The sequence below is a fragment of the Lacerta agilis genome, chromosome 9, assembly GCF_009819535.1.
Source record: "Lacerta agilis isolate rLacAgi1 chromosome 9, rLacAgi1.pri, whole genome shotgun sequence".
In the NCBI taxonomy this organism is placed as follows: domain Eukaryota; kingdom Metazoa; phylum Chordata; class Lepidosauria; order Squamata; family Lacertidae; genus Lacerta; species Lacerta agilis.
The window spans coordinates 27,923,406-27,983,764 of NC_046320.1; the positions used below are offsets into that span (position 1 = coordinate 27,923,406).

The 60,359-nt window shown below is 40.5% G+C and overlaps 3 protein-coding genes across 3 annotated transcripts; 2 read left to right on the top strand and 1 right to left on the bottom strand.

Moving 5' to 3' along the window:
- Positions 1-1,558: 1,558 nt before the first annotated feature.
- SPCS3 (signal peptidase complex subunit 3) lies at positions 1,559-10,069 on the bottom strand. Its single transcript, XM_033160250.1, has 5 exons — positions 9,857-10,069; positions 7,247-7,320; positions 5,492-5,568; positions 2,874-2,989; positions 1,559-1,987 (listed from the first exon to the last, which is right to left on the bottom strand). Exons 1-5 carry the CDS (start codon positions 9,997-9,999, stop codon positions 1,855-1,857), a joined length of 543 nt encoding a protein of 180 aa, XP_033016141.1. The 5' UTR covers positions 10,000-10,069; the 3' UTR covers positions 1,559-1,854.
- Positions 10,070-23,833: 13,764 nt separating this feature from the next.
- ASB5 (ankyrin repeat and SOCS box containing 5) lies at positions 23,834-48,408 on the top strand. The gene is given in 9 exon segments (XM_033159774.1): positions 23,834-24,193; positions 41,279-41,358; positions 42,460-42,567; positions 42,878-42,959; positions 42,962-43,027; positions 43,121-43,234; positions 43,237-43,254; positions 45,765-45,956; positions 47,499-48,408. Coding segments are annotated over 9 exon segments (984 nt in total). The 5' UTR covers positions 23,834-23,997; the 3' UTR covers positions 47,627-48,408.
- A 2,019-nt stretch (positions 48,409-50,427) lies between these two features.
- SPATA4 (spermatogenesis associated 4) lies at positions 50,428-58,558 on the top strand. The gene is given in 7 exon segments (XM_033159775.1): positions 50,428-50,594; positions 53,404-53,533; positions 54,265-54,383; positions 55,563-55,702; positions 55,705-55,782; positions 56,388-56,501; positions 57,339-58,558. Coding segments are annotated over 7 exon segments (852 nt in total). The 5' UTR covers positions 50,428-50,451; the 3' UTR covers positions 57,467-58,558.
- The last annotated feature ends 1,801 nt before the right edge of the window (positions 58,559-60,359 follow it).

Genomic DNA, 60,359 nt, shown 5'->3' on the forward strand with positions numbered 1-60,359 from the left:
ATATAGTGAAAGATATAGTGATGCTATTGTCAGGCCTTTTTACCTTTCTAGGTACTCTCATGTACAGTAATGCATGATTTATCTTAATTAAAGTTAAACCTTTAACATTCTAGTATGTGGTTTTTATCAATAAGGATGGTAAAAGCACCAGCAGCTTGTTTACTTCCACGAGAAGACTCCACAGGTAAAGGAGTGTTCATTTGAAACCAGTATGCTTTTTGCTGTAATTCTGGATAAACCAAATAACATGCTTCAACATTTTATTTCTAGACACCGTGAAGTGTTCTTTGAAACGTCACATTAAATTTTTATCAAACCAATATAAGCAGCAGCTGGTAACCTCGGATATTTTCCTTAAGTTCCTTTTGAGTTCTCATAATCATCTTTCTTTACTTGAAAACTAGTGCTGGAATACTGAAATTACTTCAGGTACATATTCAGCGGATGTCTATCTTTGCAGGCCTACAGTAATGATTGAGAGGTACTAGCTACTGAAGAGTTTGCAATTTCTGACTTTTGCGTGTTTAAATGCTTCTGTTTTGATGTCTGGTTTATTCTATTGTTTCATGGACTTTGTATTATATGCTTATATTTTGCAATGAACATTTGTCAGAACCTTTGGGTGAAAGATCCAAATATAAATATAATAAAATAAATATGTATTTATAAAATAAATATTTAACAGGCAATGGAAATTTGTTTCCCTAGAAAAATAATCATGGGATTGCAGTTTCGTCGTTTTCTGTAAAAAAAAAGGGGGGGGGAGGTAAGCTGCTAGTGTGAAGTCTTAGAGAAATGAACCGTTCGTTAATGTAAAAGCCCTTTTCAGGATCTTCCTCCTCCTTCCTCATCTAAGAATTCAGATAATTCCCTAAAGTTCAACTGCTAATTGATCTCATGATAAGTGATAAATGGTCGTCACTGTCAGAAGCTATGTATATTCTGCAGCATACAATCACCTCCACTCCCTCAAAAAGCTTCTGCTAAGTTTTTTTGGGGGGTGGGGGTGGGGTGGGAGAACACCTGGGGAAAGAGCAATGAAATGTGGGAGAAGTGAAAGTTCTAAAAATCACATAACCCCCATATGCCCACTGTTTAGAAACCCACTAAAAACTTCCGAAAGCTATTTCAGGAGGCACAGATGGCTATATATAGACAGAAGAAACTATGAAGCATCTTCACTGGTATCCAATGATCCAAACTCTTGTATTCATGATTGCTGATTTAATGCTTCATTCTTTAACTCTACCTATGAATTCTAACTTTTGTTGTATTACACTTTAAAACTCTAAAAAAATTAAGGATGCAGCATGGTTTTAATAAGGTGTAGATCATACTCCATAAAGCTTTTTAGAAAATCTTTTCATAAGAAAAGCTGGACTAAATTTATATAGAAAGTTATTTAAATCCTTCCCAACTCTGTATCATTTATTAAGGTCTTTTAATTTCGTCATAGCTTTGAATCTGAAATCTCAAGACAAACATCTCCTACCTATAGGGAAATGTGAAAGACCAGAGGGAAACATGAACTCTCAATACATTCAAACCAAATGAACTGTTTCCGGTTTCAAAAAGTTTTATTTGTAAGAAAGGTATTACCTGTCCTGATAACCAGAACAATAACTTTTTGCCCAAAATTTAAAACAACTATTCACCTTTCCTTGAGATTTCAAGTTCATTTTTTTGAATTGAAAGTTGAAAACAAACCAGACAAATTATTTTCCTTCCATCTCAGCTAAACCTAAAGAAACTCAGTACAGTACCTTTGAATTGAGGTGGGCGGGAGACGAAAAAGCGATAAAATTTATAATGTACAAGTATAAAAATATGTTACTCAAGGTTCAGCATAATAATTTAATAGCTTTTTGCCGTTTTATAAGTATCTGGGAATGGAACAGATATGTGTCCTGCTCCTGTCACAAGAGGTAGGATGCCAGCATTTGGTACGACATTCCATGAAAGAGTCAATGTGATGTTTCTGTTGCCCCTGCAATTTGAACACAGTATTAGTAGAATCATTTGAATACTCTAAGCAGTGTACATTGCAATAAACACTGCAGCATGCAGGACCATGTATGCCAGCATTAAGAATTCATTAATCTTATTTATCATACAATCCATTGGCCACATGCAAGGGACCCATTTTTCTCACCAAGAAACTGTGACAATGACATTTGATACTTTGCATCTTATAAACATACCAAACTCTAGATGTGCTAATCTGCAGAAAGTGTCCCCAAAGAGATTACTGTTAAACGCTGCAAGTGCTGCAGATCTCAATAGGACTTGAGAACACTAATGTACTGAACCCTAAATCCAGAAGCAGAAGCACTATAAAAAGTAGAAACTCTGTGAGCCCTTGTAAACACTCTTTCTGGTTGCTGCTTTCCATCCATCATTTCCAACGTTTCTTATACAGTATAAGAACCCTCTCCTAGTATAACTGTTCCCCGTGCATCTTGCTCCCCATCCCCACCCTGCTCATTGTCTCATCCCTCGTGCTAATTGGTTTCATCCGCTTAGCTGCTGTAGGTTAGATTGTGCTTGCAGGTAATGAGGCGACTACTCCTAAGTTTCGACAGCTTCCAGCTGGCACAGCCACAACATTAAATGTGGCTGCAAAAGACACAAGGGGAACTTGGATTTTGCACATAGTAAGTTATGTGAACTATGGCTGTTTGCAAAATGTGTTATATTGACAGAAAGCCTGTGATAAGAAATGTTTATGTTATTTCACTAAAAGAACGTGATGACAACGTGAGCACATTCCTGAAAGTAAACATTCTCTCTGCTTATGAGTTCTCTCAGCTACATCACTGCATACATATCACAAATACATAATCAAAACGAATACAGGAAGGGAATTTACTCACTTGAGACCATTTCCATCATCAAAGAAGAAGTATTTTGATTTCATGTCTTTCAACAGCAGCTTTGGGTTATCCCCTCTCAAAATAATTTTGTCCCAGAGGACAACCTGGTTCAAAGCCTGCAATTAAAGTTGCCATTAATCACTAAAAGGAATAGAAAATGGCAAAAATTTCTCACCAAGGAAGCTGAACATGGAGATCGCCATTCACACAGGGCTTGAGGGGTGCTGTTTTCTTTCAGTGATATCATAAGAGTTATAGGCTCAAAAATAAACTACATAGCAAGGCATCGACCAAAAACAATTTTTTTCCTGAAAAAACATTGTAGCATTACAATAAAAAGAAGTAAACAGTTCATGAACTGCTTTTGGAAAAATTAACATGTAATAAAAAAGACTTTGTTACCGTTATCTAGATTTGTATTGTGTGCACAGCTGACTAGTAATTCAGAGCTATGACTATGCACCAGACACAGATTCAGAACTGCAGCCCAGTTCCCCAAAATGCCAACCTCACATAAGCTGTTATTAAAATAAATGGAAATTGGAATAAACTAGTATTTCCAGCCAATTTACATGTTTTCTGCAGAACTTGTGGTGAGGATCTTTTTGAAAATATACTAACATTGCAGAAAGCCCTTGTAAGAGTTCCATGTTCATGACCATATGAAACAAGAATTGGGGACTCGGTGGATCTATCTAGAAAGAATCACAAAATATGAGTGGCAATGTTTAGAAAGATATGCCTTCTTTCAGTTTACAGAGACCCTGTTATCACACCACATTAAACCACAGATGAAAACAAACTATGCTTTAATGTAAATATACATTTGCACTTGTGCACTGAAAAGTTTTGCTCTGTTCATCTTCTACCACTCATGCTGCGCTGCTGGGAAACAAGACAATCCACCTTGTTATAACATGAATCTGGGCTCATGGTTCACCCTTCCACAAGCAATAAGCCAAGGACCTTGAGTATTGCTCATGGTTTGTTTGGGGAGAAACCACAAACACAGATTTGCCTATCATGACAAGCCAAAATCTGACTTGTTTCCCAGAGGCATTGCAGCAGCAAGAACAGGAGAGAAGCAAAGTGAGAATTTTTCAGTAGAGTGCACTAGCAAGCTCCTCATTCACATTAGACCATAGCTGGTTTTCTATGGTTTTGCATGATGCGTGAACCAGGCCAGAGACTGATGAAACAATCAGAAGAATATAACAAGCAGCAGATAATTACAGATTGTGCAATGATCCAAGAAGCCATCACTATTCCACCCATATAATTCCAAGAAGCCATCACTATTCCATCCATATAATTTGTAACTAGCACATTCATGAATACACAGGTATGTTTTCGAAGTTTTTAGGCAAGGACTGAGGAATTAAAGAGTGGTAACATACCAATTTCTATGTAGTGCCCACTTAAATATTCTACAAACTATCAGTGGCAGTTGTTGTATCAGGGTAAGACAGGAATGAGTACATTCGTAGCAGACACTAGAAGGTGCTGGTGACTTTACAACACTAAATGTTTGAAAACCAAAGTGTTTCCCTTTCTACAAAGACAACCACGTGAAACAGATTGTATCTAAGCTGGAGATATCAGTTACCTGCAAACTTTCAGAATAGAGAAACAGTTTCCAACTTTTGCCAAACATTGATCTATAAACACCCCATCCCACAAGCTGCCTTTTCTCTCCAATATGCAACATAGGCATTGTTTGGGTGGTGATGGTAGTAGTAATGGGAGAACACAGGAAGGGGGAGAGATACAAATTACTGTACAGTTCTGACATTATGAAATAGTTTGCATTTCTTAGCAAAGAAAGTATTGATCTGATGTGTAGAGATCTTTCCTATTCTGCTTAATTCAAAAGGGCTCTAGAAGGTTCCTTCTCTTTGTGAAAGTTTTCTTTCTATGTGAAAGAAACAGGAATAAGGTTTTTGTTTGGGTTATTTCTGCTGGGAAGCTGAGTACAGCTGGTTTTGTTGTCGTTTCTGTCAAGGTCAAGCTATATAGTCAGGCCAGGAGGAGCCTGGCTCTCAGTCACTTTCTCTTTCTATCTCTAGTTGTTCTAGTGTTCCGTTTCTGTATGCTACACAGTGGTACCTTGGTTTTCAAACGTAATCCATTCCGGAAGACCATTCAACTTCCGAAACCCGAAATATTTACTTCCGGAAGCATTCGCTTACAGAAAACTAAAAACAGAAGCCGCGTTTCCTGTTCGACTTCCGAGGTGTGTTTGAAAACTGAAGCAGTTACTTCTGGGTTTTTGGCGTTCAAAAGCTGAAACATCCGACATCCAAGATGTTCGAAAACTAAGGTAACACTGTAGTGTTAAGGTTTCGTCTTATTATAAGTATTGTAAGTTTTATTGTAAGTGCTGTAACTGGATTTTTATGGACTGTGCCAATCCTGAATGTATTGAATTTGTGACCATTATGCTGATTTGCCTCAGTAGCAGTAAAAGCTCTGCTGGATGATATACAATTGCCTCTGGTCTATTTATTTATTTTTTAAACTCTGCTACACGTTTTTCCTGCTCCCCCTCCATGGGTAGACAGAAATAACTATACAATTAGTATGCATTTCCATTTAACCGCTTTAAAATTTATACTTACATTGTTCTTTGTTGAATATTCTGCTGATAAATAAAGAAATAATTGTTTCACATTCCAGTCAAATATACTGTGCAGATGTGTGAATGTTAAGGAACATATATTGTTTCAAATTTTGAATATTTTCAAAAACACTCATTCAGTGCAGATCAACTATCAAAGCATTTTAAAGCAGAAATGTTCTCTTCAGAAGGCATTTCTCAACTTAAGGCTTTTCTCTGTGATAAACAACATATTAACTGAGGATTCACGACATTTTAATTTTTGTAGATCAAGACCAGCAGCTTTACTTTTGTAAAAAAAGAAAACTGCTACATGTTCTTATTTTTAAGTTGGGGAAATAAGAGGCAGAAAGGAAGGGGTGATCACCCACGATTTCCAAATCTATTTAACTCCCCTGCATTCTTCCATGAGTCCCAATTCTTATTTCACTAAAAAAAAAAAATCAAAAGGAAATGCATTATTCATATTGTTTCAAATAAACAATTTTTGCTCTTTTTAAAACATTTTTATTCCACATTACCTCAGATGCTGCTTACAATCAATAAAAGCAATACCATCAGATACTGGTATTAAACAGGTAATAGAATATATGCATGCCAGTCCTGTTTATTCCAGCTATAGGACTGAGGAATTTGGGATTTTGAAGAAGCAAAGCCGAAGTCTCTTATGTATTAGAGTTCTAGGCTAGTATCCAATGACTAGTACAACTAGTTCAGTTTTCAGATTTGTGTAACCCAAACAGCAGTTCCTTATTCTACATAGCAAACTACAGATGAAGCTGAAGGGAGTTTCTGATATGACACCGAGTATGTTGTTTCAAGACAAGAATTCCCACTGGGATAATGAAAACACTTAGGGCAGGCCCGCATAACGTAGGGTCTGTGTGCAAATTGCAGTTCCCTGGGGAACTTCTAACCGAAACACTTGTCCACTATTATTTTCACTCTTTATGGAAACATCTGCAGATTGCAGGTGCCTGAAAATAGCAAGGGTGGGCGCTCAGTTGCTTCCTAGACTCAGGGGTGCATAGCTGAATTTATGCCAGTTTGCCTGTCCAGGCAGCCATACTAGGCAATGAGAGGGGGTAGTGCCAGCAGCAGAGCAAAAAGCAAGATTGGAGGGAAAGGATGTGGGTGAAAAGAGAGTAAGAGGGGGGACACACAATTTGGTGAGGAGAGAGAACAGGGAGAGTTGTGATAGAGAGAAAGCAAAGATAATGGGAAAGAAAATGAGGGTTAACAAAATGTGGCTTTGTTTTCCATGAATAACTTAGTGGCATGGTCCCCTTCTGTTTTTGTTTTTTTAATGTAAACATTTGTGTTCAGAGTATCCATGGTTAGCTTTAACCATCATTTAACATCAGATTTATAAATTGCTTTGCAAATACTTGGCAACCTTCAGTAATGCAACACCATAGCGCTAAAAGGGAGGGAAGGGGAATTCACCACTGAGATAAGAGAAGTGTGCAAGCTTGTAGCCCACTCAATCATGGTTAAGTGATCAGATGTGTTACATCAGCACCACGCTAAAGAATCAGGTATCATTATGACATTAATAACAATGCTATAGTTGAGAAAACACTCAAATATAAACCAAACATTCAAGCCTTTAATATCTGTATCATGTATTCTCCATTCCCAGCTTTTGTTAGAAGCAGCTTTGAAGATGTATAATTTTTCGTTTTCTCACCCTCTAGTAATCAGTACTTAAAAACAGGATTTATTCTGAAGCTCTACAAATTTTTATGAAGGATATCTGCAGTAATGTCAAAAGTAATGATTCCAAGGTCACTTCTTTCTCCAGGTCCGGTGAAGTCTTCTACATTTTTCCTAAAAACACACAAAAAACCACATTATTCAAACTACTTTGCAGCTGGCACAAGATAATATTAGTGTCTTCAGAGAAAGGATACTCTTATTCAGTGGGAAAAAATGGGAAACATAGGCAGTGTTGAGGCTGCTCCCTTGTAACAGAATATAGAATGAACAATAATAATTAGTTTAAATATACTTCTCTTCACAAGATCTTCAGGAAGAAAATAGATAGATGACATTAGGAACTAGGCTAACTTGATTTTTTAAAGAACAGCACTGCGATATTGTCAGGCATGTACAAATACAATATTATTACAGCCTTTGACAATTTAGTAGTAATTTCAGCACAGTAAAACTGATAAAATGAACTTAGAATTGGGCATACACCTCTAGATTTATGCACGGTTAGGTGGCCCGCCAGTAGGAAATTTCAGAGCTTCCTTAGGTGTCTTTTAATTTCCTATATAACCAAAGTTAACTTAAGGAAATTCACAGGAAGAAAACATATCCCCTCCCTTCCTGAGCAACATGGAATATAGGTTGCTGAATGGGGCATTACTGAGATGCAGGCAGACCAGAAATCCACCCAGTTTGGGAGATTCCCCCACACCCATCCCTTTTTATTCAAGGCCCCCAAGACAGGATTCTATTTGGGGGGCAAGGTAAAAAGGGACATGAATTTTTTAAAATTCTTAAACAAAACCAAAAACAAAACTTCCTCAAGTTGACTTATCTTAGAATCCAAGCCAATAACTTGGATATTTTAAACATGCATATCTAAACATTTTCCAAAATTTGGAAAAAATGTTTGGAGGATTCCACTGTTGAAGTAGCAAGGCCAGCTTATTTGTAATAAGGAAGCTACTTTGTGCCAGAGGGCAAATGGGAGGACCTGGCTGGTAGTGAGAAGACAAAAGCCATAGTGAGAGAGCAAGAGCTGTGCTAGAAGCAAGCATAAGTCAGAGAGAGAGTCATGCCTGGTTTCTGCTGGAATCCAAGGCTGTGAATATGGGAGAAGCAAGACCTTCTGGGATGTTAATGCTGTGAGTCCCTCCATCACAGGGGTAGGGGTGGGTGTGTGGGTGTGTGGGTGGGTGTAGATAAACCATACATCCTAAAGACATCAGTCAGTCTCTACTGTTCCTAGGAATGAGGAAACCAAACCCTGGGTAAGAGCCTGGGATCCCACACTGCTTGGAAATTGCTTGGACATTGGGGTGGCGTGCAACATTATGCAGGGCAGCAAAAGGGAACTTAGGAGCTGGGCAAGAAATTTAGGCAAAAGTGAGCCAAGTGAATGTCACCTGTGATTTCAATAACGTATAGGCTACATAATTTAATTTCCTTTACGAGTTATAGTTATCATAGCCATTGTGCGATGATGACATTTGGCAACTAATGTTAATGTTCTTGCCAAGAGGCACAATGCGAGGGAACACCAGAACAAATCTAATTCTCCATGCACTGCCATGCTTTTATTCATGAAGAGCAGTCAATTTAGCACATTTTAATAGCATAGAGTATGATGTTTGAAGCCCATAATTTAACACATTCAGCTGAGGTGTTCCTTCTTAGCTCCAAATGCACCAAGGAACGTAAAATCAGTATGCAAGCACCACAAACGATGCACGGCAATCTATGAAACCATTCAGAGCAACACCAGTCAGCAATGCTGAGAGCAGGACTTGTATTTGTCAAAACAGCACGGGAATTTGCTGTAAAACAACACTGCCCCCCCCAACTGCATGGAAACAGACATATGCTTGGCAATATGCTGCCAGGGCAACAGCCACTGACGTGTACTAAACCCAATAGCCGAGTTGCCTTTCTATGTACACCCTGGAGGGAGCTTGCCAGAGGGCGGACACTACAGCACCAAAGAGTTCGTGGTGCTCGCTCATTGGCTCGCACAAAGGGGAAATGAGAGAACAGGAAGGAAAGGTCTACTGTTCTGAGACCCATAATCGACAAAGAGAAAAGGGAATCCAAACTTAGGTGATAACACAGAGAACAACGGGCGAGCTTTGCGGGATCAATAATACACAATGCTTTTATCCGTCTTCAATGACAATCCTATTTAACATGAACAGTCCATTGTGCGACTTATTTGCAGCAGGGATGGGACTGATGGGGGGGGGGGAATAATAATAATTGCAGGGAGGTGGGAGTAACTAATACATATCAGCCACTGCCATGGGCGCACACAAAGACATCCTGATAAGTTATGCCTCCTTATCACTTCGAGGACCACAGGTTAATATTAATCGAGCGAAGGGAGATGGCTCGTTGCAAAACTAACGTTTTGCACATGAGGGATGCTCCACAAGGGGGGTGGATATTTTTGGGGTGGTGGTGGTGGAGGGGGAATACTTCGAAGCAAGTCAGGCTTGGGCTTTCTGCACCCCAATCTCCTCACCCCACATCCTTGCTGAGAAAAGGGTGAACCTTTTCCGCCCAATACTCAAAAGACTTGGGAGGGAGGAGCGGCCGGGGCTCACCACCCGGGAGGAGGAAGAAGAGGGGACCCCCAACCCCCTCGCCCCTCACTCACAGCATGACCCGCGAGACGGCGATGCTGACGGGCACCGTGCGCTCTTTGAAGGCGGTGGTGATGAAGCAGCCGAAGGTCAGCGCCGCCATCACGCTCAGCGAGAAGGCGAAGAGAGAGTTGGCGCGGGTCAGGACGGTGTTCATCTCCCCCGCCGGCCGCTCCGGCCTTCACCCACACACAAAAACACACACTCGCTCGCTCCGGCCCTCCTCGCCGGCCGGTCGCGCCACCCGCCTCCGCCGTCTCAAGCGCGCAGGCAAGCAGGCAGGACCAGCGAGTGAGCCTCGGGTGGTGGGGAACCTAACGCAGGAGGAGGGTGGGGGCTGCCGCTTCCGCCGCCACCACCGCCGCGCTGCGTGGTTGAAAGGGAAAGGAGGCCCGAAACGGCCGCCGAAAAGCCGAGCCCGCCCAGTCGCCCGCGCGAGGAGGAGCCCAGCCAGCGTCCCTGCGCCTGCCTGCCTGCCTGCCTCCTGCCCGCCCGCCCCTTCCCTCCGCCCTAGCTCGGCCTGCCCGGAAGTCCCATCGGCCTCGAAGAGTCGCTTCCGCCCGCCGCCGCCGCAAGGAAAAAAAAGAAAGGGAGAGAGAGATTTTAAAAAAATGGTTAGAGTAATAGTAGGGGAACCACCTTCTGGCATGGACTCGGGATCCCCATAGAACAGTCGGAGTGTCACGACGTGTCCGCGCGCGAGGGAACGGAGAGCAGCGGCGGCGGCATTCGGGGGCGGAAGGGCAGGAAAGCGGCTACCTTCGCCTCTGCTGCAGCCCGAGGGGGGGGGGGTATGTGCTGGGGCGCATATTTCGTGGCATTTGCCATGCAAGGTGACTGTCTGCTCAGAAGTAAAACCCCACTGAGCTCAATAGGGCCTGTGCGTTTAGAGATCGCAAGCCCTAGTTATATGGACATTAGCGACATTAGCTTATCTGCATATCCTGGTCATAGCTGTCAAGTTTAGGATTTGAAAATCAGGGGTCAGCACCCTCACCTGTCCCGGGGACAGTCTACGGTTCTCAGGGACAGTCCACGCCATGGTAATCCCCCCCCCCCCAGGCTACAAATTAATTTACACCAGGCTACACACCATCATCTTTACCCACATTCATATGTGGGATTTGACTGGAGTAACACATGACTGGAAAGGTTTGCAGTTCCACAAACATAGGTGTGCACTGCCTCGAAATAAAAAGAAGTGAACAAAAGAAGGCTCACTAGGGGGGCATTGCTAAAAAAAGTCAACTTTGTAACCAGAGGTTCAACTGAATAGAATCTGAATCACATGCACCACAAGGCCTATGCAGGCTCAACTTAAGGTGGCTCCCAACCTGGCTTTTTACAGGCCCCAGCTGACTGCACAACCTGGCCTTTGGAAAGGCCATATAGACAGATACCTTTAGCTTCTGCACCCCTCCTTTGAACACCTGTCAACACAACCACATAGGCGTTTCCCACAACAGCTCCGCAGCACAAATCCCTTCTGCAGGCAGGCACCCGTGCGCAAGAAATGTGCTCCGCTCCCCACGTGCAGCATTTGCACGACCCCCTCCTGACAGCACCACACACGGAGGGATAATTCCCACACACAGCTTGATGGGCACATGTGCAACCCCCCCACCCCCACCCCCCCATCCCCACCCCCCATATATATATATATATATATATATATATATATATATATATATATATATATATATATAATCTGCATCAGAGGGAATGGCATATGCCTCTGTCAATTTGAGCATAGTTGTGCTCTGTGGGCAACAACATACGGGAATAGAAAGAGATGGGCTTGGCCTGGGCAGGCCGGGTCGTCCTCTTATATACCTGTTGGGATTGAGAAGTCATGTGACAAGTCATGTGACCCTCTTATATACTGTGACGTCTTCTCATATACCTGTTGGGATTGACAAGTCATGTGACCCTTTTATATACCTGCTGGGGTTGACAAGTCATGTGACCCTCACCTGAATCGTCCTCTTATATACCTGCTGGGATTTACAAGTCATCTGACCCTCTTATATACCTGCTGGGATTGACAAGTCATCTGACCCTCACCTGAATCTCATAGCTCTGGGCAGGCTGCAGGCCTGGGCAGGCCAGGTCGTCCTCTTATATACCTGCTGGGATTGACAAGTCATGTGACAAGTCATCTGGCCCTCTTATATACCTGCTGGGATCGACAAGTTATGTGACTCTCTTATATACCTGCTGGGATTGACAAGTCATCTGACCCTCTTATATACCTGCTGGGATTGACAAGTCATCTGACCCTCACCTGAATCTCATAGCTCTCCGGTAGCTGCCTCTGATCAGTTATCATTTAACTCTTGGGGGAAATAATTAGCATCACACATCATGTGCCTGGAAGTTGCCAAACCAATTAACCAACCAGAAGGATTACTGTTAGTACCACCAGTTTCCCTATAACTTGATATTGCTGGATAGTTTTTATCAACTGCAAAAGCATTTTTAGTTTGCTTTCTGTTGCCACACTGGAACGTTTCTTTATTAGTGCCACTTTGTTTTGTATGATTCCTTGCAAATGAAGGAAAACAACTTTTCTGCTTGTAAACGTTGATAATATAATTTTGGTTACTGGGGACAAACAAGATTGTAAAAAACAACGTTGGGTGCAGGCCATGCTGTAGTGTAGTGCTTATGCGACTGTGAATAAAAGGTGGCTGGGCTCACTGTTCCCCCTTTTAGGCTTATTCTCAGATTGGGAAAACCCGATTTACAAGTGAGAATGTGTGAGAGAGATAGGGGCTGAGTGGGGAAGGGCATCATGAGGGCATTGCTAAATAACAGAGACATAAGCAACCTTAAATTCCCATTAAACTCCAGTGTGGACAACCCCTCAGAGAAGAACATTGAGTTGCAACCACACTGGGACAACAAAGTCCCTCACCACTCCTTTTAAGGCAGGCCTCTAGTCTTCTGCCTACTACGTAGACCAAACAATATGATGCTTAATGTCCCCCCAGTGCTATTTTTCTAGAGAAAGAGGTGCCAGAACTCACCAGGAACAAATCTAGGGGTGGAGGTGGGGGTTAGAGACCCACCGGAGGAAGCAGAGAAAGCTCTCTACATCACCCCCATCAAAAAAAAAGCCTCCCTCGCCATCTCCTCCTGTCTCTGCCTGCTTTGCCCCCCCTCTCCTTCCCCGGACAAGGCACGTGGCTCTTGCTGTCTCTGCAAAGATGATGGGGGGGCGATGGAGCGAGAAAGAGTTGCGGGTGGGGTGGGGTGGGAGTTTTTAGGGTCTCTGATGCGGCTCTCTCCTCGCTCCTCACACTTGGCGTGCGCTCGGCAGCTGGATGTTGAGGAACGTGGGGCAGGAAGTTTGGGGAGCGTGGCCTCTTTCCCTAGCATGGTCCTCCAGCTGCACAGGCGGGGAGGTGGGTGGGTGGTGGACTCTCCCTCTCCTCCGGCTCTTCCTCCTCCCTCAGCGGCACTCTAGGATTGCAGAGGGGGAGAAGCTCTGCTTGCCCCGGACTCCAACTCTCCTTCCCGGACACTCAGCTTGCCTCCTGGCCCTGGTTCCCCGTGCCACTGGCGCCACAGGGTAGAGATGTGCCTGGGGAGATGAATATTCCCTTTGAAATAAGGGAAATTTAAGGGATATAAAAAATCAGGGATAGCAGCGGGAAACGGCTTGGAATAAGGGAGTTTCCCGCACAAAAAAGGGAGACTTGACAGCTATGATCCTGGTTTGTACTGTAATTGTTCTGCCTGCATCTTGATGACATGCCTCATCTGTGTACTACCGCGATGGAAACCTTTGCTGGTGAGGTTTCGTTTCGCTAATAAAGACTGCTTAAAAAAGAAGAAGACTGAATCGGTTATTTAAACAAACCTTTGTATTTTAAGTCATTGTTCAGCCACTGCCTGCACTGTGGAGATCGTGAGGTTTGCTCCCGTGAGAATGCACTGAGCTGTGATGCAGGATTGTGATATAAATCACTTTCAGGTACAATCTACCCACTTGCAGCTACTCCGAAGTTGAATGAATTGTGGCAAGGTGATAAAGAAACAGAGTCCAAATCAGCATCGTGAGAGCGGACTATACAGTAGTAAACTCTCACTACAGCTCTCAGTCAAAACAAAATAAAAAATATAAAAAATCCTTCCAGTAGCACCTTAGAGACCAACTAAGTTTGTTCTTGGTATGAGCTTTCGTGTGCATGCACACTTCTTCAGATACACAGTGTATTTTAAAACCCTTCTTTAAAATAAAATAACCCACAGAAGACTTGACGTTGGAGAAACGTAAAATTAGTCCTTCCTCTAGAGGAGGACGCGCGTTGCTCCCAAATCACTGCACCGAAAAAAGTCGGAACATCTCCCTTGTTGCTGCTTTATGAGCAACTGCCTTGTTACCACTCTGAAGGTAAATAGGCAAGGCGTCAAAAATAGCCAGGAAATCCGGTCTGCAGGCAAAGGAACAGTTTAAACTCCCTTATGGTTGTCTTCTGTTCTATATACTGTACTGTAACCCGCTGCTAGTCGCCGCAGGCAGCGAGTGCCGCCTAATGGCTGTCTGCTAAAAAAGCAGCTTTTCGAATCCACCTATGAACTCTATGGAGGGAAGTCGAGCTTCTACGCACGAAATGCAATGCACTGCCTTGCCCCTTAACAAGCTGTTCAAGTGACAAGGCTTATGAGTCAGTTCCTTCATGGTGCCTGAAAGCTCTCACTTGGGGGGTGGGGAGTGTGTGTTTTAATTCAGTATATTTTGACACCCTGGCTAGGATCTAAGGAAAGCAGGAACTAGTTTAATAAGCCCGTGCAAAATCTGTTTGCTTTAAACACCAACTCCCCATGCTGCAAATCAAGCAGGTTTTGCTTTTGTTTTAATTAAGAGTTTCAAAGTAATTTGGTTTGAAGGAGGAACTTGTCAAAGAGATGAAGTTAAAAATTCCACTGAATTCAATTAAATCCTAGAATATTTTTACTAACTTATCTGCAATATGTGGCTCCTAAAGATACAGGGAAATCGCTCATCTATAGGCCTATGATATTAGCAGCCAGTAAGGATTCTTTATGCAAAAAGCAGAGGCAGGGGAAATAGCTCCCATTTAAGAGAACGTACATCAAGGATAGTAAAATCCCCTGGATTTTATGGGTCCGACATGGCAGGCAAAAGAGGCAGAGATCTGAATGGGCAGTATGCAGTAATTTTTGAAGTAGTAAATAATGGAAGATGAGATGTTCACCTTTCTGTTTAAGAGAATATGTGATCATAGAGCTTCCTCAAATTAAGATGATCCTGAGCTGTGCATAATTTCTTAAATAATATGTGTTTTTCTTTCTTCCTTAAGTAATTGTTTATGGATTTATTTGTTTTTTTTCTTGACAATTTTAATGGTTATTTTGTTGTTGTTGTTCAGTCGTTCAGTCGTGTCCGACTCTTCGTGACCCCATGGACCAGAGCACGCCAGGCACGCCTATCCTTCACTGCCTCCCGCAGTTTGGCCAAACTCATGCTAGTAGCTTCGAGAATACTGTCCAACCATCTCATCCTCTGTCGTCCCCTTCTCCTTGTACCCTCCATCTTTCCCAACATCAGGGTCTTTTCCAGGGAGTCTTCTCTTCTCATGAGGTGGCCAAAGTACTGGAGCCTCAACTTCAGGATCTGTCCTTCTAGTGAGCACTCAGGGCCGATTCCCTTGAGAATGGATAGGTTTGATCTTCTTGCAGTCCATGGGACTCTCAAGAGTCTCCTCCAGCACCATAATTCTTTTTTTTTATTATAAAGAATTTATTGGCATTTTCATAACAAAACATACACCCATACCCACACCTACAGATAAAAAACAAATACAAATATTGCCAGGATTCTTCTTCTTGTTTGTATACATAAAAAAAAATTCCTTTTTCCAAATCTTGACGGTTGACTCCCCCTGCCTTTTCACCTTCGGTTCTAAATCCATAATCTACTTTTTTTAACAACTTTTCTCTAAAAATTAACTTCAGTTAAAAATAAAACAATCATCTTAATCATCTTACTCTATCATAGATCTTAACAGAATATTCTCATAAAATCTAGACTAACTTCTTCTATCCTTTATCTTGCTGCTAATAACATAGAATCTCAAATATCTCCTTTACTTATTCAAAATAAACTTAAAACTAACAACCTTCGCCCTCCGATTTCAGAATACCATAACAGACCATTTAAATTCTGCATTTAATACTTCACCCCACTCCCCCTCTGTCCATTGTCCTTCTCTGTCTATCGCCGGAACCAATCTTCCAATTGTCCTCTTTTCCCCTATGTCCACAGATCCAGGCACAGTTCACAACAGACCTTGCATCGAGCTTCGCTCCAGCACCATAATTCAAAAGCATCAATTCTTCGGCGATCAGCCTTCTTGATGGTCCAGCTCTCACTTCCGTACATTACTACTGGGAAAACCATAGCTTTAACTATATGGACCTTTGTCGGCAAGGTGATGTCTTTGCTTTTTAAGATGCTGTCTAGGTTTGTCATTGCTTTTCTCCCAAGAAGCAGGCGTCTTCTAATTTCGTGACTGCTGTCACCATCTGCAGTGATCATGGAACCCAAGAAACTGAAATCTCTCACTGCCTCCATTTCTTCCCCTTCTATTTGCCAGGAGGCGATGGGACCAGTGGCCATGATCTTAGTTTTTTTGATGTTGAGCTTCAGACCATATTTTGCGCTTTCCTCTTTCACCCTCATTAAAAGGTTCTTCAATTCCTCCTCACTTTCTGTCATCAAGGTTGTATCATCAGCATATCTGAGGTTGTTGATATTTTTTCCGGCAATCTTAATTCCGGTTTGGGATTCATCCAGCCCAGCCTTTCGCATGATGAATTCTGCATATAAGTTAAATAAGCAGGAGACAATATACAGCCTGTCGTACTCCTTTCCCAATTTTGAACCAATCAGTTATTCCATATCCAGTTCTAACTGTAGCTTCTTGTCCCACATACAGATTTCTCAGGAGACGGATGAGGTGATCAGCACTCCCATTTCTTTAAGAACTTGCCATAGTTTGCTGTGGTCGACACAGTCAAATGCTTTTGCATAGTCAATGAAGCAGAAGTAGATGTTTTTCTGGAACTCTCTAGCTTTCTCAATAATCCAGCGCATGTTTGCAATTTGGTCTCTGGTTCCTCTGCCCCTTCGAAATCCAGCTTGCACTTCTGGGAGTTCTCGGTCCACATACTGCTTAAGCCTGCCTTGTAGAATTTTAAGCATAACCTTGCTAGCGTGTGAAATGAGTGCAATTGTGCGGTAGTTAGAGCATTCTTTGGCACTGCCCTTCTTTGGGATTGGGATGTAAACTGATCTTCTCCAATCCTCTGGCCACTGCTGAGTTTTCCAAACTTGTTGGCATATTGAGTGTAGCACCTTAACAGCATCATCTTTTAGGATTTTAAATAGTTCAGATGGAATATCATCACTTCCACTAGCCTTGTTGTTAGCAAGGCTTTCTAAGGCCCATTTGACTTCACTCTCCAGGATGTCTGGCTCAAGGGTCAGCAACCACACTACCTGGGGTGTATGAGACCTCTATATCTTTCTGGTATAGTTCCTCTGTGTATTCTTGCCACCTCTTCTTGATGTCTTCTGCTTCTGTTAGGTCCTTTCCACTTTTGTCCTTAATTGTGGTAATCTTTGTACGAAATGTTCCTTTCATATCTCCAATTTTCTTGAACAGATCTCTGGTTTTTCCCATTCTGTTATTTTCCTCTATTTCTTTGCATTGTTCGTTTAGAAAGGCCCTCTTGTCTCTCCTTGCTATTCTTTGGAAATCTGCATTCAATTTCCTGTATCTTTCACTATCTCCCTCGCATTTGCTTGCCTTCTCTCCCCCGCTATTTTTAAGGCCTCATTGGACAGCCACTTTGCTTTCTTGCATTTCTTTTTCATTGGGATGGTTTTCATTGCTGCCTCCTGTATAATGTTACGAGCCTCCATCCACAGTTCTTCAGGCACTCTATCTACCAAATCTAAGTCCTTAAACCTGTTTTTCACTTCAACTGTGTATTCATAAGGAATTTGATTTAGATTGTATCTTACTGGCCCAGTGGTTTTCCTACTTTCTTCAGTTTAAGCTGGAATTTTGCTATAAGAAGCTGATGATCAGAGCCACAGTCAGCTCCAGGTCTTGTTTTTGCTGAGTGTATAGAGCTTCTCCATCTTTGGCTGCAGAGAATATAATCAATCTGATTTCGATGTTGCCCATCTGGTGATGTCCATGTGTAGAGTCGTCTCTTGTGTTGTTGGAAAAGAGTGTTTGTGATGACCAGCTTGTTCTCCTGACAGAACTCTATTAGCCTTTGCCCTGCTTCATTTTGAACTCCAAGGCCAAACTTGCCAGTTGTTCCTTTTATCTCTTGACTCCCTACTTTAGCATTCCAATCCCCTATAATGAGAAGAACATCCTTCTTTGGTGTCATTTCTATAAGGTGTTGTAAGTCTTCATAGAATTGGTCAATTTCAGTTTCTTCAGCACTGGAAGTTGGTGCATAAACTTGGATTACTGTGATGTTAAAAGGACTGCCTTGGATTCGTATCGAGATCAATCTATCATTTTTGAAATTGCATCCCAGTACAGCTTTCGCCACTCTTTTGTTGACTATGAGGGCCACTCCATTTCTTTTACGGGATTCCTGCCCACAGTAGTAGATATGATAGTCATCCGAACTGAATTCGCCCATTCCCGTCCATTTTAGTACACTGATGCCTAGGATGTCAATGTTTATTCTTGCCATCTCATTATTGACCACATCCAGCTTACCAAGGTTCATGTTCTTACATTCCAGGTTCCTATGCAATACTTTTCTTTACAGCATTGGACTTTCCTTTCGCTTCCAGGCATATCCACAACTGAGCGTCCTTTCGGCTTTGGCCCAGCCGCTTCATCAGCTCTGGATCTACTTGTACTTGTCCTCCGCTCTTCCCAGTAGCATGTTGGACGCCTTCCGACCTGAGGGGCTCATCTTCCAGCGTCATAACTTTATATGCCTGTTGTCTTTGTCCATTGAGTTTTCTTGGCAGGGATACTGGAGTGGGTTGCCAGTTCCTCCTCCAGGTGGCCTCACGTTTGGTCCAAACTCTCCACTATGACCTGTCCATCTTGGGTGGCCCTGCACGGCATAGCTCATAGCTTCCCTGAGTAATTCAAGCCCCTTCGCCACGACAAGGCAGTGATCCATGAAGGGGAGGCAGTGATCCATGAAGGGGTTATTTACCACCTATTATTACTATTTTACTTATGGGGGCTTGGTTTTTTAAATTAGGACTATTTGTGTTCTTTTGTTAGTAATATTTATTTATTAACCTGCCACCATTTATTAAGTAGATGCTTCATCTGAACTGTTAGAATTGGTCGACATTTTTAACATTTCTTTGCTAAGCTGACGAAAAGGGAAAGTCAGGGGTAAAAGAGAGGAAGCACCCAAGACTCAAAGCCATGCTGAAACATCACAGATCAGTTTCTTTGCCATTTGGCTCCAGCAGCATCAGACAAGCATGGGGGGTGGGGGACAGGACAGGACACAGGGTCTGTAGGAGGAGCATGGCTTGTTGCAACAGGGCTTTTTATGTTTTACATGAGACATCCCTAGTTTGAATCCAGGATACCCTAGGAAAACATGTAGGGTTTTGAATGGCACTGAAGCCATTGACCTGGCTCCTGCATGGCCCAACCAGCTCTTTTGGTCCACTCTCTTGCATTCCCACATAACTCCTCCCTCTTGTCTGATAGGCCAGCTCTGCTAGGAAACATCTTAGTAAGCTTTATTGATGCTCCCCTTATCCTTAGCCAACTGCCTCATAAACCCTGATGGCAACACCCACCCACCTGTGCACCTTGAGATGCCTACCTGAGTGAGCAAAAGTAGAGAGCCCACTGCTCCTGAGGTCATCATGCTGCCTGTCTCTTCCCTAGGGCCACCAGAAGCCAACCCAAATTAGGCCGCCTCTCCTCCATTATTTAGTGGCCTTTCCGCATAAGCTCAAAAGTTGGATCTCTCTCTCCAAAAGTTGGATCTCCACCAGCCCCCTGGTCTTTTTACCTACCGTTTTGTCTGTAGCGACTCCTTTGCTGGAGGCTGGCTCTTCCCTGACCTTGTCTTGGAGAAAGTTTTCCCACTCATGCACTCCTTTTCCCGCTCATGCATTGCCAATCATGTTACCAAGCAGCAGCTGTGCTGGGCTTTGTGTTTGTTTTGTACTGACAGACATTTCTAACCTTGTGACTAGTTCATGCGGCAGTTTTTTCCTTCTGCCTAGAGCCTTTCCATGCACGATTGTTTCCCCATTTCGTTCTCACCCGACTTCTCACTATTAATCTCAAGTGTTGTAAACAGGCCAGGTGGGATGTTTTGAGAATGGGTAGCATAATTAGCTGGCATTTGTTCTCCCTGTGACCTTGCATATCTCAGAGTGCCTTTTGCTTCACCATATGTAGGTAAGCTCTGTTGGTTACTTCCCCTTTTGATCTGGCAGCAGTGGCATGCCTGTCACAGCTACTACTTTGGGATGGAATTCTGCAAACAGCTGTCAGATAAGAGATGGATTGGTGTACTGGCTGGCGATATCACAAAGGCACTGAAGCTGCCACCTACCTCTGCAGCTCAGAAGTGGCTCAACCTAGATGCAATTCCTAGAGAAAGAGATATGAAAGGCTCTCTCAGGGGTCAATGGTTGTAGATTACTCAAACACAGAATATTATTTATCTTTCCTAAAGCTTTTAAACAAGCAATACTACTTCTGCACACACTACTGATGCGGACAGGCTCACATTAGTGTTGCATACTCCACTTCTCCAAGCACTGAGATGCAGGAGCACAGCACTTACCCAGATTTAGAAGGCCACTGCAGGGTTATTGACATTTTATGTTTGAGGGGGTTTTTGTTTTTTGTTTTTACAAAATATACAGGTTGAAGGTAGGTTGAGGTATAGCTTAAACATTCCAACAGACAACCAAAGTTCACTGTTTCCACATCAGATCTTTAGGGATACAGCCAGCACCCAAAAATCCTGTTAATTCAGAGTCCAAGAAATCAGGTATAGTATCTCTGTTTTTCTCCAAACCATAGCTTGTCTTCACAAGCTCATTTCTTGCACAGAATCCAAATGATTATCCAGTTATTTCCTAAGCCATTTATCTGTAATTTCCCTAACATACTTGCCAGGGCCATCCTGTCTAAACCCCAAAGCTTCAAACCCTAGAAAGCTGGAATCAGGCCAACAAGACTCTGTATCTTTTAAGCAGGGGTGACCTGGTGGAGGAGAGAGTCTAGTCTTTTGCATCACGCCTCAGTTTCTCAATCCCCCCCCTTTTTAAAAAACACTATCATTTTCCCTGCAGGGCAGCTTTCTCTTTGAAAGTCTGTTTAAATTTGCGTGTATACTATACATATACATATACATATACATATGCATGTACATATAATATGCATGTACAAATTTGTATCATGGGTTTGTGTCCCAAGTGTTTTAAGAACTTGGTGACACCTCTGCTTTCAAGACCATATTAGTATTCGAGAATGAGTCCATTAGTAGAAATCTGAAACACAGCCTTAGTTGCACAAGCTCATATTAAATGTTATTTCAAGCAAAGCTATCAGTGTTTATTTTATTTTTTTTGAAAAAATTATTAATTTTCCAATAAAACAAATACAAACCACAATCACACATACAATAACAAGCAAACAAACAAGAAAAGAAAACAAATATCAAAACTACAAACTACAAAAACACAAACCTATACTAAAAAAAAAAAATCTCATTATCTTTTCCCAGTTTTAACATTCCATTGGTACCTCCTCCCGTCCTCTCCTCTGCGTTCATTTCCAAACCTCTTTTAGTAACTTTGTAACATTATAATATCTACTTTTCACCTCACATCTTAATCATACAATCCTACTCATTATATCTTAAATCTTAAATCTTAATCCTTATTCTTTTCAGCACATTTTAACTTCATAAAAAATTTTTTTCTATAAAACAAACCTCAAATCCCTCACTACTCTTATATCCTTTCTTAACTTAACTTTGTTATGCTATAGCCTATATTTCTTCTGATTCCAATTCTCAATCTATTAAAAACCCAAATTAATCTATACCTAAATATTTCCTCCAATCTCATATTCCATTTTCCCTCTGGTGTCGGATACCGTGATCAATCCTTCCTTTCTACTGATTCACCCATTACCCCCCCCTCTCCTGCCCATTTGTTTCCCATTCTTCAACTTTCCCACATACCCCCAGTCTCCCCCCCAACATGCCACCAGTCAGATTCTCCTTCTCCTATTATCTCATCCAGAGTTGATTTAACTTCTTTCCCTTTCACTTCTGCACTTCCCTTCAAAAGTAGCTTCTTCTCCAGAGTGTAGCATTCTTCTTGATAACTTGTTTCAATAAAGTCATAACAAAGCTTCCTTTGCCCACTCTCAAGTTTCTGTTGGATTCCCTGTTCTTGTTCTTGAACTTCTGGGCTGCCACCCCAAAAGCCAACTATAATGTTCCCGTTGGGGGCTCCCTGCCTCTCACACAAAGGAAGCCCCTCTTGTTTAAAAGCCTGTGCCAGATCATCCTCCAAACATTCCACAGGATCCACTCTCACTCACTCCTCTCCTTCAAGTGGGCATAAAGCAGAGTTTTCCAAAGTTGCTGCAATCTGGATAAACTTTTCTGCAAGATTTTGCTGAAGTGATTGAAGTAGTCTTAGTTCCAACAATATTCTCTCCTGGATTGGTGTCATTGTTGGGTTTACAGAGTCCGTGGGAATTAGTTGGGCGGAAGTGATAAGGTTTCAGTACTTTTCCAGCTGCGCCAGCCGGTCAGCAGCCGCCATTACCAAATCCTTAGCCAGAGGGTTAAAAATATCAGTGTAGTACTTTATAATCCACAGGAAGAAATCAATCAAAGTCTTGATCTTACCCCAAAAACAGGGGACTCTAAGTTACCCGAAATCAGAGTTAAACTTCAAAGCAAGTTTTAAACGGCTTCAGCTTCTTTGACGTTACTGTCCTCTTATCGCAATGGAGAGAGACGGACTTCCTCACTTTAATCTCCCTCCGCAAGCCAAATTTTTAAAAGAATTTAAGAATCCATATCAAGCTCTTTTACTTACAGAGTCCTCCTTTAAATCCAAATCGAGGAAAATGCAAGCGCTCAAAACTGGCAGATCCCGCTGCTTTGTGTCTTCGGTTGCATTGGTTCTTCAGCGCCGTGCCGTTGCCCGGTTCACTCAAGCCTCCCTTTTACAAGGGCTGCCTGAGAACCGGGGCGGCACGTCTGGTGCCCGCTAGAACCCCAGTCCACTGGACGCTCCACCAGTGGTTTTAAGGAGCCCGCAGCACGGTTGCGGTAGCTCCAAACCCGAAAAAACACCGGAGCCGTCTCAACGCGAAAACGGCTCCCGACTGCACAGAATGGCGCTGGCACCGGAAGTCTTCAAGCTATCGGTGTTTAAACATACATCCAAATCATTAAACAACATTCATTATAACAGGCATGGACACACGTCTCCAAAACTGCATCAGCTTCCTTCCCTTCCAGGGATCTGTCCTAGGCATAGCCTAGTTAACACACCAAGCCCCTTTCCTGGCTTGGCTTTCCATTTCATTCTAATGAAACAGAACTCATCCTTTTGAAATAAATATGTTGAGAAAATGTAAGAACATCACTATAATAAAAGATCCAACAAAAGTGTGTATGCGTTTATCACGTTTTGAGGGAGGGTGACAATCTTTCAGACTGACAGCAGGTGGTTAAAACTGGAGTAAACAAGAACAAGTTGTAAATCACCATTTGACAACTATTCTTCAGATGCAAAACTGATGTGATTATACACAATAGATATGTGAGATGTGGAATGAAGCTACTGTTTTAGTATGGAGTGTCATATTCAAAGTGTTTGAAACTGTTTATATGTGTTCTTCTCCAGCTGAAATACCATCACACTAGCAGGAGCTCAAGTGAACTCAGTGCTATGTACAGTATAAATAATCCCCATATTTTGAGCTGCAAGCATCATGACCAGCTGATATTTCTTTCCTCAGCACCAGCTGTTCCCTAGGAGTGTCTGGCTGGAGCCATACTATCTTATCAACATATTTTGGAGCTGTATCTAAACACTGACAAAGCCTCTTGTGCAGCAATGACTGTCGTAGAGGAAAATCGTCCTTTTGCCCAACAACTATCCAATGTCTACTTTACGATACTTTCACTTTTTTGCTTTAAGCTTTTTGTGAAAATCAGCCTCGCAATACTCAGCCATTTCTATATTGTAAAAGGGAACCGTAAAGAGGCAGCAAGAATAGCTGCTGAGTTTTATGGACTTCCTCAAGAACAAGGTATGCTTTTGTTTCCTTTATCACCTTTGTCATTCTTGTTATTGAACTGCTAACTTATAACAAGTATTTTCTTTAAGCAAACTAATCTGTAATTTTCCATAATCTTTAGGCAACCTGTTACTGGCCAGATTTTCCCACTTTATTTTCACATTGAACAGTATTTCATAGAATCAGAACTGTAAAGTTGGAAGGGACCATGAGAGTCATATTGTTCAGCCCCCCAAAATGCAGGAATCTTTCGCCCAACGTGGGGCTTGAACCCATTACCCTGAGATTAAAAGTTTCATGTTCTACCAACTGAGCTATAGACTGTTTATGATTACTTTTAAAGCAGATTCAATCTAACACAAGTAAAATTGTAAAATGGTGAAATTAATCTTCATTTGCTATGGTTCTGTTTTTATCAAATGGAGGAAGGAAAATGCTTACAAAATGTGTTTATAGAATTGGCTGACATTCATAATGCTTGCACAGGGTCACTACAGCTCCTTACATACCCTTGTTTACCAAGAGTATTTATGACATAACACTATCTAACTTTTAATGCAAAGCTATAATATAGAGTGGAACCTGATTCTTAATATTTTTGAAGATAGTAGTAAAATCCATTTTTATCTGGTTTATAAAATTTCAAACATTTATATTATGAAGATATGCTTTTTTTTGTAAATGTGATCAAAAATGTATATATACCGGTATGTCACAAGCTAAACATATAAAGAGCTCACTTTTCTTAGGCCTCAGCAATCAGCAATTCACTCCTAAGTAATATGCAATTGCGGTCTATATGAGTAAGCGGCGGCTGCTCTGCAGTATTTGTGTGTTGTTAGTCAGCTTTGAGTTCTTTATACTCAAAATCCCAGAAGTATGTGTGTCAAAGGAGGCCAATAATTCTAAACAAATGGGTACAGAATTTTATATTATGAGATTTAAAATCACTTGATTCTTTGGTGCAGCCAGGTTTAAAGATTTCGGGTTCTGCCCATGATATTGCAGGAGCCAGAGGTGTTGCTGGTGCCAAGGATTGTCCAAGTCCAGAAAGAATTCTTAAGTGGTGGCAAGGCCTGAAGTAGTCATTTGGCACCCCTTGACCCAGCATTATTAACACAATCCTGCAACCAATGGCAGAGCTTCATGCTCCGGCAGGGGGGTGGGGTGGGGGGGTGGAGAGCAGGCAGGGGCTGGGCTGGCGCACATCCCAGGGGCGTGCCTGCCACCCGTAGGGATGTGGCACGCGTCCTGGAGGCGTGGCATGCCTGCGGGGGCGTGGGGCACAACGTGGGTGGGGGGACAGCCATGATGGCACCCCACTGGGATCATGCTGCGAGGGCGATGCGCTCCCCCCTCTTCTTCCTCCGCCAGTGCCTGCAACTGCCTCCTCCCTACAAACTGCTTGTGATATTTACCTGTAAATATCAATTGGGAATGGTTTAATGCCAACTAACAGGTTGTTGTCCCAGCTATCATGATCCCAAATACTATGTTTAAAGAAAGAAGTTAATTTTCAATGTGGTGTATTTCCTCATGAGTATATGCAGGGGTGCAGATTGTCTCCATCCGTGACACTAATACATCCATGACCCTCTCTTGTATTTGTTCCGTGTGTAAATATTGTTATTGCAATGTATTTAAATGCAATGTAGTTCTACTAAAAATAGGTTTTCAATATAAACTAAGGTAAATATAAGTCAATTTACATTCAAATGTTTAAAAATGCTCTTAACAGGAAATGACAGCTAGAGATTTGAAGAAAGTTTCCCATTTATTTAAAACATTTTTATACCACCCTTCATCATATCAGATTTTAAGGTGTCGTATTATATAAGTAAGATATCAGAAAAACAGAAAAACAACAACCCAGAACATAAGCCTCATACTGTTTTAAAACTGAGCTGAATGCAGATGGGATACTATTTAATGAGATATATTATACTTAATTTCCCTGTAATTGAGTATTTTCTCTTTCTCTGAGGTGACATGCCACATGTTTGCTTCCAATGGAGTGCTTCTGAAATGCATCCTATTATTGTGTGGGGAGCGGTCATTATGGAAAAGCATTTTCCAGTGCCAGCCTATGGGAATGGCTGACACAATGGCTAATTCTAATGTATATCTTCATGGGAATCATTCCAAAAACACTCCCTTGGAGCCACTGGAGGAAATTCTAGATATAAAATATAGCAACAACTAGCATAAGGAAAATAGATGAGATGGGTATGTGTTAAAGTGCTAAGATTATGGTATTTCCTTTGATGGAAATGAATGGCTAGAAGTTAGATACATTCCCAACAGCATTATCAAATCAGGAAGGAATTTCCCCCCAGGTTATTCTGAAGGTTTCTGTCTCCCTTATGGTTCAAAGCACACCCTCAAGAGAATGAATCATCCTTATTTATTTAGGCATTACTTACAACATTGCTTTGGACACAATACAAGTTAAGTTAATTGAATTGTTGCAAGGATCTAAGTGCAGTTCTTCCAAACAACACTCCAGTTGCAATTAAGATTATAGATATTATGATTTGTGTGGTAGGGGGAAAGTGTTGTGTTATTTTCCTCTTTCTAGTACATGCATGGGGAACCTCTGCACAGGGCATTCTCCTGGAATGACTCCCTAGGCTGGGGTTGGGGGTCTGCATATATAGGCAATCCATGATTTCCATGGGGGTTGTATTCCAGGTCACCATGCGTGGTGGCAGAGCGTGTTTAAGCCTACCCCATTACGCACACTTTTCCTGCCACTTCTGGGTTCACAGCGGTGCGCATGTGCATGGTCACATGTGCTTTGAACACGCGCAAAATGGTCAGGTACTACTGCATGTCAAAATATATACCTTTTGTGCAGAGTGGAGATAGAACTCCCATAATACAGTGGCTGATGACTCTCCACAACAATGATATTATGTGAATGTATCAAAGGAGCCATCCCATGGAATTTAGCAGGGGTTACTTCTGAGTAATGTATAATTACTGTGACACACACTAGAAATTATGGGTTAATGGCAGTGACACCCCACCCCCAGGGTCCTAAGCCAAGGTTAGACACTTGGTTGATTTCCTTAGAAGTAAACCTCATTGAGTTTAACAAGACTTATACCCAGGTAATTGTACACAGGGTTGCAACCTACATCACCCATCTCCTTTATTAGTCATACCTATGAATTGTTTCCATAAGCTCTGGAAATTCCATAGAAGCTCATATTTCTTGATGTGTTATCTGAAGAGGTTGACGGCATTCATACACAGTTAGGAATGATAAGTAATGTTTTCCTACTACCCTGTTTAACAATTGCAACTGATAATGTCACTCAACAACAGTTGTTGGGCGAGGAAAAATAGTACAAGATGTTTTCTCAGCTCACATTCCAAATAGATCATAGTTCTATTAATAAAAACTATATAGGAACATCCTAGCTTTCTAGGTATAATAGAGCTCTAGTGGTCATGAAAGGAATATGGCACACGGTACCCAACACATAAAAACAGCAGGATTTAGCATTTTATTTTTCTTAAGCTGTGTAGTCAACAGTTGAGCACTGTGGTTTTACATGAGCTATTTTCTTAAAAAACATTTCCACCAAATGATTAATTGCAGAGATTTGTTATTATAATGAGACGAAAAAGTGGTTTAAAATAACATCCCCCCCAAACCCAGAAGCATTCCTTTTAGGAATGGTGCAGATGGAGGTTCCCAGAAGTCGGGGGGGGGGATAATGTATGCAACTACAGCAGCTCAGATTTTGTTAGCCCAAAAATGGAGGTTGGGAGAGGTCCCTAAGAAGGAGGAATGGCAACTTAAAATGATGGAATAAGCAGGGTTAGCAGGCCTAACCAGCAGAATAAGAGAACAAGAAGATTGAGTCTACAAAGAGGAATGGAAAATCTTGGTAGAATATTTGGGAAATAATTGTAAACAAGTGAAAACGCTAGCAAGATTAAGGTAAATTCAACAGTATAAAAAGATAAGGTAATATAAAAGGGGGTAGTGGAATTAAATGGTTGTAATGGAATATGCAGTGATAATGGGAAATTAACCATGAAAAGAAAAGAACCATGGAGAGAGAAGAAGAAAGTCAATGAATGTATTTTATAATGGTGGGTATTTAATGGTGGAAAATGTATAACTGAAAATTTCAATAAAATATCTTTTTAAAAAGAGATTGTTGAGGTATAATGAGTTAGTTGCATTCATATAGATGGTTAGGGTTACCACTTTCCCCATTGAAGTGACTTTTTCTTGTCAAGATCTTGAACTTGTGGATAAAGCCATAAAATCTCTTTCTTAATATGTGCATCCCTAATGTAGTATTCATACAGGGCTGCTTTTTCCTTTCCTTACTCTGACTCACTGGGCTTTTTGTAGGCATGGATTCTATTGCATATGCTGCATAGAGGGTCAAGGCCTTCTGGCTGTGTACTGTTCTATGGCCATCAATTCCTGAGACAATGTTTTAGTACCTGGGAAGGTCCTGGGGCAAAGCCTGACAGGTAAAGCAGCTATGTGCCATATTTACAGAGGGCAGTCCTCTCTTTGAAGGGTTTTCTGGTCCAGGACCAGTTTAGCAGTAAATAACCATAAGGGAAAGCAGGAACCCTGAAGTTCCCTATCAACAATTAGCACTTGGACAGCAGACTGAACAGACAGGCCACCTAGTCAGTCTTTCTTATCATAGTGAGATGAATTGTATTTCTTTTTAAATTATATTAAGAAATTCTGAATCTGCATCTATAAATACAAATTAGCACTGAAAAACACAAGCAAATATTTACTATTGTCCTTTTTCAGGTGATATATTTCCTCTTTTTGGCAATATGCAAGTCACGTTCCTGCTGGCAGTCTCAAAGGACAGTAGCTGGGGTAGAGCCCTGTACTCATGGGCAGAAGACAAGTGAAAATACTGTGTAATCTAGGTATAGACCTGTTCCATGTGTTTACTTGTCCCCTGCCACCAAACAATACATTCCTCCATGATATCAAGCCACCATCACATATCTTCTTACATAATCCAGACTCCAACGGTGTCACAAAGGAAAAACTAAAATTCCATTTATAACTCAAGCAGATGAATCTAATGTTCACATTAAACCGCACCCACAATGCACTTGCATTCAACATATTATTAAAAATTAAGATTGCCTTCTAGAATACACAGAAGCTGAGGTACTTTCTGATCATTTTTCAGATTATGGCAAAGAACTCAAAATCTATGCAAAGCAGATCTTTTCCCTTCTTTTTCCCATGCAGGTTTGCATCCTCCCTTTCATATATGCTCATTCATCCATTCTGTCTCACAGACACATAATCTCTCTTTCACATGTGTGTATGTGTGTGTGTGTGCGCACACATACACATACACACTTGCTCTTCCCCATAGTCTGTATCTGGTAGCTGTTGCTGCTTTGTTCAGCAGTAGTTATGTGAGATGGCTCCTTTCATTCATGTAGGAGGTCTAAGGATTTGTGTGCTAAGACAGGGGCTGGATTTGCTAAACCATCCAACTAAGACAAGAGAGCAGGCATGTGGCAACAGAAGTTGACTGGTTTAAATGAAGCTGAATGGGCTAGCCCAGTTGTTCCTTCTGGCCTTTATTGTGCATCATTTTTATCCCCCCCCCCCCAATAAAATCCAGAGGAAATGAGTAGTAAAACAATCGACCTGATGCTCACCACCACTCACAATAGGGAAGGAGAGTGGTCCAAAGTATGGCATGAGCCATATCGGTGATTGTGTGCCAAGGCCCCAGACCCGCAGTTCCCTAGTGGATAAATAAACACACAGACAAGTGAATTTTGGTTTATGGGTTTGAATAGGCCACAACTTTAGCAGTTACAGATGTGAGCGGTTTGGCTTAGGCATTGGGTGAAGCCGGACTCTATATTGACTCCTGCCCATCTGCTGGGAGACCAGCTAAGGGTAAAGCACCAATAGGGGGAGTCCTATGACTTGAATGCCCCCCGGCCGTGCCGTGTTTTAAATTTCCTGTGGCCATGCCTACAGCCAGTACTGATTCGTCAGCGGGGCTGCCCCTGGGCGGAGCCCCACCCAGTGCTGGCGACATAGCTGGGTGGTGACAATGAGGGGCCAATCTCCCCCCCAGCCGGATCACTGCGGACCCCAGTGCCTGGCCGCAATACCGCCCGCCAGAAAAGGTAAGCAGACTTTTGAACACCTCTTTCTCATCAAATACTTTCAGCTTTTCTATCTCCTAGAATAAGCATGTTCCTGCACACATATGCAGAATTTAAAATGAATAAATAAAATACTTATGCCATTTAAAAAAATATGGTTGAAAATGTCAGCAGCAATGAGAATGAGGCCAGAGAAAAGGGAGGGGCTGAGAGAGGGCTAGAAAAGGGAGAAATGTAAAGCAGGCATGGGCAAACTCGGCCCTCCAGATGTTTTGGGACTACAACTCCCATCATCCCTAGCTAACAGGACCAGTGGGCAGGGATGATGGGAGCTGTAGTCCCAAAACATCTGGAATGCAGAGTTTGCCTATGCCTGATGTAAAGGTTCAAGATATGTGATTTGGCCCCCAGATGCAAGTGTCCCACTCCCCACCTTAATGTATCCTGTAGACAACACTAGATTTGCTAACATTTATGGCCAGAATCATAAATGTGTCGGCACCTAGAAAAGCTCAAGTTAGTTAAACAGGACCACAAGATAAGTAGCTCCTTTTACTGGGGACCACTACGGTACTGTAATAAGATCATTACTCTGGTTAATCTGTGCTGTAACTTTATCCCAGATTAGTCTCTTCTGTTTGCTTGTTCATGAAGATTTTCTTCCAGCACTATAAGGAGGTTATTTAGTGCCATGCCAAAAGAGTATTTGCTCTGGTTTACTAACATTTACAGTTTATGCTCCTGTTTGGGTCAATGCACGAGAAGGTAGTTTAATAGCTCTTTACAACTGTTACTAATGCTTAGTCTTTCCCCCCATAAATTGTGCCGGGGAAACCCAGCCAATGGGCAGAGTATATAATAATCATCCACATTATTATAATAATTATATCTTACAATGTTGTTGTTGTTGTTGTTGTTGTGTTGTTGTTGTTGTTGTTAATTTACTTATTAAATGTGAATACTGCCCTTCACCTGAAGATCACAGGGTGGTTCACAACCCAAAAAGAGCACAAAATACATAAAAACAAAAATAAAAGCAAACCAATAACGCCCCCAAACACGTCTAAAAGGCCAAGGAATATTAATCAGCAACCTGACCACCAAATTCTGCACCAGCTGAAGTTTCCGAAGAATCTTCAGAGGTAGCCCCGTATACGCGTTATAACTTAGAGGTTACCAGAGCAAAGATGACAGAAGTTAGGCTATCCCAGTCCAGATAGGGTCACAATTGGGCCACCATTTTAAGCTCTGTGCCACTGAGGCCACCTGAACCTCAAAAGACAGCAAAGGATCCAGGAGTACCCCTAAGCTTCACTCCTTCAGAGGGAGTGTAACCCCATCTACAGCATGCAACCTCCAATCCATCCAATCTAGGGAACTGCCCACTAACATTGCCTCAGTGTTATCTGGATTGAGCTTCAGTTTGTTGGCTTTCATCCAGTCCATTACCAAGGCAAGAAAAGGTCCAGCACATCCACTGCCACACCTGCAGATGTAAAGGAAAAATAGAGCTATGTGTCATCAGCATATTGCTGACAACGTACTCCAACACCAGATAAGCTTACTTAGCGGTTTCATGTAGATATTGAACAGCATAGGGGATAAAATTGAACCCCAAGGAACCCCACATTGAAGGCTCCACAGAACTGAAGAGCACTCCCCAAGCATCACTCTCTGGAAATGACCATCCAAGTAGGACCACCCCTAACTGAGATGGCAACTCCACAAGGATAACATGGTCAGTGGTATGAAAAGCCACTGAGAGTCGAGAAAAATTAATAGGGACAAATTTCCCCTGTCTCTCCCCCAACAGTGAATATCATACAGGGTGACCAAAGCAGTTTCTGTGCCGAAACCAGGCTGAAACCCTGATTGAAGGATCTAGAAAATCTGTTTCCTCCAAAAGCACCTAGATCTGGTTACAATCACCTGCTCAAGAACCTTGCCCATTACAATATTAATACTTCAGTTTTTCAGTAAAAACTTGAAAATACTCTGCCCATTGCAAAATGGCCAAAAATTGCTTTATGATTTAATTTGCAAAATGCTTTACAATTGTTACTATGTAACAATTTCTATATAAGACATTTCTGGGTGACAGATCCCTACTGTGCCCTTTTCCCCCTCTTTACAAATGGAGAAGCAATATAAGCAGGGGTCTTTCTTTCTAGGACAAGTGTAAGCGAGGGGGAGGAATCAAACACACTCTTCCATTTTAACTCGTGTAAACAGACCCAGGCTGCAGCTAAGCTGATTCTTTCTTGTTTTATAAATAGAACATGCCAATGCAATCCTTTTCTTCCCTCACTCTAGCTGCCCGTCCTGCTAGTAAATATTGCTGGATGGTGTAGTAGCTATTTTACTGCAGGTATAACCAGACAGCTTGTGAGAAAATGACAAGGAGGGCTGATAGTAGTTAGCACTTTGTGGACATTCCACAGGGAAGAGCATCTGCATTAATGACACGCAGGCTTTGGCAGGAGGGAAGAGAACATTAAAATCATGTCCACAAACACTGCGGTTCAGAGGAGCTGCACTAAACAGAATCTCTCAAAGAGAAGCCTAGAATGCATAGGGGAGTGTTCTGCGAAACGACTAGCTGGGGTATTCTCACCAGTCAAGGTCAGTACAGCAATCGTTTCAACAAGCCGATGGAGGCTCCAGAATTTTCTAATGCGAACCATTTTTGCAACATCAGTTTTATATCGTGACTGTTTTCCTAAATTAAATATTTCAATGTAAATATTAATTTGTGTTATTGTATATAATAGAAAGATAGACACAGCTTTAATCAAGTTTTCCTTTAGTGTGAAATTAACTACAGCATGTTTTGTCTGAGGTATGCTTTTGCAGATCTTGAAGTCACATTCAATGTACAGCAAAGCAAATGCCAGTGTTGCTAAGTACCAAGGACTGTTTACAGATCTGAAGGGCTGGAGTGACCTTATATGTAAATTGTAAATATACATGGGGAGGAAAACAAGGCAGGGGACTTCGGAAGAACTACATGTGACATGCAAATATTGCAGATATCATCTATCTGTGTGTGCCTGCATTCAGAAGCACTGTGATGCATACAAAATAAGTTTACAATAAATATGAAAGGAGCTGTGAAATTTGTTATAAGTTCCTGTCATTTATATGCTACCAAAAATCAATAAACCTGGGTTCCCTCCACCTGAGCATCAATTTATTTTTGGATTGGGTTCCACTTTGGAATCATTATTGAAATATATAGATTCATTTAGAGACTTGGTTCCAGCTTAGGATCAAACTAGATGTGATGCTAACTAACCACAACCTAGAATTCTGGGCTTGGAATACCCCCTTTTTAAAAAAACAAAAACAACAGCTGCCATGGAGGTTCTGTTTCAGTTTGGGACTGTGGCACAGAGGAGAAGGTTTTTACCATTTTCCTCCATGCCATTTTCCCTGTTGAAATCCCGCCCCCAGGTATTACTAGAGTCATGGGCAGAACAATCTTACCTGGAGTCTGAGGGGAAGGGAGGAATGTTGGGATAGATTTATCACCACATCCGAAGCCCCATCAGATTGTGCAAACCATGGTAGAAGGTGAGGAACAGGTAACTCCACAATTTTCCCCTTCACCAGCCTAGGATCGGGCACGTAAGGGATCCAGTGGGTGCATTCTGCCTTTTACCACCAGTGGTAGCTTTCCATCCACTAGGGATCCATCCTCTAACATTGCAGTGCCTCCACCACTTGTGGCACTACTATCCACAGGTGAAGGGAAGTGCCAGTCATACTATTTATCATGAGGCCACTAGGTTGTGACATACCACAGCATTCCCAATTGGAGCGGGTCTCAACTGCAGCAAATTAAGGCATAAATGCCTGTTGGAAAACTGCCAAAGGCGGCCTCCACAGAGGCAAATAAGTCCATTTTGCAATGCCTCGTGAACGTGTTAGGAGAAGCCCAGGTAGCTGCCCTACATTTTTCTAACAATGGAGCATTTGTAGAAAAGGCGGCTGTGGTTGCTGCAGACCTGGTAAAATGGGATGTTAAATTAACTGGATGGGGTAATTTAAGAGTATCATATTGATACACACCCTGATCCATCTAGGCAAAGTGGATGAGACTTTCCCCCTGTGTAGATATAAACAGGGTGTTTATGTATTTTATCCTAGCAATATACACCTTTAGTGACCTACAAACATCCAGTGATTGTGAAGCCTTTTCCAACAGATGGGATTTATTATCTATAAGAGGATATCTATGTAGATAATATAGGTTTAAAATAAACAAACAAGCCTATTCTTGTAGTTGATACATTACCATTCTTGTAGTTGATGCATTCTAGAATTTACCGGTAATAATCTGAAACTCATATTAAGATGATCATTTTAAGGCACCAGGCAAAATCCAATGTTAGTCACACTCAGAGCAGACCCTTTGGTATGTAATGCACAGGGGCTGCTTTCAGATACATACCACATACGTCAACCCTCCAGTTGTTGTCTGGAGGACTGGGAAGAAGCACCCTCCTTCCTCCCCATTTCCTCACCAAGCCAAGTTTGCAAAATACAATTGACAATCTTCGTTTGGAGGAATCACCTCTAGTTGCTGGTTCAGACATCATAAGAATCTGTTTTGACAAGCCAGAATGTGCTACATTAGGCTGGGTGTGTCAGAGGAGGAGGGAGTTGTGTGCACAGAACAAAATCCTGATCCAAACCACATAGACTGTGGGATCAGAGCATGTGACATATGCATGCAGTCAGAATACCTTGGTGTTATACTCCTTTTGAAAGAAATTATGTAGGAGAGTAGGAAATAGACCTAAACAGCAGTACTGTAGAAGGGGCAATTTAACCCTTTCTCTTGTAATTCCCCCCTCTCTGCCCCCTAACCATTTGCTTTCCCCCCGAGTCTGTTGTATCAGCAGGCACAGCTGAATGCCGTTCTTGCAGAAATTTAGTCTCTTTTCAGTAGTCCACCCCCTTTAAAGTCTACCCAACCTTTATACCTGTTTGTACTAACATACAGCATTTATATGACACAAATTACTTTTAAGCACCATTGACTTAAATGGTTTGCTTAAACACGTGCTTAAATCCCCCAATGTAAATAAATGACAATTGAACGTACTTAGCTTTTCAGTGCTTCACAGAGTAGAACAAGCTAATATTTCTAGTCAGAGGAAGAGGAATGATACAGACAGGTATGTCACTTAAAACTGTCAGTTTAAACAAGGAGCGTTGCAGATATCATATGCTACTAATATAACTGCCATTTTGTTAAAGGGTAGAATTTGAATCTTTGGAATAAATTATTATAGCTTTGAATTTGATTGGAGACAGATTACAAGTATGTTTCTGTATAAATCCATTAACCAGCCCACTTCAGTGGGTCAAAATACATGAGACACCAGAGATTCATTGCCGTCATATCTCCCAACAAATCTTTAAATACTAGCTGGTGTCCTGGAGCAGCAGCATTGGGAAAACAGGATTCAATCATCCTCCTAGTGTGGTTTTTTTCCCAATCAAAACATCTCCCAAAGCTTCACAGGTTCACAGATAGAGGTCCCTGCATTTTTCTTTTGCTACAAAACTAATAGCCACTCAATGGGGTGCAATTAAGGTTGAGAAAACTGTGCAGAAAGTTTAAGCATCACTTCCTCAGTACCACTGCTCAAATTCAAATTCGAACCCTCAGCCAGTATTTTAAGTTAAAAATAGAAACAATGAGAGATATGACTACAGATCTGTCACATCCTGTGGAGCTTGGCTTTATTGCTCATGATTAAGGTGGCAGATCCAAAAAACCTAAATGGATTGGCATGTGTCAGTGAAAAGTTTGGCATGTGAGCATTAGGATATTCACAGACCAATTATCTATTATTATAATCATACAATAAATATTAAAATACTAATGGTGCTATTTATCTGATTACTTGCAAGTATTTCAATGCACATTTAGGCTGCAGTTTCTAGAAATACGTCCCATTAGGCCTGCCTTCTGAATAGACCTGTACACTTTTATGTACTATAAATCTTGTACACTATATTTTACATTTTCTAGATCTCTCAAGCTCCTTTTGCCTTCAAATTAATTAGGGTACTTTTTAAAGCTCTGTACAAGATATATATGATGCCAATTCCTACTGATTTTGTTGGAAAAGGCAAGCATGTTCTTGTCTGTCTCCAACAGAAATAAATTGGTTTTAAAAGTACTTCTCTTTGCTAGATCATGTCTGTTGTCATGGTGAAAAGGAAAGATGAGAGGAGATATTCATAATCATGTGGTATATCTATAATTTTGGACATTTTGATTAGAATTTCACATGCTGAGATTATAATGAACATTGTGCAATAACTTTAACATTGATCCTGAATGGTGGAAAGGTACAATATATGGGAACAGGAAACAGCCTTGCAGTCTTCCATTTAGTTCCGGATAGTCTATTACGTACACTCAAAGGCAGTAGCTCTCCAGGGTATCAGACGGGAGTCCTTCCCAGTCCTGCCTGAAAATGTCAGGGATTGAATTTGAGACTTTCTGTCCACAAAGCAAGGAATTAATTACACTGAATTAATACAGCCCCTGCTCTCTCTGCTGCAGATGAGCAAATGCTTGCTAATGAGGAAAAAAATATTTCTGTTTCTCTCAAATCTTAGGTATTGTTGTCCCCATATCCTTCCCTTACATATTCCTTACCCATCACTTCTGGGTCCATTGAGCTTAGCAGCCCTCTCACCCTTTCTTTAAGCATCAACATCCTCACACAGTTCCTGCTGAGCCACCAATCATTCACCCACTTTTCTGAGGACAACTGCAGCATGGGGGTAAACAGGCCAATCTGTTACCTCCGAGGATGTGGACAGGCTGCTTGGACGATTGAAACCGACCACCTGACTCCTTGATCCTTGCCCATCCTGAAGGTGACCTGGAAACTGCAATTAATCCAGAATGCGGCAGCTAGATTGTTTAGATAAGCCTACCCAGATACAGTGGTACATCGGGTTAAGAACTTAATTTGTTCTGGAGGTCTGTTCTTAACCTGAAACTGTTCTTAACCTGAGGTACCACTTTAGCTAATGGGGCCTCCCGCTGCCGCTGTGCCTCCGCCACGCGATTTCTGTTCTCATCCTGAAGCAAAGTTCTTAACCCGAGGTACTATTTCTGGGTTAGCAGTCTGTAACCTGAAGCATCTGTAACCCAAGGTACCACTGTATTTAGAAAGTTGTTGCAGGTTTTAATCTGTTTTTAGTTTATTGTTACTTTAACCTTTCTAAAGTCTTGATTTATTGTTGTTGTTAATTCTTCTTATTTTATTTTTTTCATATTTTTTTGTAAACCACTTTGAGATTTTTTTACAGTCAAACTATATAAATTTTATGGAATAAATAAAATAAATAAAAGCTGATCTTACATGTTGGGGTCTTCCCCTTTCTAGCTGGCTAATGAAAAGAACCATATCATCCTATAGTATATTAACTTACCGTGTTTCTCCCTAAAATAAGACACCGTCTTATATTTTTTTCGCTCAACAAAACACAGTATGGCTTATTTTCAGGGGTCTTATTTTAACCGCGTCGCATCGGTATGCTGCATAGCCACACCTCTCCAGGCTGTTTTAATGGAGGTACCATGTCACTATGCTTATTTTCGGGGTATGGCTTATTTTTGGGGAATGGCTTATATTTTGCAAATGCATAGAAATCCTGCTATGGCTTATTTATGGCTATGTCTTATTTAGAGAAACAGGGTAGGTCTTCCACAATACCTGCTTTTGGCAAATGTGTGCATAAAACTAATTGTCTTATAACTTTAAATATAGGGGTCATGTAGATAAACTTTTTATTATATATAAATATAGGATATGACAGGAAACAGCTCATATAGACTTTGTTTGGCATAATTTATTTAGACAAAGCTTCATTTGATTTTAGATTCAGACCCATTGGAAACAATCCATATTCATAATGAAAATGATATTTATTTATTACACGTTTAACTTGTAAAATGACTTGCAGCTTTTATTACATTTGCTTGCACAACAATCCTGTGAGGCAGATTACAGTTCTTCCTATTGTGCAGATGGGGAGCTGAAGCTAAGAAATTGTCTTCCTCAAAACCACCTGACCAATTTATAGTGGATGTTTTGATTTGAATCCAGACCCAATTCTACCCACGTTATCTATTCTAAATGAAACAACAATTATACTTTATTTAAATTATGCATTATTATATTTAAACTATGCATTATTTCATGTACTATGTTTCTATGGAGCAATGAAAGCTGGTGTATTCCTAAACTCAAGGCTTTGGATATCTGTTTACTGCAGAGGCTTTACAGGTGAAAGTTCATATTATATGAGTGCAGAGCTCCTTCTAAAATGGCTGAAGTGTATTAATAGGCAACAGCAAAAGGAAGAGTTTTATTTCCTTGTTTAACATGAGCCGGATTTATATTACGATTGGCTGGAAATGCCATGGGGAATGGAGATTTAGGTACTGTATACATTTCTAAATCATTCTTTGTACTTGACTGTTCATTATAATTCTTAGCCTTATCTCTGCAGCGTTACAGAACTGTATACTCCAGTAAATTAGATACCAGCTGGCTTGGAATGCAGAGTCTAAATATAACTTGAAGTAGTTTGCACTTCAGTCAGAGAGAAAAGAATCATAGGGAGATTGTTTTTGAATAAAGAGTATTTTTGCAACTGCCTTTTTATAAGGTATATTTTTTTTGAGACAGCTGGTGCCCAATCCCATCTCCATTACAAAAATGGGAAAGCTATGAGAGCAGAAGGTCACTGAAAAACATGCACAATTCTCTAAATAAATATACATAGTGTATACCAGTAGTCTTAGTACAATCTACAAGTCTGTCTGTGGTAGAACCAATCACAAAAGTCACTACCAGCCAAGAAAAGTTGCTGAGTTTCATACACTCCCAACTTAGCCAGAAGGGAACCCAATGACCCTATTTTTCCCTTTGAGAGTGGCTTTTAAAAATGTTATTAGTGTGCTCAAGAGCACACTAATAATCTTTAGAAGTTAGCTGTCTTGGAGGGAGGGGGGTGCTTCTTGAGTATGCATTTACATATGTACACACAGAGACGCAAAACTCCAGTGGACTATTTCCTTCCATACCACCCAAACAGAAAATAACAGGGTGGAGAACCAGCAGCCCTCAAGATGTTGCAGGATGTCAACACTCATAACCCTAATCACTGATCATGCTGTCTGGAACTTATGGAAGTAGCGCTCCAATATCCTTTGGAGGGCCACAGATTTCCTTCCACTGTTTTTTAAAAACTAGATCCAGTTTAAGACAAAACCCCTCTTAAACAGAAATAGGGATGTTAACATGTACAGAAGTGTGTTTCCATTTCACCCATGGAATGTTGTAATGAACCCCCTGATGTGAACAGTAGTGGGCAGAGATACCCTGAATGCTTGGTGCAAAGCAGGACTTGGCTTATTTCCCAGCACCATGGGGAAATAAATCATGTCACTGCAATAATGAAATGTGCAGGCATTTTTCTGCATAGCACAAGTGAACATGTAAAAAGAGGCACAGATTAAATAGTAGATGTAGCATATATAAGGATAAATATGATTTGTAGAACTGCAACTGCAATGGTGGATTCAGATTTTTTTAAAAAATCTGTGAAGTTAGCATCTGGGATCTTTTCATTAAGTTCAAAATGCTAGAGAGATGTTAATAAGGTACTTTATATGCTTGCTACCATTTCCCAGTGCAGCAGCTCTTAACAAAGTCTTAGGCGCAGCTCAGTTTAGCAGTAAAACAAATTGGCACAAGAGAGATGAATTCTCTGCAGTGAGGATGCGGTGTGGTTGTAAACAGCAGTTGCTAATAATTTGTTGCAAGAACAGCAACATTTTCTTCTTGTTTTGTGATTGTCACATATACATATTGATTAGGATTTTTAAAGTGCTGATTGCTTTTCTAGCATACGCTAAAGTTGGATTTAGGATAACTTTCATAAATTGTGCCAGGACACCCATGTACCTCAGAAGAGACCTGTTCAATGCAATGGGTGGTCACCAGAGTTCTCATGTTAACTTCTGGCAACTTTTTTGTTATCATCATATGATTACCATATTTGGGTCCTATTTAAGGGGGACCTACATTTTGCTGTTGAAATTGCTTACTTTCTTCAGCATCCTAGAACTGCAAAACAAAGCACTATATATGCAAGGCAGAGCGAAGATTTGCAATCTCCATCTGAACAACACTGGATTATAGACATTTCAAGCCACCTTCTGACGATCAACTTGCGTTTCCATTCTAATGTGTTAATTCACAATAAGTCTCATTGATCTCAATAAGACTTGTTCACATTAACTGTGCACTAGGATGGGGGAAATTAGATTTCTCTTCCTTAGCAAGCGAGGCTTGCATTTGGTGCCTTTTACATTTGGCACCAATTACAAACCCCTAGGATTGCTTCCACTCAGGATGTCTTACTTGACAACTCTGCCAAAAATGGGTTTGCAAACCCACTGGCATCAGCTGCACTTGGGATTCCCATTCCAGAACTCCCAGGTGCATCTGATCCCAACAGGAGTTGTGCTGACTGCAAGCACCTTTTGGAAGCGATCTTCTTTTGCATTCTGGCTGCAAAGGAGGAAAGGGAAGTCCCATTTCTTTCCTTGAAGCTGAGTCACCAACATCATGGTCAAAGTGGCCTATGGGTTGGTGGTGAAGGAAGTGGCCAGATCCTGTTCCCTATTCTCAGGTGGCATCTTGTGAATTTTTTTGACCTTGTCATCTTTTCTACATTTACAAAATAATAATTAATATTTAAACTGAAGTATGGGGTTTATTTAAATAGGAATTATGTAGGATTGGGGTTGTCTAAATGTAAATCGCTCATCAGTTTATTATTTTATATGAATTAAAACATATCCATTTTTGTAATTTAAACTTTATGGTGGTATTTATTGTTCCACAGGTTCTTGGGCAGATCGCTCACCACTGCATGATGCAGCAAGTCAGGGACGCCTCCTTTCTCTGAAAACTTTAATTGCACAGGTAAAAATGTTAAAGTATTTCAATCACAGTACATCCCCCCCTTCTTTGTTACAATCCAGTGTTTTAATATGAAAATTACTGACATTCAGCACTAGCAGGTAAAAGATAGCTAAACAGCAAATCACCCCTTCTTCCACCAAGAATTAATTTAGCATAGCATATGGGTCAAAGTATAACAAGATATAAAACATCTCCCAGCTGCTGAGATTGCAGGTAGAAATATTCCTTCCCTTTTTATATACATAGATACTAATGCATCAATCCACATGGAGTGCCAACTATATCAGGTGGTATTTACCACTAGTCCTACTCAGAATAGATCCATTGAAATAAATGATTATTATTTCAGTGACTCTAATGTGAGAGGGACTTAGGTTGTATTCAACGATCATCTTCATACAGGGGTATTTGCTGGAAAAAGAGGCTTACCAAAAGCTTGTATGAGCTAAGAAGGCTTGCCTTAACGTATAAGACCTGGAAAATCAAAACTTCCAGTATTTACAACTGCATCTTCTAATTTGAAAACTAGGTGGAGGAGGCCATATATAATGCTAGAGGAATCCAGCTAGTACCAGCCTGAACTGTAGCATTTTATACCTATATAGGGAGAGGCATTTAGAAAGTAGAAAAGTGAACAGTATCTTTCCCTTTCCTTTCCTTCTCTCTTGTATATAATGTAGCGAGGGAACTTTTTAAACTTCATAGCATGTAGCTTCCCAAGCCAGGAAACTTAACTGTAACTACTCCAGTCAGTTTATAACACTGTTTGCTCTAAACATTTGTTTGGATTAACAATTAAAAACTAAAAAAAATATTTTGGGTGGACTTTACAATGGAAGGAGAAGGGAGGCAATATTTGCAGACCCCAGAATCCACCCAATATTAGGAATTGTTGGACCCCAGAACTGGCTGGAAGGTGGTAAAAATTGCTCATGGAAGTGTCTGCTGGGTCAAAAACCCTTCTGTGAGCACGAGGGGGCACCAGTTAGATTTCACCCTTTGATTTTAGACCCTATGCTGGCTAAGTAAAGTATATTTTGCCTAGAATATTCTGTCACTTGGACAAACTGGCTTACAGCTGTTAGTTCTTTTCCTGTTTAGGGATACAATGTAAATGCTCTCACCATTGATCAAGTGACTCCACTACATGAAGCATGCCTAGGAGATCACGTAGGATGTGCAAGAATTCTTCTTGAAGCAGGAGCAAATGCAAGTATTGTTTTCTTCTGTACGTAAGAACATAAAAATAGCCTTGCACTGATATCAATGTACTGCAAATTGTGGCTGGAAGACTCTTAGGTGGCATCAATGCTTTCAATGGCAAATTTTACTGAACACCATTACAAGTGGTATACAAGTTCCTACCTCTGTTCCTCTCTTATCATCTGCATGTTGCCAGCTCTTTCATTCTCCTGATTTTTCATAGATTGAGAGGGGAGGCAACCTATATTCCCAAAGCAGAAATATAATATGTAAACAAGTATTTTAGTTCTACTCATAGCAATATCCAATACTTTAGGTGAATGCTACAACAATTGATGGAGTGACACCCTTATTCAATGCATGTTCAAGAGGAAGTGCATCTTGTGTAGAGCTTCTACTGGGTATGGTGCCAAAGCTCAGTGGGAGACATGCCTCCCTTCTCCAACTCACGAAGCAGCTAGCAGAGGTAAGAAAAGAGACTAGGCTGAATCAAAACTACATCAGGCATTGTAAATCCAATTCCTAGTTTGAGAGATTAATTGCACTCCCTTTTCACTAGGTCATAGTGACTGTCTAGAACTGCTGATCTCTTGGGGCATAGATGTTGACCAAGATATTCCTCACCTGGGAACACCTCTATACGTGGCTTGCATTTCACAGCAGAAACAATGTGTACACAGCTTCTGCATTCAGGTACATAAGGTTAATTAATATATTTTTACTTTGTTTCTTAAACTGGACCAGAGTTTCAATGTAATGCATAGTGTATTGTATTGCTATGAATAAACTAGTACATTTGATCTGACCACCTTGTTTTGCTACCTTATCTGCTAGGGTGCAAGTGTAAATATTCATATGTACACATGCATTTTCCTAAAAGGATAATATTGAGGTCATCTATCTTGATATATTTACTGGAGATGACTGTGTGTGCACAGACAGAATTACGTTGACTTTGATAACTTTGCAAAATTTGAGGAATTTAGTATGAGACAGTCCTAGTCCCCCTAGCTCTTGCTCTTGGAGCCAACAATAGGCACACCACAGTTCATTTTAAAATGAATAAAGGTTTAAAGATGACAACATGCCAATGTAAAACAATAATAGCAGCAAATACCTTTCTGTAAAGTGTCCTGACTAATTCCAAAAACAAACTAACAAACATGGATTGGAGACAAGGAAGCACAGAGAGGGTACAGGTAAGGACGCAACCTAGCTAAATGAATGAAAGAAGCAGCACACTTCCACATACCAGGACAGGAGTAGTGCATCTTAGAAAATATTGATGTGAAGCAGCCTCCCAGTAAAATGAACAATTTGGGGGTTGCCATGTACACCCAGTTATGGGGGGGGGAATCTTCTTACTGCCAAACCCTGAAAGCAAAAGGAGCTTTTCACATAGGGCCTGGACTTGTTGACTACCATTTGGTAACAAAATACATGAGTGAACAATTCTAGGACATCTAAGGCTACGTTTCCTGTTGACAAAAGAGGGGTGACCATTGACATTCTTGAGAAATGTAAATGGAATATTCTTGCCCCGATGACCTCAGTTTGTTAACAATGTGCCTCCAACCTTGCGAAAAAGACTTGGGATTTCTCCAGATGGGCAAAAGCATTAGTTAATTTAATTACGGTAGGACATGTTATGCTTTCCAGCTGATAATCATTTATTCTGAGTGGGTTGTTTGTTTGTTTTTTGCTGAATTAAGGGTATGTTGCATTAGATTAGATACTGGGTTCTGGAATTCATTGGATCATGACGCAACCTCTTGCTTATGACTAGCAAGTTCTGGAATTATTGTTGACTCATACACAGACTGGGCCTTTCCTTGTCCATCACAAGGATACTCTTATGGTCCAGAGCAAAGTCAAATTATACATACAATTTTGGGTCATGTATCGAATTCCAACTGAACCAAGACGATTAGTAACAATTTGTTTAGCCAAAATCATTAAGCACCCACAACAATTACACTAAGTGTTGTTTACTCCTTCTTCTCACTTACTTGTATTTCTTTTAACCAACCCAGTTTTAAGATGAAGACATTCATCTGGAGCCAATTAATTTAAAATTCTATAGGAACAGGAATATGTAATAGCCTATCCATAACTAGCCTGCATTATATGAACTATATAGGATATTTCAAATGATCACAATTCAGCTTTGCATTCATTTAAAGATTGGGTTCCTTCTTCAGCAAATATCAGAAGTCACACTGATCTTTTATAATGTGAGGATGACAACATCAGCATCCACATCACATAGCTGAAAGTAAGCCTGTGGTATATCCCCTTTCTCACCTTGCCTCCCAGACTCTTAATTATTCTTGTTGCCCACTCCCAGGACATTGCCAATTTGTCTTCAACTCGGGGCATAAAACCGGAAAAGATTATAAACAGATGAGATCTAAGCACTGTTTAGAGTAATGTTATTGTTTATTGAGTCTTGGAAACAATTTTAGCTTAACACAAATAAAATAGCATTTTAATTCCATAGCCTATTGTCTCAAGCAGTTGATATCCCTGCCAACTTTGTATAATCAGATTTTATGTGAAAGGGTGCCTGGGAATGGTAATGGATTGGATGACTGCCAATAAACTGAAATTCAATACTGATAGGACAAAGATTGGGTGAGGGTGTTTGGCCTGTTCTGGGTAGGCTCATACTCCCTTCTGAAGCATTAGTTTCAAAGTATGAGAATGCTATTAAATCTGGTGCTTTCTATAGAAATTTAAATAGTCTTGGTGGCTATGGCCTGTTCAAAATAATCCAGAATTATTCATGGCAGTATTGGATTATTGTCATGTGTTATATGAGGATCTAAACTTGAAGACAATTCCAAAACCACAGTTAGCACAAAATATACTGTATCTGCTATGCTACTTACTTGGAGCACCCTTTGCCAGTCATTGATCTTCATGATTACTCCCAAATAATTTCTGGAGGGTTTTACTCATCCCTAGCTAAGTATACACTACAATCCATTATCCTTAACAGATATAGGGAATGTACAACAAAATTAAGAAAACTGTTGACAGCCTTAGCAATACTTTTATATAAAGTATTTGGTTCCAGTGTTTAGAATAAGAATTTAATTTTTGAAAACAAGAATTTAGACATTGTGATTTGGCTTTGATTTAATTAATATAAATTCCTCATTTTAATATATATTCCTATTTTTCCTGTTCTAAATCTATAGGTGCTAATGTACAGAAAGGAAAGTTTTTGGAAACTCCACTACATGCAGCTGCAAAGCAGTCTAGTGCTGAAATAGCAAATGTACTTCTTGAGTTTGGGGCAGACATAAATGCCAAAAATACAGAGTTTCAACGACCTGTAGATGTAGCTTCTCCACGCAGTCTGGTGGAAACAGTATTGCTTCTACAAGAAGGTAAAGGGGATGTGTTTATATCAGAGTAGTAACCATGACTTGAAAATTTGGATTTGGCACTTTTAGGGGAGAGCTATGTATAATTTCTGGAAACAGTGAGTACCAGAGCAAATGACAGCAAAAACCGAATAAAACTAATTGCCATAAATTTGAGGGGACAGTGATATCCCACATTTTGGAAAACGTGTTAGGAACAGAAACCCCCCCCCCCCACAGCCATTGAAAAGGTATACCTGCATCGTGGGGGGGCATTTCCATTCTAATCAAGGATGAGGAGGGAAGTGATAACCTCCTCCAAAATAATTGCATCCATAATAAAACATCTTCACATCTGTAAGACAGGCATTGCCAATGTAGCACCTGCAGGTGGGAGGTGCCCACCAGTACATCCTATGGCACCTGTGAAAGGTTTCCCTTTAAATGTGAACCAAATTGAAGTTCTCTCCCATTCTGAGTCATGAAGCTGCAGAGATACTGAGAACTGCTGTGGGGGTTAGAGAGGCACACTTGGCTGCTGACCATAGCTTCTTTTATATGGTTTTAACAAAAGACCCTCAACTACCTCCTCTGTAAGTAATATATGTTAGGAGAGTTTGCAGCTTGCAGAATTAGACTGGAATGATCACTTACCATTTCTGGAGTTCAAAGGCTTTATTTATGCAGGAAGTAGAGATGACAGAGAGAGAGAATAGACATATTGTCACAAGCTCAGAGAGAAGCAAAATGGCTCAGCTTTTAGAGGGGAAGTTATCTTAGAAAGAGTCTACTAGCAAGTAACAGTGCCCTCATGTGGTTTGTAGTAACACATGCATTAACTAGAAACTCAGAAGAAATTTATTTCCCCACTGTTACTGAGCTTTGGGTGAATTCTTCAGAGACTCAGTTTTTATTTTCTCTCTATTTTGGTGCTGCCTGTTGCCAAGGAGAGAGCAACATATTGATTTGATATGAGACAGCTTCTTAACTTGTAGTCCAATTGATACTGGGCTACCTTGACCAGATCTGAACTAGAGTGGTTTTAGTGTCTAGGACATTTTTTAGGTCTCAGATAAGTCTCAGATTTTCATTTCATGGACAAACTGCCATTCTTTTCCTCTGATAGAACTGACTCTTCTTTTACAAGACATCATTTTAAGTGTGCTGCTGAACGTGCACATTCAAATACCTTATATGATTACTTAATTAAATACTTCAATGCTTTTTATAGAAAGCTGTACTGCAAAGTGACAAAACTTATGTTGGTAAAAATGGAGGGCACTTCAAATATTCAGTTGAAATATTTTTGTTTTTTAATGTTATGCTAGTCAACTGTGAGTTTGGGCATACCATAGAACAACTTTTGTCAACCTGGTGACCTCCAGATTTTTGGATTGCAGCTCCCATCATCCCCAGCCTGGGGCTGTTGAGAATTTTAAGTTAAAATATTTGGAGGGTACCAGGTTCCCAAAGGTTTCCATAAAAAAGTTGTAATGTAATGAACACATTGCAAATTCTTGAAGTACTGAATTGCCACAATTCCTTTTTCTTTTTGTCTACTTACAGCTACTCCATGTTCTCTTTGCCAACTGTGCCGGCTATGTATCCGAAACTACATAGGAAAAGCCAGGTTGCATCTTATACCGCAGCTCCAGTTGCCAACCATGTTGAAAGAGTTCCTGCAGTATAGATAAAGTAGTGACTAATTTTTAAAAACTTGGGAAAAAAGCCAAGTATTTTACTATATGTTTCATGTGTAAAACTGTTGGGATGGGGAAGGGAGGGCATAAACCAACATTTACTTACTAATATATATCTCACAACTGAAGCTACATTATAATCCAGTGATATTTGGGATTCCTTGAGCAACCTGATGCAGAGGGGCTAATATAAATAAAATAGAATTTGCTAACACTCTTGAAATTTGCTGTACACTTTAATGTAGTGTTCACTGATCAGCCACTTTAATTTTACCTTTCTTTAGGGGCTTTTGTGAGGACTGTTCCTCACACAGCGGATGTACAGGAATATGCAGGGATTCCGGGGTCATCCAGCTATTTTGTCAGTTACATCATTTCCCAACACCCAGTGTATTATTGCTAAGGGAGTTTGTCCATTTAAATGCTGTTGCTCCCTGAGGATCTGCTCTACTCTTCATTCATTGGAGGAGGGGGGGATGCAGCTAGAGAAGATGGGAGCTGCAGTTGTCAGGAGCAACAGGCTTTTTCAGTGGACTGGAGGCTGGAGTGGCAATGAAGGTGTAACCCAAAAACTCTCACAGAATGTTGTGTAAGTGAGTGTTGTGCAATGCTCAAGACCTGTACATGTGTTTAAGATATTTTGTTCACTGGCACAGATGAATTATTGTTTGGTTTTGTTATATTCTGGTTCAAGGTGTCTTGTTCTGTGTGTATCTAGAACAACAGGGTGTTAGATGCACTCTATAAATATATATACATATTGAAAGAAAATAAAACAGGTGTCTTTTTCCCCTCTGATGTCCCTGCTTAAGCACTTCATAAGGAACACCTGCTATGAATTAAGTTCCCTTTCTTTTCTGTTGGTTACATGAGGCAGCACTGTACCATGAATTATTTAATATACAAATCTTTCTACTCCAGCACGAGTTTCATCACATTGACTAGTTTTTAAAACTCATTTTGTGTAAATTCTCTTCTCTCACAGATACATAGGGTGTTGTTGAGGGGGCAGTGAAAGATTTACCGGTATACCTAATGATGGCATTCATTATTTAACTGTAAAAAATAAGTTTTATTTTGCAAACATGAGACTAGACCTTATTTTAAAGCCAAATCTGTTGCTAAGCAATCAGAACGTGAATGTTGGATGAAAGTAGAACTCATAGATTTTTTTGCTTGTATATTTACCATTTAAAAATGGGTGTGCAAGTACTGTAATTTTATGCTACTCTTAATGAGTAAGGGTGATAAACTCCCTTTGTTGTTTATCATCCAGTGTAAAAAACAAAACTCTACATAATAAACTTGCCGTCAGATATATTAATCTGTGAGGTAATTTGGAAACAATACAAACACCACAGTTCATTTTCAGGCTTTGCAAGATAAGAGGACTCTTTCTCTGCAACAAAAACTTGGGGGGAAAGCCAAAACAAACTCTGAATGCCTTCCTAAATGTCATTCAGATGACACAGACCATGGAAATCTGTTTCCCCCTCCTATTAATAAAAATAAATAAATAAATAAGTTAAAAACAAATTTTGCTTTTAATACTACCATGACATTTTAGAAACTGCTATTGAGTAAATTTTACTAGTGATACCTTCTCTAATTGGCTGCTACAGCTCATTTCCACATGCTTAGGCAGAGATATAAAGCCTCCCGTCAGCCAGAATTAAGGGGATCCCACAATCATTTATTCAGAGTTGAAGAAGCTGTTTTTGAGGGGAAGATAGTAAATTAGTACTGTACCAGGAGTTGTCTCAGACACAAGGGGCAGTATGGCAGAAATCAGGAGGGAGGGAACTCAATGGTGGAAAAAATCTTGACAAATAGCATCCACTTGGGACAGATGCTAGCAATTTGAATGTGGAACTAGCCTTTAGAGGTTTTATTATTATGAAAGTAATAAATGTTATACTTACGAGGATTTGCATGTAAGCTGTTGTCAAGTGTCAAAAACACCATGTGCTAGGACACACAATACAATCTTAAAAGTATGCACACCAGACTAGGAAGTTACTGGATTTTCAACCAATCAAATGTCAAGCAAACAAACAAGCATCCTTACGTTTGTGGTGTGTTCATAGTAAGCAATCCATGAGTTTAACTCACTTGGAACTAAATTTCATTGAAATGTGATAATTTACCAGCATATCTGGCACAGAAAATTTCCCTTTCCTGGGACCAAGACAATTATGTTTATCAGTAAATCATGAATAGGTTATCACCCATAATTTAATCGTTTATTAGTTGGTGGCGTTTGTTTGTCTTTTTTCTGTTATTTGCGATGGGCTCCCCCCTCAAATCAGCACAAATCCCAGTCAAAGGATTACATAAACCCATATATTAAAATTACACACTAGCCCTCAGTGGCACAATGGGTCAGCGTTTGCATTTTTGTATGTTTATGTTGTGAACTGCAGTATGAACTTCAGATGAAGGGCTGCATACAAAATTATTTTTTTTAAAAAACTTGCTGGTATATTGAGTCCACAGGCCATGTTGGCTACTGGGCTTATAGGAACTGGAGTAACAGCATCTGGTGGGCCACAGCTTCTCTAAAAGCAGAAGCCCAAGTCTTTCACCACCAGCGGTAGTTTGTGTGTGGTGTTGTTGTTTTTTTGTGTATTTGGTTGCTTTCAAAACAACCCCCCCCCGTTCTCTGACGCAGAACGCGCGTAACCTAGCAACAAACAGCCCCGCAGTTTGCGCGTGTGCAAAACGCTTAAAGGAGCCCAGGCGTTCCGACGCATGCGCGGCAGTGCTCCTTTAAAAAAACATGAGCGGCAGCGGCGGCGGTTGCCGTGGCAACTGCCGTTATGGTTGTAGAAGGCGCTCGCGAAGGGAAACTGCCTCTCCTCATGTCCTACTCCACCAGCCCGAGGCGCGCGGGGCTGCCCCGGACGGTGCTGCGCTGGCTACAGAGCCTCGACCTCAGCTTCTCGCCTACGCATTTCCGTAGGTGAGGCCGCCCCCCACCTCACCCCGCTTCCCAAACCTTGGCCGCCCTGACACTTCCCGCCGTACCTGGGCTCCTCGGAGGCTGAAGAAGGGGCCTGCTTTGCTTTTGGCTCCCTCGGCTGCAAGCCCTGGGCTGCGAGAAGTGAATGTAAATCTCCCACGGAGCTTGAACTCAAGCCTTTTGTTCACACGAATTCCCATTAAGGCCAGGTCGGCCGTGAGGGAGCTTGCTAGAAAACACGGAAGGCGCTGGAGGGTGGGGGGGGGGGGGTGTCGGGTGGCAAAGGCCGTCATTGGGGAAGGAAGGGTTTTTTGCTATGTGTATATGAAATGTTTTCAGACCGAAGGCTGGGCGACAGTGGGGTAGAGAGGCCCTTTTGGGAGGGGGGGGGGAAAGCACTGTGTTCTGTGTTGTCATCACTGCTGGAAACGTCGTAGCACCAGCATCCCCTTTATCCGTTGAGAATAGGTTTCCTTCCTTCAAAATTAAACCTGTGGGCTTGCGAAGTTTAGTCCAGAATTAGCTTATTATGGTCCACAAGATACATTTCTTTCCCTAGGAAAAATGGTTTTCATGGTGGCAACCCCCACTGGAAGATTTGTAGTGGCTGCATCACAATCCTGGATTTGCATAAAGGCAGCAAGCAAAAGTGAAGTCAGGTTGCACAAGAGTAGTGAGCATGGCATGGCAGTGAGAAGGGAGAAACACTGAAAGAGGTTTAAATAAAGCAGAGGTGGAAGAAAACAGGGGAAGTGACAATTTTAAATGATAGATTTGAGTTGAGCAGATCTTTCCAAACTGTGTGTGAGAGTGTGTTGGCTGCAGTGTGTAGGTGTATCACACACACATTCCTGTGCTCCTTCCAAGGCTGGAAAGGGGTTAGTTTAACCTCCTATTTGCTAGTAAAACTGAATTACTGTGTAGTAAAATGATGCATGTCTAAAAAGCTCTGGAATAGAGCAGTGTTTTTCAACCTTTTTTTGGGCAAAAGGCACACTTGTTTCATGAAAAAAATCACGAGGCACACCACCATTAGAAAATGTTAAAAAATTTAACTCTGTGCCTATATTGACTATATATAAAGTAATTCTCTTGAATAGGAATCAAATAAACACAAAGAAAGTATTTTATAATTACTTTATTATGAAATAGTAAGTAAACAGAAATATGAAAAATTATAAAATACTTTATTCAGTGCGCAACCCAGGGCCTGTTTGGCTGAACACAAGCTGATATTCTGGCTGGAGTTTTCCCACGGCACACCAGGCAACATCTCGCGGCACACTAGTGTGCCGCGGAACAGTGGTTGAAAAACACTGGAATAGAGTTAGCAGGGGTTACACTGGGTAAAAGGAACATGGCAGTTAAACAAGGTTTGAGTAGGCCTACAGCAAGGACTTAGGAAGGGCTCTGTTAGTTTGGGTGTTGTACCCATCTCTGCTATTTCTCCTGTTAAAACTGTTTTTAAAACACCTCAGTGTCCCCACACCTCTGCTTTATACAAACTTCTGCCATTGTTTTAGTACAGCAAGAAGACAAACTGAAAGGGTGGGGGGGGAATGTCTGTTCTAAACTTTCCACTTTTCCATTTCTCATCTGTCTCACGTAAGAACGATAAAGGATGAAGAGCCTTCAAATATTCCATAGTACCTTCCACAATGTATTTCATTCCTGATACCATGTGTGTCTTCAGTAAGTTCCAGATTCAGTGCAGTAATTTGGAAGATGCTTTATTAATAAACGCCCATCCACCAACTGAACTTAGCCTTTTCTAACTGAGTGAGCTAATTGACAGGCTTGCTCTTAAGATTAAATTCATCTTGGGGTTGTGAAGGTGAAAAGCTAGCTTAGTAGATATGTGGGGGGGGGGAGAGGAGGATTGGTGAGTAGAGCCCCTAGTATACTAACAAGCAAACAATGTGTATACACTGATGTAATATTATACACACTTGTGCCTGTATTTCAGTGTTGTGAAGTCACATGTGATTCTTTTGGTTATTGTGTATTCCATTGGCCATAAGCAACAGAAGTGTGTTTGTTTTTTAATTGTATCTATGTTGCAGAAATACATGTTTATTCATTATCTTGCCTTTATTTGTCTTAACCTATTGATAGTTTAGGGATGCGGGTGGCGCTGTGGATTAAACCACAGAGCCTAGGGCTTGCCAATCAGAAGATCAGCAGTTCGAATCCCCGCAATGGGGTGACCTCCCGTTCCTCAGTCCCTGCTCCTGCCAACCTAGCAGTTCGAAAGCACATCAAAGTGCAAGTAGATAAATAGGTACCGCTCTGTTGGGAAGGTAAAGTGTTTCCGTGCACTGCTCTGGTTCGCCAGAAGTGACTAGTCATGCTGGTTCCATGACCCGGAAACTGTGCGCTGGCTCCCTCGGCCAGTAAAGTGAGATGAGCACCTCAACCCCAGAGTCGTCCGCGACTGGACCTAATGGTCAGGGGTCCCTTTACCTTTATTGATAGTTTAGGAATATATTCTCTAGATTTCTGTTTAATGTTGTTTACTCCTTACACCAGAACCTCTCTCTGGTTTCCAGGAAGACTTCCCTCCCCCTTCTACTTTATTTACGTAACCTGTACAGCTTTCAGAGGAACTTACAGCTATTTTGTTGACTTATGGATATGAGAAGGGGAGTGGGTAGGGATTTTTTACTTCCCACAAGAAAGTACTGTAATGGTTGAAAGCTCCAAAATTGATTTGGTAATGAAACAGAGGCTTCCCATCCAGGGAATGCCACTTATTAATTAAGGCATGTAACTAATAGTGAACTTTTATTTATTTATACATTTTGAGTAGGGATTTTTCAAATGGCTATCTCATTGCTGAGGTATTCTCTTGGTATTACCCAGAAGACATTCAAATGCGTTCCTTTGAAAATGGCACGTCCTTACCTGTGAAACTCAGCAACTGGTCACAGCTTGGAAAGGTATTTAATGTAGTAGTGAATTTCAGATAAATGTTAAAGACAAAAGGATGGAAACTTATTTACTGCCTCACCCATTTTTATAGTGCAGTGCTATACATGTCTAAGATGCAAGTCTCATTCAGTTCAGTGGGGCTTACTCCCAGATAAACTGATAGAGGATTGCAACCTAATCAATCTGTAATTACTTTGGTATGCATGATACTTATGTACAATACATGTATATTAAGATGTAATGATAATGGTATTTCAAATGCACAACTACTTGTGCTGATTTTAAATAGAAAATTCTTCTAGTAGCACTTAGAGACCAACTGAGTTTGTTCCTGGTATGAGCTTCGTGTGCATGCACACTTCTTCAGATACCATGCACACTTCTTCAGATACTGGTATCTGAAGAAAGTGTGCATGCACCGAAAGCTCATACCAGAACAAACTCAGTTGGTCTCTAAGGTGCTACTAGAAAGAATTTTCGATTTTGTTTTGACTATGGCAGACCAACACGGCTACCCACCTGTATTTAAATAGAAAGTACTTTTGATGTATGTGTGTTTATTTGCTATGGCAGATTTATACCTGCATGACTATGTTATACAAACTGTGAGGCTAAAATTTTGGAGTCTAACATTGTATTTCAGATAAGAATAAAAAAAAAACAGTTTTCATATCCTTCAAGAAGAGCAGATTTCAAATGAATTAATGTATCTGAAACAAATATTCCTCCTTTATTAAAGTTCTTTGCAAAAAGAAATCTGCATCCAATCCGAGAGCTAATTGATGGAACAATTCATTGTAAACCAGGAGCTGCAGAAATATTTCTACAAGACATTTATACGATGCTGACAAACAGGCGGTGAGTTATATTTGTAACAACATTATATTTGAATGTTGCAAGTGATGCCTAATGATTTATGATACCTGCACTATCTGGTTTGGTATCAACAAACTTATTTTCTATCAACAGCTATTAAATAGAGCTAGTCTTTCTTATACTTTTTTCAGAATTAGTGGAACATAAATTCTCCCAAAAAAAATATTTATTTCTCCTTACTAAAGGGGGAAATTAAAAGGGGTAATTGCCCTAAATAGCATTTACAACTACATATAAGCAATTCTAGTTGGTGGTTTGTGGCATAATATAATTGTAATAATAAATGCATTTAAAATACCTTATTCCTCAAAGTGCACTGCTGTGTTTTGAAGTAAGGCTAAAGATATATGAAAGCCCTGGTACCTGCCTATAAATAAAATAAAGCTATAAACACCCCATTTGTATATTCCATATAAGATAATGGAATACCAGCAATGAGCAATGGAATATAGCTAATTTTAATATCATTAGATACCTTATGAAGAAAAAGTAACCCGTGTCATAAACATAAATTGGTATATCGGTATGGTCATTTTGTAACATAAATGCCCTTTACAGGCATCTTGAACATTTGCCTTTTTTTTCTTTTTTTCCTCCTCAGGAGCTCCTTAATGGAAAGAGGTGAACACATTAATCCATATGTATAATATACTGTAGTATATCTTTACAAGACATTACACAGGGCGGCCTCTTAAATGAACTCAGGCACTGCTTCCTTTCCCTGATCTCCACCAAAAAAAGTATTAATAACACACACTGGGTTTTAATGTAAAGGCTTCAATTTCCCCCTCAGCTATTCTCTGGTCTTATTCTTCATACTTTCCTCAAAAACCCCATTATCTCTACCAATCCAACAACTGTCCAAAATCCCAACTGTTTCTCTCACTGACAGTTAACTTCCTACTGACTGGTACCTCCTGTCAATCAGAGCCTGCGGTTCCCCAAACCAATCAGACTGAATGCACATGATCCAGGCCTGACTAACAAAACCTTAAAGTGATAGTCTCTTTCTCTTCCATCAGAATTTGCCACCAAAAACTACTGCTACATGGGCTTGCAGCATTGTAACAGCACAGGGCCTCAAACTCTTGTCACAGACGTCACAAAACATTTTTTTCATTCCAAACACAAATACCTAAATAATATAATTTCTCCATTTAGGATAAAACATATTCAGGATGAAGAGATTGACTTTACAGACAGTAATTATCAGGATAAATTACCATTGGTTGCGAGATCAACTGCTTCAAGGGCTATTAAGGCCAACATTAAACTAACAGAAATAATGGTGGAGCCCAATATTCAAAAAACAGGCAAAAAGTAAATGCCATTATCAATATGCATATGCAGCGACGGCAACTTGAGAGGGAGCAAGTTCCAGGTGAGTAGCTTGGGAGGACAAAATGTTTCTTGAATGTCTTCTCTGTATTACATGCAAGAATAATGACCTGCAAGTTTAGCCTTTGTTCAGGGTACATCAAGAGAGGGCTTCCTCTGTGGAAGGCTAAGGAACTCCAGATCCATCTGTGGTTCATTTTTTCTGCCTTGTAATGATCTTTTTATTGAGGGAGTATTTAATTTTGGCTACCTGATTATTTCTTTGCATTCTTGGGTTGCTTTCTGCAACTTCTCTTTATTACTTTTTAATTATTGCATTGTAGTAAGATTGCTTGATGGATTGTTTTTTTCATTGTTTTCTGTTAGCTGCCTGAGCACTGTTCAGTGGAAAGGTGGGATACAAAATATTGCCAGTGTGTATCTACACTTCTTGCCACACTGAGAGATAGAAGCTTGTTTCTTCATCAAATTATTCCACACATTCTGATGTGTGGCACACACAGCTTAATCCTCTGGTGGTAGTTCTTTATCCTTAATGAAGGATGGTTTTACCTTTCATCAGTATTAAGTCTTGTTGAAAAAACAATGATCTTGAAAATGTGATGTGTAAATTGCAATACCTGCACAACAAATTGCTTTGTTTTTAAGAACGGTTTGGTATTAAAAAAACGCTGGGGGAGCGTGCCATTCGTCGTCCTTCCATGGTAGTTCCTTCCTTGAGTACAGTGAAGATTCAGAAGGAGAAAGCTATGCCTGTGCCAAGTAAGCATTATTTTTCTCTTTTGAAAGTCTCACACTTACGACATGAATGTCATTACCATTGATCAAATTTAAATGTACATTATTTTTTTCATGAAGGCAACCTTATGAACATTTAATTGAGAATAAATCCTTGGGACATTTGAGTAAATGTAACTTAACGCCAGGTTGCCTGTTTTCTTCCTATTAAATGTTTAAACAAATGTCTCTGTTGCTCAATGTATAACCCTCCCTCTTTAATGTAACTTCATTGTGGAGAAGGCTTTTGGTTTTTTTTTTAAATTAAGCTTCATGTTTTAAATCTATTCTAAATCTAAATCTGTTTCCTGCAAATATACTCTATTAAATATAAATCCAAGAAGGTGATCACAGTATGGTACCCACCAGATATTGCTGAAATATAGCTCCAGTCATCCCTTACCTCTCGCCCTTTTGGCTGGGGCTGATGGGAGTTAGAAGCCAACAACATCTAGAGGCCACCAGATTGGTTTCCCTGATCTGAAGTTTTCAAACAATTAAAATACTTAATTGGCTATCTTAATCTGTTGTTGAAATTTAGATAAATGTGTCTATTAATTACTCAAAATCTTCATACCATGTTGAGATAAAAGAAGTGCAAAATAACTTAGTTTAATAAACAATGTCAATTTAATTAAAAATGAACTGTGATCATGCCAGCTGTGTGAAGTTCAGAGATGATCCAGTAGCAGATTTAGAATAGCTTAGATTTATAAAGCCTGCTTTATAAGGGATTCTTAAAAGATGCCACTTAAAAAGTGCTTTATTTTGTAACTGCATATGTTGGGATGTACAAGTACTGACCTTTTTTTTCCTGCTTAGGTGTAGCATCCACAGAAATCAGAGGCAAAACGGGTGTTCATTTCAAAACCGTCCAAGTGAAACAAGCTGAGATTCCCTTTAGATTCGATTTAAATTGTGGCACCTTAAACCATCTTAAAGAATTGTAACTAGAGAAGTTTGAGAGAGCTCTTTTTGAACATACAGAAGTCTTATGACCAAGTTTTGCTACCATATTGGAGAACATGTGCCTTACTGCTATGCTCAATAAATCATTTGTGCTGAGGTAAATACAAACTAGGAAGCTGGTAGTTGCACAGACATAAGCTACATGAAAGCAAATTATAAGTGCTTTTTACACTTTATTGGATTCTCAAAAGTGACTTCTTCTAATGCTGGTGTATCTATCCTTGTATTCATAGTTAATAGTGCAAGTTTAATAAAACATGATTATTAGGGCAAGCTGGGTTTATATTTTCAAACATTTTTCCTAGCATTAAAATAAATAATCTAAAATGTTTTATTTTGGTGAAAGCTACAGTCCTTAGCAAGCATTTGAGCAAAGTTTGGTAGAAAGCAATGTCATGTATAATTAAATGTTAAAATCAGCCAACCTCACTAACTAAGGAATTTCTCCCAATAGCATGTTAAGTACTTAACATATTTTTTGCACTCTAACTTTGGTGTGTCCCCTTAGATCACCTAGACTTCATTCTAATGCAAAAGTTTCCTTCTGTGTGGTCTTTCTGACTTCAGTAATGAAAACATTTTCTGTTTATTGATATGGATACTGAATTTCTGTGAGCAGAAACCCTTTTCGTGGGATACCTCTCTGGGAGGGTGTAGAGACTGCTTTTTTGATGAGTTTGCCTCACCCTTACAGCCCCCTGAAAAGCTTCTTTATGGAGTTTGAGAGACTCTTGAATAATATGAGAGATTGCATGGGGACCTATAGCAGAAAGGGGAAACTGGTTGAAATAGCCTCCCTGCACTTTTCAGTAAGAACTTCTGTTGGATCTGAGACCCTTCTGTCAAAAGCCTGCATTTGCAGAAGGGCCATTCAGTTCAACACAGTGATAACTAAATGTATCTCAAATGCATGTGTTATCTATATTAATAAGATATAATGCATTGTGTGACCTGTTGGTGCTTCTAACTTAAGCGTTGGAACAGGACAGGCCAGAAGTAGAAAAAAGTAAAACTTAACTATTGTTTGACAAAATACTATCTATTCTTTATAGCTTGATGTGAATAAGATGATTTTTTTTAAAAAAAAATAATAATTAGTTTTGGTTCCACATTTTTACGACATTGACAAGCTGGAGTTTATTCTGAGCTGGCTGGCCCAGATGGTGGGGGTATGGAAAACAAGTCATTTCTGGAGCAGTTGAGTTAGCTGTGTGTGCCCACACACTTTAAAGCTTTGGTTTTTCTGGCCTATTTCATTGCAAAATCATGCGTTATCTGTTATATCTTTAATCTACAAGCTCGGACATTTCAAGAAACATGAAAGATAGGAGTTCTGCTATAGCTATTTTTTTGTAAACAACAAACTGAATATAGTAGTGTTAATGACAAGACCATATGCATCTGGCAGTTTTTCTTAATCAGGTAGTCCACTAGTTTAAGGCAGGGTTTCATCACAAACCAATAAATTTAGGTTACAAATTCAGGTTGCACAGTTAAAGCTGGTTGGGAGCTCTTGCACAACAAATCAACTTTCCTCCCAGAATCAGACTAGTGATGGGAAAATGCACTAGACAGTGTACAATAATGTTTCTGTGACACAATGTCTAACCTCCCTGTGAACAAATAAGGATGAATGTGCAATAAATAGATCATTTGGAAGTGACCAGTCTCTACATTGAAATCATTTTCATCTTGGTTGTGTTTATTTACTTACCTAGTTGGTATATTACCCAAGCCAGGCTATAGAAAGTTCTGGTCTGTTTTGAACTGAAGGATTGGCTCTTTCATTTAGCTTAACTTCTCTTTTTAACCTTCTTACCAGTTCTGGCTGTCTGATCTGTATTTATAGCCAGACATGGAAGTATTGTCTGTGCACTGGACATTCACTATGATATATTCTAGGCCTATAAATCCTACCACCAACACGGGCCTCCATTGGCCTCAAGTTCCGTTATGATGCTTTGTCCATCCTCCTTGCCTAGACAAACTTTGGACCGATAGTTTTGAAGCTGCCATACAAGCATGCACAAGTTTTATTTCTTACACTCTAAGTTCTAGTTTAACTGCAGAAATACATACTTCCTGTTCTAGAGCAGGGCTTTGGGACAGCATCTCACTGCTTGTTCTGCTCTAACATTGTTACTGATTGGCTCCAGAAAATTTCATTAAATCTGGAGAATAGCTACAGAGGGAAATATAGTCCCATAAATTTCTTCAAGCTTGGCCTACATCTTATTCATCACTTTGTTCACCTCACGATACTGGGGTTGCAGCCTGGCCCTAGTAGAAAAGTGTACCCTTCCCTTCCTATCTTTGGACCCTGGTAGGAACAAGTGAAAACTTCCAAGTACTCTTGTTCACTCCCTGCCTTCAGATAAGACTCTTGTTTTATTAACACAGGAGGCTGCCTTATACTGTACTTGGTCCACCTGACTCAGTATTGTCTACAATGACTGGCTGCTGCAGCTCTCCAGGATTTCAGACAGGATCTCTCCCAGCCCTACCTGGAGATTGGGTCTGGTACCTTCTGCATGCAAAGCATGTGCTCTACTGCTGAGCCATTGTGATTTCTTAACAAAAGAATTCATATTCTTAGTCAATTTGGTCCAGAGTAAATGAAATCTTTCCTATCCCCAATCCACCCCTTTTTCATAAAACTCCTGTCCTCATTAAATTTCTTTCTACCTTCCTAGTGCCACAACCTCCAGACATCTGAATCACAGAGGACACACTTAACTATGTCCACCATATCTGAACCAGGAATCTGGCCTGATCCTTCTCTGTAGCAGGATTGTAAAACACAATCTGGAAACCAAGTAAACATTTATTTTGGCCATAAACAAGATATTTTGTAGAAAAACAATGGTGGTTGCA

Bases quoted from the DNA above. Each gene is read 5' to 3' on its own strand.
- SPCS3 (XM_033160250.1), bottom strand. From the start codon at position 9,999: ATGAACACCGTCCTGACCCGCGCCAACTCTCTCTTCGCCTTCTCGCTG. The intron at 5,569-7,246 runs ATATCCTTCATA...TAACATTCACAC, and splicing joins TACTTTTGACATTACTGCAG to ATCTGCACAGTATATTTGAC. The intron at 2,990-5,491 runs GTAAGTATAAAT...CTTTAATTGCAG, and splicing joins AATATTCAACAAAGAACAAT to GCTTTGAACCAGGTTGTCCT.